Source organism: Helianthus annuus, chromosome 10, assembly GCF_002127325.2.
Source record: "Helianthus annuus cultivar XRQ/B chromosome 10, HanXRQr2.0-SUNRISE, whole genome shotgun sequence".
Classification (NCBI taxonomy): domain Eukaryota; kingdom Viridiplantae; phylum Streptophyta; class Magnoliopsida; order Asterales; family Asteraceae; genus Helianthus; species Helianthus annuus.
In genome coordinates this window covers 105,386,311-105,458,399 of record NC_035442.2, presented here as the reverse complement: position 1 = coordinate 105,458,399, position 72,089 = coordinate 105,386,311, and the positions used below count along the sequence as shown (strand labels likewise).

The 72,089-nt window shown below is 39.1% G+C and overlaps 2 protein-coding genes across 2 annotated transcripts; both read left to right on the top strand.

The window, feature by feature from the left end:
- The first annotated feature begins 15,631 nt into the window (after positions 1-15,631).
- Positions 15,632-49,355, top strand: LOC118482667. Its single transcript, XM_035978255.1, has 2 exons — positions 15,632-18,469; positions 49,284-49,355. Exons 1-2 carry the CDS (start codon positions 15,632-15,634, stop codon positions 49,353-49,355), a joined length of 2,910 nt encoding a protein of 969 aa, XP_035834148.1.
- A 358-nt stretch (positions 49,356-49,713) lies between these two features.
- LOC110882080 lies at positions 49,714-50,691 on the top strand. The gene is made up of 2 exons (XM_022130178.1): positions 49,714-49,822; positions 50,303-50,691. Exons 1-2 carry the CDS (start codon positions 49,714-49,716, stop codon positions 50,689-50,691), a joined length of 498 nt encoding a protein of 165 aa, XP_021985870.1.
- The last annotated feature ends 21,398 nt before the right edge of the window (positions 50,692-72,089 follow it).

Genomic DNA, 72,089 nt, shown 5'->3' with positions numbered 1-72,089 from the left:
GTTGGAACCAAAAAGTCAACTAATACGTTAGTACAGACAAAACGTACGGGTGCTTATGTTAGAATTTGTTGTTGCCTCCTGTTTCGTAGATATTTACGCGTTTTCCTTAGCTTCATCTATTGTTCTAGTCTGCTTATCGGGTACCTTAGATAGCTTCGGGTAGTAGGGACGACTATGTCCTGGTCCGCCACAGTTGAAACAAATGTTAGTTTTCCTTCTACATTTTTCCTCTGTACGCCCAGTCTTCTGGTAGAAGTTACAGTGGTGTGTCTTCCTAAAATGGCGTCTTCCTGAAAGCTTTTTGTTATAGTTGCTGCAGGTAGGTTGCGCGATCGTTGGTCCAATTCCTTTATTCTGATGGGATTTGTCAGAGCGGAATTCCTTAAAAGAGTAACTATAGGTTAGGTTTTCTTTCGTTTGGAAGATGGAGTTTTGATACGAATATCATGACATCCATTGATACTAAGGCTAGGTTTTGAAGTGATAGGTATGCTTATAGTGTGTAGTAGGATTCTCGTTTATAGGCATAGAAATTTTAATAGCTTCAATGATCGAAGGTGTGGCATTAGATAGGCCTTGAGCTATTATATTTTCTATAGTATTTTTATCCCAAGAATTTTCATTACTAGCCTGAATTTCCTGATTACATGCTATTTCCTTTGCATCTGAATTGCAAACATGTTCAGATATAATTATCACAGAACTAAATAATTATACAGCCACATTTTGTTGCTCATATTACATTAGCACAATTATAATCATACCTATCAGTATGATGCGTTGATATATATATATATATATATATATATATATATATATATATATATATATATATATATATATATATATACATTAACATTTACTTTCATTATATATTTTATCAAAATATAAGGAAAGTATATATATTATATTATGTGGTGTTCCCTTTGTCGCAGTTGCAAGCGAGTTTTTCTTCTATATTACGGGTTCGGTGTCTTACTAATAATAGCTTTGCTCTTTATATGGTCTCAACTCCACTTATATTTTCAGAGCTCATGGCTGGATAGGCATTCGGGATGTATGGTGGAAACTGTGGTGGTGACTATGGCTGGAAATAAGGGTCTTATAGGAGATCCTGAGATTCACAGTCATTAGTCCTACCACTGTTCTCTTAAATTTGGTGCTAGTACGGGTATTCTTAAGGTTTCTTTTGAGTCAAATGCGGATATTGATTGAGAAATTATCAAAATAGATTCTGGATAAACATGTAGGTTTGTTTCTTCTGTTATATAAAAACTTATTTTTCTACAGAAGATTTTCGATTATTATATTGTATATACTATCAAGAAATTTTTTCCTGTACATACATACGTATATAAAAATTCCGATTCCTTGTAATATATATATATATATATATATATAATACTAAGTCATAAAAATCCAATTATGTAACTGATGGTATTAATTATCCTGCTTATTCCCGTAACATTATTCATTCTTTTATAATAGTAATAGTATAAAGTTCTGTTTGAATTTATTGAACATAATTTTTTAGAATAAAAAGGGTAAATTACCTAAAGGAATAAATTAAAACCTTATTAATAACCAACAACTTTATGCATATTGTAGTTGTAAAATTGGCTTTGGGAGTTTTTCAAAAAAAATTGGATTTTTCATTTCTAACCCTAAAGTTTCAAGCTTTGGCAAGTTAAGTTTAAAGTTTTAATCTTTGTTTCCCTTTTAACCCAAAAGTTATAATCTTTGACAATTTGAGTTTAAAGTTTTAATCTTTGGTAATTTAACCCCTTTGATTAATTTGATTTTTCACTTCTAATTTAAAAGTTTTCATCTTATACAATTTAACCCCTTTCATTAACTTTATTTTCCATTTCTAATTCAAAAGTTCCCATCTTTTGCGATTTAACCACTTTGATTTTTTTTACTTATGTGTTGTAATCTTGGCTTTGGGGGTTTTCCAAAGAAAAAATGGTTATGCATATGGTTGTTGTAAACTTCGCTTTGGGGTTTTACAAAAAAAAAATTAAAAAAAAAAGTTGATTTTTTTTACTATTCACCCAAAAGTATTTCATAAATTACTTTTAACCCAAAATTATTTGTTTTTTTTTTACTTTTAACACAAAACTTTTTATCTTTTACAAATCTATCCTTAACTTTTTTTACTTTCAACTTTGGTCCTTTATAATTTTCATTTTCTAACAATTTTTCGCTTTATGCTTCGTTCTAAATTTTGTGACTTAACACATCGCAACGTGCGTCTTAGGTTTAACGTTTTTACGTTTCATTCTAAATTTTGCGAGTTAACACGACGCAACGTGCATGTGTGGCTGAACGTTTTTACATCGTCTATTTTTTCCCGTTTGACAGGTTCAACATAACGTGTGCGTCCTAAATCGACTTAGTTATAACTAAAGAATCCTCGCCGCATTGCGGCGGGTCGTAATTAAAACCTATATAAATTAGCAAACTTTTTGTGCATAAGGACTTGTAAGTTGTGCTTTGGATGTTTTCCAAAAAAAAAACTTGATTTTTTTGTTTTAACCCAAAGGTTTGTACATTTTCCAATTTTAACTCTACATAATTTGTTTTTTTAACTTTAACCCAAAACTTTTCATTATTTGCAATTTAACTTCACAACTTTTATCACTTATACTTTTCATCTTTCGCAAATTTTCGTTTTACGTATAGTTCTAAAATTTTCGACTTAATACGACGCAACGTGCATGTGTGGTTCAACGTTTTTACCTCTATTTTTCCATGTTTGATAGGTTCGTCGCAATACACATATTATAGGTCGAGTCAGTGTTGGTTGTCGATGACGGTTGTGTGACATTAGTACTATTTGACACCGTTTTACGCCCCGCCGCAATGCGGGGTGTGCTTTGGGGATTTTTCAAAGAAAAAATTGTTATGCATATGGTTGTCGTAACGTTGGCTTTGGGGGTTTTCCAAAAAAAATTGATTTTTTTTACTTGTCACCCAAAAGTATTTCATAAATTACATTTAACCCAAAACTATTTGTTTTTTACTTTTAACCCAAAACTTTTTATCTTTTACAATCTATCCTCATAACTTTTTTTACTTTCAACTTTGGTCCTTTATAGTTTTCATTTTCCGCAAATTTTGCGCTATATGCTTGGTTCTAAATTTCGTGACTTAACACATCACAGCGTGCGTCTTTGGCTTAACGTTTTTACGTTTCGTTCTAAATTTTGCGAGTTAACACGACGCAACGTGCGTGTGTGGGTGAATGTTTTTACATCGTCTATTTTTATCCCGTTTGACAGGTTTAACATAACGTGTGGGTCGTAGATCGACTTAGTTATAAATAAAGAATCCCCGTCACATTGTGGCGGGTCGTAATCCTAGTTTAATCAAAATCTAAACTTTCTGGATTCATTGGAAAAATTTTATTTTTAACCAGAGGGTTAAATCATATTGGTTGAAAATATTTAGGATTTATCGTATTTATTTTTTCAAAGAAGTAATATAGTAGATAATACAAGGTTTGGCGTTCTAATTTTGATTCTAAATATATTAAATAATGAAGTAGTATTCCTGTATTAGAATATGCATATGACTTAAATATAATTTAAGGGATGAGTTAAATTATTAAATAGTAAAAATTCTTAAGCTATTTCCTGTCGATATATATGTGTGTTACGTACATATATTTTAAATCATCTAGTTATACAATACCAAATGTTTTTGTATATATTTCTATTTTGTATGAAATACCATTTCTTTCAATAATACAGGTTATAAAATATAAAATATTTTATATATATTTGCACACTTTTCATATAGATGAAAATTTACATGTGCTTATATGGATATAATATAACATAATCATATTGAATAATATTTTCATAGCGTTATTATGAAAATCATGTTTTTAATTATTGTATTTAAACAATAAACATGTTTTAAGTATGCTAAGATATTATATTTTAACAAAATTAATAATATTATATGTTTTGTCAAAACTTTGACAAAAATATATATATATATATATATATATATTTAAGTCGAGTAAAATTTTGGGTTATACATAAATCAGAAAACATACTACTTGCATCGAATAATATTTTATATTATGATATTTCAGAGATATCATATATAAAGGGTGTTATCTTATATCTTTGATTAAGATATAAATGTTAATACCATAATATCATTACAAGGTTATAAGATTTATTTTGAATCATATGAGCATGCGTATGATATATATATATATATATATATATATATATATATATATATATATATATATATATAGAAAAAGTATATCGTACATTACGGCTTAACATACTTCACGTACAACAACGTGCGTTATTTGTTATACAACATGCGTGATTAATGTTTTCAATATGCGTGATTATTGTGTTTCAACATGCGTGATTTTGGATTTTTTAGTTATAACATGCGTGATTTTAAAATGAACGTGCGTAATTACCTGTCGTACGTGATGTACATTAAGCCGTAATGTACGTTAACCTTCCTATATATATATATATATATATGTATATCGGGTCGGGATTTAGAGAAAACAGTAGAAAGTGTGAGAACGGTGAGAACGCTTAGGGATCGTCCGATTAAAACAATCTATGGACTAGATTGGCGAGGTGGCGTTTTCGTAAATAACATCAATTTTATTACGTGGACGCGCATCATTAAGGGTAAAAAGGTCTTTACACTTCTATACCAAAACGCCATACTAATGAATAAAACGCCATTACGGACCAAAACACATCCCTTTATAAACAAAAACATCCCAGACATAAAAACACACCCCCAGAACCTGAAACGCCATATTTTCTACTATATACCATTTATCTTACAAACGCCAAAATCCCCAAAACATCAAACACACCTACTCAAAAAACGCCATATTTTCTACTATATACCATTCATCTTAGAAAACGCCAAAACACTCAAACATCAAAGATTCCAAAAAATCGACGGTTCTTTCAGATACACTATTTCCTCAGTAAAACGCCAAAAATGGCAAATATCGTTTCTTGTATATTCAAATATTGTTCTACGCCAAATTTTGGGAGAATGCATTCTTCGCTAAGGATGCCCTTCTTTAAGCGGCGTGACACGTGTTGGGCCAGTAAGCGTTCTCACCGTTCTCACACTTTTGAGCGTTTTCTCCTGATCCCGTTTCTCTCTCTCTCTCTCTCTCTCTCTCTCTATATATATATATATATATATATATATATATATATATATATAGATATATAATATATATCACAAATATTAATATAACATTATTAATATATCCCCTTTGTGTATATATATATATATATATATATATATATATATAATATGAAACATAACATTACTAAGATACAAGTAGGGGTTACACATACTGAGAATTTAAAATGACATAAAATCATAATATCAAGATTTTAAGTTCACAGAATAACACATAAGATATTAATTTCCTAACATAAATGTTTAAGGTTTAGGTATTAGAAGAACACCTAAAGGGCTTAAACCAGTGACATAGCTCTGATTCCACCTTCTGTCACAGCTCCCGACCCCACCCTAGGAGCGGGAGCCGCGAACCAGTCAGATGGTATCGGTGTTTATAAATTATGCAGCGGAAAACTTTCATCAGGACCGTAGTTAGGAAATATTTATCGGAGTTTACAACACCATATTTTATAATAAACAAGTGGGATAAAACCCAAGTTTCGTTTGTAATACATTTATACGGATAAACCCTAATTATTGAAAACATGATCTCCCTTTTTATTTAGGTAACTTTTATAGCCATTTTTCTAAGCCTTTAGTGCTCTCCAGCTGGCTTCTATTAGCTTCACAATAAGTTACCTGAAACGCGTTTTAAAAACATTTTATTAGCAAGAAATACTGGTGAGTGCATCTCAGTTTAATCAAAACTGTTTTATAATCTTTATAGTAATTGAGAGTGTAGGACCGTATTTGACAGTCAATTGAGTCAATTCGAGCTAGCAACTACCGAAAATGCAGCGGAAATACAAAATCGGCATGAATCAAAGCAAGAAATGAGTAGAAACAGATGGAATTCACTTTAAAACAGTTTTCTCATTCAATCTTCACATAATACACGGGCAGCAGTTCGGCTACACACTTGACATAAACGTACAAAATGAGAAAACAACTTGGGTATATATAGGGGAGATAGTTTCGCTCATATGAACATGACCATAAAAGTGAAACCTCAAACTTGTAGTTTCGCTCTTATGGACATGTCCATATAACCGAAACCCTAACATTAAAACTAGACATTTACACATATAACCCCTATACAATACATAATTAACACATCTAGACCCTATACATTGATCAACTAAGACTAAGACGCAGGCTTTAGACATTATGCATCAACAAACTCCCCCTTGGATACAGCCGCAGTCTTCAGTCTTGGTCTTGGGTCTTCACAACGACTTGAATGTTTCTTCCCTTGGCTTCGGCTTTCTTCTGAGCGCATTCCTTACCATATCATTTTGTTTCTTTCTTGCCTTTTCCTCTTCAGCTTGAATCTTCATATACATTCCTTTCTTTTCTTCAAGCTTTTGACGATCACGCTTAGCTTTCCTCTTCATTTTCTCATCAAGTGACCACCATGCAGATTTCCATTTAGTTTCAGAGTTGATGCTTTTCTGAAAACACAAAGTTACAACTCGCTGAAACTGCATAGCCTGCTCTCTGTCCTCTTGCTGATAGTGAATTTTGTTGATGAAAAGACATTCAATATCCTTTGCAGAGCAATTCACCAGCCACATAGGATCATAAACATGAATCTCTCTCAATTCTCCACCAGCTCTGTAGGTAATCACTGCTTCAGTAGTAATGCAACTATAAACCCAGCCCATGAAGCCTTTGTAGAACTCTTGCTCCATTGGAGGAACTGGTATAGTCTTCATCGTTTTCGGCTTTTTCACATTCAATATCGTCTCTTCAACACCTGTCACTGGATCCCTTCTTGTAACTCTCTTTAGATAATGTGGCTTCCAGTGCTTGAAATCTCTTAAAGCCTCAAACTTAATTAATCCCCACATTGCAATATCGTTCTTCCTGACATTATATCCCAACGTTCTAACCTTTGACAATTCGTCCACATCTCACCATGGAAGTGACATAATGTCATGCAACTTTTCAAAGTACTGGACTCCGCATTCTCTTCTGATTGCATACGCATTAACTTGCGGTAAGAAACCCCAGCTGATAATGTCACCGAGAGATACGCTTCTATCACGTTGATAATACTTCAGAGGACGTTTGAACTTTCTCTCGTGACTTTCTTTAAACCATTTCTTCCTTTCTTCCTTTGCCATGTCTTTCTGAGTGCCATCAAAGTTTTTATCTTTCAGAATTTCAGCAACTTTCCTTCGCAACTCATCACGATTCTCCTCAGTAAAGAATTCCATTAACGTTGGCAACTGTGAGGTGTCTTCATTAATGCTTTCATCATCTGTCCAGTCTTCCACTTCAACCCTATCATACAAATCAGCATCTTCAACATACTTATACTCATACTCATGCTGTTGATTAATATCGAAAGCATTCAACTCTTCTTCAAACTCAGCATTCATTTCTTCTTCAAAGTCGAATTTAAAGTTAGGATCCATCAAACGAGTCATTTCCTTAATTGCTTCCAACGTGTAAGTATGGAAATGCTCTCCTTCTTCACGATAAGTATCCAACCTTAAAATCAATTTTTGAGCTTGTAGAACATCCTCTGCATCACCTGACTCCCCCTGTCTATCAGCTCCCCCTGATTCTTCGTTCACAAAGTCATTCATCAAATTATCAACATTCTGTTCAGCAGAAGCTTCAGTAACTTTCAACCCTATACCACTCTGAGCATCATTGTCATCATCATCTGAACCATGACTGCTCGCAGAATATACTTTCTCATCCTTTTTATCTTCCTCTTCATCCTCCTCTTCTTCATCATCCTCATCACTGTCATCCATTAACTCTTCAAGAGGAGTATATTCTTCAAATAGACCAGAAACAGCAGAAATAGGCTTAGGATTATCAACAACCATTGAAGGAACAATCGATCTTTCAGTCACAGCTGAACTTCCTTCAACTCCTTTGCCTTTGTCTTTCATTTGCTCGTCTATTTTGGCTTGATGTTCAGCTCTGAGCTCTTCAACCTGCAGCTCTTCAAACTTTTGCTCAACAGACGTACCGAGCATGCTTTCCACTACTTTATTCAGCATATAGAACTGATGATCTCTTAACGCTTTAGCTGCTTCAAATTCTTTGTTCTTCAACTTGAAGTATTCATTTTGTTCATCACGTCTAGCCTTTTCTTCTTCCAGCTCAGCAATTTTCACCTTCAAAATGTCTATCTCAGATTGATCAGAGTCAATCTTTTTCACCAACTCTTTATTATCAATCTCTAACTTCTTTACACGCATTTCAAGTATTTTCTCTCGATTAGACACCTTCTTGTTTTCGGCGGCTAACTTCTTGTTTTCCACTAACACTTCATCCATTCTTTTCTCTAACTTCAACACTTGTTCATTGTTCGCAAAACCGAAGTCTCCGATATCTTCAAGATTATCATGTGGAGTATAAAGACCTTTGCTAGACGAACCAGGTTGCATTTGGGTGAGTGGAGGGGTCTGAAAGAGTTCTTGAGAGGTGAAAAGAGTTTGTTGTGGTGGTGGTGAATGATGTAGTGGTGATGGTTGTCTTGGAGATGTTGGTTGTTTAGGTGGTGAGGATTGTTGTGGTGGTGTAGGTTGTCGGGGTGGTGATTGGATAGGTGATTGTGGTGGTGTTGGTTCATGTGGTGGTGTAGGTGGTTTCTTTGGTTGTCTTCTTCTTGAGCACAATCTTCGGCATTTTGATCTTTGGAGTAACCTTGCGAATCTTTGGAGATACCACTTTCTTACGAGCTCCAACTTTCTTTCTGCCACCTAGAGCAGATTGCGATTCAGAGACATGTTCTGGTGAAGGAACGTAAGCAGCATCATCATCCTTCTCTTGGCTCTTTCTTTTCCTCAGTTGTTTCTCTTTTTCTATCTCCTATTGAATTCTTTTTCGACGTTCGGTTTCATCTACTACCTCTTCATCTGAAGAACTTGAGGAGCTTGTAGTATCTTTATCCACATCATCTCCTTCAATATCATCAACAACCTTTTCTTTCTCTTTTTGTGCTTCAACATTAACAGCTTTATCAACATCAGCAACCACTGTTGGCCCTGTCTCTAAGACATCAGTATCAAACAAATCATCAACATTAAATGGATCATCTTCCGTAGCTACCACTGTTTCTTTTTCCACAGTGATCACATGTTCATCTTCTTCAGATTCATCAATCAAAGACGTTTTAGCAGCTTTCTTTTGCTTCTTCTTTGGTTGTGAAGAAGATCCTTCAACCTGTTGAACTATAGGAGTGGCCTTTCTGCGTCTTCTCCTAGTTTCTTTCACATACCACTCATTCTTTGTGTTTTTGAAATCTTCAAGAACTTTCAACTCTTCAGCATACGCTGCCTCTTTCATTTCAGCTTCATTTCTCCAGTTCTGATGATCAACTAGATCTGGATTAGCGTAGTTAGTATCTTTTATAGCCCCAAAGAATTCAACACTAACTTTCGGTTCAGGGTGGTTCGGATGATATTTCACAAGCTGTTTGATTGAAACCTTGTTCATATGTGATTGCACCAACAAATCATCCTTTATATTTCTGTCAATCTCAGGATAAGTGTGATCAATCAACATCTGCACAAACCTCGGATACGTCCAGGTCTTACTCTTTGATGTAATATTCTCTGCCATGTAATAAAACACAATATGCGAATAGTTGTATTTCTTGTTTAGCACGAACGTCGTAACCATATTCATTTGATAATCTCTCATCGCATCATAACCTCCTTTCGTATGACTTAAAGACATTAACACACAGTGAATCAGGAACTTATACGGCTTTGTAAACTTTGACTTCAAATAATTCCCAGCATTCAAAGCTCCCTGATATCCCATTCTTAACATGTAGCCTTTCACCATTCTTTCCGAAAATCTCATTGGCGAATCTGCTTCATCTGGAAAGTTAATAACTTCACGAATAAGAGCTTCGGTAACAAGAATCTTCTCCAACTTGCCATGCACTTCAACAATTGAAGAAATAACTTTGTTCTGATCATCGTAGCTAGCATTCTTTCAGAAACGTTCAATGTGAGATTTGTATAATGGTCGTTGATCAGTTAACGCCTTCTGAATGGGAATATGACCCATGAATTCCAAGATGCCACTGAAATTTGCCAAATCTGGGTATTTCTGAATATCCAAATCACAACAACTATTGTGAAGAGGATCAAATACAACACTAGATCCCTGCAAATCACAATCATATACACTGAATCAGACACTTAGAAAAATTTTATCACAATAATTTTCACTTGAAAACCCTAAGTGTATCATGAGCGAAACTACAAGATGCTCTTATGAGCGGAACCTCTGATGTACACACAAGCAGAACATATTGATGTACATATAAGCGAAACATCTCAATGTATAGATAAGCGAAACATCTAACATGACCGTTTGAGCGAAACCATATACAACCCTAAAAGCAAAATCTCTACATGACACTCAAAACTGATCAAATCTCAAAATTGAAACCTTTAAACTGTTAACATAACAAATCCGACACTTGGAGTTAGTTTTGATTTCATCAAAAATCACTCAAACACTCTAGATCTAAACCTGCAATGTCCGGTTATCAGCAAACATCAACCAACAACAGATATTAACCAATCAATGCACAAAGATGTAATCTAGACATCAAACCGACTGTACAGGTGTGATATCAAGTTCTGATTTAACCGTTAAACACCTAAATCTATGTTCTGTTCAATCACATGTGCCGACAGATCAAATTAAGAATGATTTTGAACAGATTTGGCCTCAAACTACCTTTCCCATGATTAGTTATTATAGTAATCAATAAGATTTGGGAAAAATTTGGCAGCACTTCGCATGAAAATGGTGATTTCTAGGGTTTCGCTTTAATCGCCGGAGAAGAAGATGTATGAGCGAAAGTGGTGAAAAGTGATGAATGAGCGGAACCAACAGGCTTATATAGTTGGTATGGTTTCGCTTTTGTGACCAAAGTCATATGAGCGGAACCACATGAGACATACAAGCGAAACTACATATGAAGCAACCATATGAGTGAAACCATGTTTAATTGTGACAAATAAGCGAAACCATGTTGTGATTTTCAAACATTTAATTTTTTAACATTTTTCAGATTAACCACCGACACACCCAGTTGACCAAGTCCAAGTCAATGACCTTGGTCAACTGCTTGGTCCACTAAATCCAAGTTAATGGCCTTGGTTGACCGAATTATGAAGTACGCAGTTGTTTCATTCTGAAAATAGTTCAAATGAATGAACTTTTGAACATTTTGATCTTCCAAACACTTTTTCAATTGTCCAACACTGTACCAATCATTGTTCTGCATCATCAGCTTACCCAACCCTCATCATACACTGACATGATCTGCACTAAGCTTTGATCTTCTGATTCCCAAAGTCAGTTGTCAAAAATAAATGAGAAATTAAAATCTTTTTGAATTTTTAACTGGATAAACTGAAAACTGTACACATAGTATTTTTGTGAGTGTGTTAGGGGATCATATCAGCTGCCGACTAGACACTAGCACCGTTAAGCTGTTATTTCATTTTAAGCATTAAACAATTCGCATAGATTGCCGATATACTGATCCTCTTAAATTCTCACAAAACTTTCAATCCATTCGGGATATAGAAATAGTGTTTTAGGACTTAAACATCTACATGTGTCCCACCTCAGTATATACTCCCGTATCCAGACCCCAGTATTCAGTCTTATAGGTGAGTATACCACAGCTGATATCTGTTCAGGGGTAGGTGCGAGGGCCGTGAGAGCTCAGGTCGATACTTCTGTATACGCACAGAGATGACGGCTTCGACTTTAAGGTGTGTCCCCTTTAGAGGATCTTTTATTTTCAACAGCAGCGACTATCAATTTTATTGTTTCATCGGCATGCTGAGGGCGAGCTTATATTTCAAAGCTTTTGTAGAAAGTATTATCCGGGGACTAGGTCAGTACTTCCATACAGCAGAAGTCCCGGGATAATACCCCAGATATCACTGAGCATAAAGGCCTAGTATCTCAGAATACGGGACCCTTCAAACAGGATTTCAGGGGTTACCTATATATCCTGGAGGTGTTCCCCACGTAGACGCAAGTGAAATTTATGTTTATATCCCAAACTGATCTACTGATTTTGCGAAAATCTACCGGCACATCTTTAGCGAGACTGCTTAATTGCATTTTATACAATACAATTCTTTAGCGTACTGTGTCCGTCTGGCTGATGTACTATCATTTTCCCTATTCTACACAACTCTTTTTGAATTTTTTTAATGTTTTTGGATTTTTGAATTTTATCATGTTTTTGTATTTTTCTGCGATTTTCTCCCCTTAAAACTAAAACATATATTTGTGTTTTTGTTTTTATTGAAAAGCAGAAAATAACTGTACAAACAAAATTGACAACTCGACAAAGGTTCACGTCAGATCGCCGCCCAAATCGGCTTCACATTCAATAACCTTCCCAGATGGCAGATTTTTTCATCCCATTTAACCTCAAAAGATAATAAAATCTCTTTTTATCAAAAGGTTTTGTGTAGAAATCCGCTTTCTGATCATCGGTGTCCAAGTGTTCAATCCGAATTAACTTTTTCTCGTGACAATCACGGATAAAGTGGTGACAGATTTCAATATGCTTTGTTTTCGAATGGTGAACCGGATTTTTAGTAATGTTAATCGCTGCTTCATTGTCCACATAGATAAGAGTATCTAAGAACTGCAAACCGAAGTCGCACATCTGCTTTTGGATCCAAAGGATCTGCGAGCAACAGCTGGAGGCTGAAACGTATTCAGCCTCGCATGTAGAGAGCGCTACTGCGGTTTGTTTCTTACACTGCCAGGTGACGAGTCGAGTTCCGAAGAACTGACACCCAGCAGTGGTGGACTTTGCGTTTTGCTTGCAGCTCCCAAAGTCAGAATCAGCAAAACCAGATAAAGTAAAGTCACCCGATCGAGGGTACCACAAGCCGATGCTTGGGCAGCCCTTCAAATACCGTAAAATACGTTTCACTATGGTCAGGTGTGACTGCTTTGGATTTGACTGATATCTGGCGCAGAGACACGTCGGGTACATGATGTCTGGACGGGAGGCCGTGAGATACATTAGAGAGCCAATGATAGATCGGTACAATGTCTCGTCCATCTTCACACCATGCTCGTCTGGACAAATTCCATGATTCTGCGCGAGGGGGGTGGATGCAGTACTGCAATCTGTCATGTCGAACTTGTCTAGCACGTCCTTTACATTTTTCGTTTGGTGAATGAAGATTCCGTTGGGCATTTGTTCCACCTGCAGCCCGAGGAAGAACTTCATCTCTCCCATTGAGCTCATCTCGAACTTTTTCTTCATCACCTTTTTGAATTCTTTGCACAGGTCGTCGTTGGTGGATCCAAAGATGATATCGTCAACATATATCTGCACGATCAACAAGTGGTTTGCCTCTTCCTTGCTGAACAAAGTGCTGTCTACTGTGCCTCTTGTGAACCCGTTGTCCAACAAGTATGTCGAAAGCGTCTCGTACCAGGCTCTCGGGGCCTGGTGAAGTCCGTATAGCGCTTTGTCCAGTAGATACACCTTGTTTCTATTCAGTGGGTCTGTGAACCCCGGCGGTTGCCCCACATACACTTCTTCTCTGATTGTTCCGTAAAGGAAGGCAGATTTGACGTCAAGTTGATATACTTTAAAATCTTTCCATGACGCGAAGGCTAGAAAAATCCGAATTGCCTCAAGTCTGGCAACCGGTGCGTAAACTTCATCATAATCTATTCCTTGAACCACAAGTCGCGCTTTGTTTATCACCACGACACCTCTGTCATCACGCTTACACTTAAAAACCCATTTCGTCTTGATTAGCTTCTGATTCTTAGGCAGATCGACAAGACTCCAGACACCCAACTTTTCGAACTGTTGCAGCTCCTCCTGCATTGCATTTACCCAACTATCCTCGGTCAATGCCTCTTTGTAGGTTCTGGGCTCTAAATGCGAAATAAAACTTTTTAATGAGACTTCTTTCTGCATATCAGCAATAGATGAATAGAAACATGTAAAAGCTCGATCTGTTTGATGTCAGGTTTTGACACCACTTTGTAGGTCGCCAATAATTTGTTCTGAGGGATGATAAGACAACGTCCGTGGCATAACATTGTCAGGCACATTCACTTCCGATTCCAAGCTTGATATGTCAAGATCAACCGTTTGATCCTCAGCTTCCGTTGGATCCTCGTCAAAAGTCGGAGCGGGTTCTGCTTCTGAGTCGTCAGATTCATCAAAAGATGGAGTTGGTTCCTCTGGTGGTTCGTGAGCTGTTCCACTTGGTCATGCTTCATTGTCGTGAGTACCCACGGCGGGTTGAGGAACTCTTGGCGGTATAGGCACTTGTTCCTGTGGCATATTATGCTGATACTGGTACAAAAGTGCTAGTTCCACATCACTCGGCTCGACCGGCAAATGAAACGACTCCCAGAGTTTATCGTAGTCAAACAGGAATCTTTGTCCGGGAAGTTGTGGCGATGGAGTGTGCTTCTGACAATCCACATGTAGGACTTGAATCACCTTCCCCAGGCATGGTACGAACACCCTTTCAGCGGGCTAGCGTAACCTACAAAGAAACCCTCATTAGATTTTGCGCCAAATTTACCGTTTTCATCAATAAAAGTGCAAGGAGACCCAAACGGCTCCAAAAACTCAAGATTTGGCTTATAACGGTGCAGCAGCTCAAAGCAAGTCTTTTTGTACTTCTTGACAGTGAGAACTCTATTCAATGTGTAACAGGCTGCTGAAACTGCTTCACTCCAGAAAAAGATTGGAAGCTTGGAATCGGCTAACATGGTACGGGCTGTCTCAATCAGGGTTCGATTCTTTCGTTCAGCTACGCCGTTTTGCTGTGGTGTGTAAGTGATGCGGGCCCAAGTGTGGAGGAACGGGCTATTTTGTATTTGGAGGCCCAAGACCGCGTAACAAAAGGGGCTTCACTAAAATGGCTCTAACTTGGGCTACGGGGTCCGTTTTGGACGTGCGACCAGGCGATTCGAACGTGAGAACGAGCTCCATCTTGCTACAAACCGCCTAGTCATCGTCCGGGCCGAAAAACACTTATTTTTATTAGTTATTTGCATTTTTTTGTTTTTTGGACTATTTTGGGCATTTTGTTTTAGGCCGTGTGTTTGGCCCGTTATCTTTTTTTGGCCCATTTCGAATTTCTGTCCTTATTTATATGTCCCTTTAGTAATTGGAAGAATCAGAATTGAATTTTGAAACTTTCGACTTTTCACTTCAAATTCCGTGGCCTTTGGGGTTACAATTTTGGGGTTGGGGAAGAACTACACGGGTATTCGTAGAATCAACATGTAATCTTCATTTTTTTCGTTTCACGCGCTACATCAGTTGGTATCAGAGCCGAATTCCTGGCTCAAAATGCCTCCGAGGAGAAACAACAACAGGCCTCTCGATGAAGTGTATGAACGGGAGTTGGAGCAGCGGCTTATGGCAAGGGTGGATCAACGGTTGGATCAAGTGGTCGATCAGTTGACTGACCGGATGGCCGACTTGATCAATCGTAGGAGGCAGAGACCCAATGACGGGTATGGTTCTGAACTTAGTAACCCATTTGATGATGATTCGACTTCCGAAGACGAACGGGAGGGGCAACCAAGGGGTGAACGTGGAGGGGGTAACAGGCGTTGGGATTCTGGGATAAGAGTTGATATTCCGGAATTTGATGGGTCTAATTTGAATCCGGAGGGGTTCATCGATTGGTTGGCTACCGTAGAGGAGGTGTTCGAGTACAAGGAGGTGCCTGAAAACAAGCGGGTGGCCTTGATCGCTCCCAGGTTACGTGGTAGGGCCTCTGCGTGGTGGCAACAATTGAAATTAACACGAAATAGACTCGGGAAGTCAAGGATCGTGACATGGGCCAAGATGAAAAAGTGCTTGCGGTCCAACTTTTTGCCTCATAATTTTCAAAGGTTGATGTACCAGCGTCTGCAAAATTTGAAACAGGGGGCTAAATCGGTTGATGATTATACCACAGAGTTTTACCAGTTGATTGCGAGGAATGATATTCAAGAACCGGAGGAGCAACTCGTTTCTCAGTATATTGGGGGTCTAAGGGTTCAAATCATGGAGTCCGTGAATCTGTTTGATCCGTTAACCATTCCTGAGGCACACCAACGGGCGTTGGCCTTTGAGAAGCAAAACCGACGGGTGGGCGGTTCATTTACCCCTGCTGGGGGAAACGTGGGGTCAGGCAGTGGGGCACCACGTGGCGGGCCTAGTCAGCACAAGCCAGGGGGTAGCAATACCGGGCCTACTTCTAAGGGGCCTAGTAGTAGTGGACTGAGATGTTTCAATTGTGGTGAGACGGGCCATCGTCAAGCGGAGTGTAAAAGGACTGGCAAAAGGCACTTGTTTACTGAGTCTGAGGACGAACAATATGAAGAGTATGAAAACAATCCAGTGTACGATGAAGAAATTGAGTACGAAGAAGAGGTTGTGACCGGTGATGTTGGAGTGAATTTGGTGGTCAGACGCTCTTGTTATACGCCAAAGGCAGATGGGGATGACTGGCTTAGGCATAACATCTTCCACTCAACCTGTACCATTCTGGGAAAGGTTTGCACATTCGTTATTGATTCAGGGAGTTGTGATAACCTGATATCTGAAGAGGCGGTCCAGAAGTTGGCTTTGAAGACGGAGAGTCACCCCAAACCTTATAAGCTTCAATGGCTTAAAAAGGGAGGTGAGGTAACGGTATCTAAAAGAGCCCTTGTTTCTATTTCTATTGGGTCCCCTTATAAAGACGATGTTGTGTGTGATGTGGTCCCTATGGACGCGTGTCACTTATTGTTGGGTAGATCTTGGGAGTATGAGCGTAATATTGAGCATAATGGGCGGTCCAATACTTATAGCTTCCTGTTTGGTGGCGTGAAGATAACTCTTGTTCCTAGCAAGCCTAAGCAGTTAGCCACAAAACAGTCGGGTACTTTGTTGACCATCAGTCAGTTTCAAGATGAGTTGGAGGATACAGACAGTGTTTTTGTTTTGATTAGGAAGGCAGTGCCCGAGGAAGTCGAAATTCCTGATGCTATGGTTCCTTTGCTTGAGGAATTTTCTGATGTGTTTCCTGTTGAGTTGCCTGATGGATTACCACCTTTGCATGACATCCAGCATCATATTGATTTGGAGCCTGCGTCATACTTACCCAATAGACCACATTACAGGATGAGCCCTGCTGAGCATGAAGAGTTGCAAAGACAGGTTGAGGAGTTGATTTCTAAGGGTCACGTTCGTGAAAGTATGAGCCCTTGTGCTGTTCTGGCTTTATTGACTCCAAAAAAAGATGGCACTTGGCGTATGTGTGTTGATAGTCGAGCAATCAACAAGATTACTGTGAGGTACAGGTTTCCTATTCCTCGACTTGATGATTTGCTTGATCAACTTAGTGGTGCTACTATTTTTACGAAGTTAGATTTGAAGAGTGGTTATTACCAGATTCGTCTTAGACCGGGTGACGAGTGGAAGACTGCCTTCAAGACTCGTGAAGGATTGTATGAGTGGTTGGTGATGCCATTTGGTTTATCAAATGCACCTAGTACTTTTATGCGTGTGATGAATCAGTTGCTTAGACCTTTTATTGGGAAGTTCGTGGTTGTGTATTTTGATGACATTCTCATTTATAGTGCTTCTTTCAGCGACCATGTTGTGCATGTGAGGCAGGTGTTGGCTTTACTTCGCATGGACCGTTTTTATGCAGCCACCAAGAAGTGTGTCTTCATGACCCCTAAAGTGTTATTCTTGGGGTATGTTATTTCTGGTGATGGGATACATGTTGATGAATCCAAAGTGGCGGCTGTTCAAAATTGGCCAACTCCTACTACCATTACTGAAGTTCGTAGTTTCCATGGCCTTGCTTCTTTTTACAGAAGGTTTATTCCACACTTCAGTTCTATTATGGCCCCAGTGACAGATTGTATGAAGGGGAAGACGTTTGTATGGACAGATGAGGCAGAGTTGGCTTTTCAAGTTGTGAAAGAGAAGCTCACTACAGCACCAATTCTGGTATTGCCTAATTTTTCTCAAGTTTTTGAACTTCATACTGATGCCTCAAAGGTTGGAATTGGTGGGGTTCTTAGTCAGGGTGGTCGACCTGTTGCTTATTTTAGTGAGAAGTTAACTGGGCCTAAGTTGAGGTACAGTACTTATGACCTAGAGTTTTATGCAGTGGTCCAAGCTGTAAAGCATTGGCGTCATTACTTGTTTCAAAAGGAGTTTGTTTTATTCACTGATCATGATTCCCTAAGGCATATTCGTACTCAAGACAAGGTATCTGTAGGACCGGTTTTGCGACCGTTCGATTGCGTAACGAACGTTTCACGTGCGGAATCCGTGAACGAACGTGACCGAACACACGATAACGTACTACTAATGTGATTCCATTGATAGATTTGACGTGTACGGTACAAGAATCACAAATACAATACTTTCTCTCTCTACTTTCTCTCTCTAGAAAGTCTTCTCCTCCAAGTCTCCTCCTAAACTCTTTCAAAAATCTTACTAAAATCTTTTAAGAACTTAACTAAACTAGTGACATAATCCCCTATTTATATGGTCAAGGCTATTTAATGAAAGTTCACATTAATTACAAGTTTGCCACCTTGCCATTTCTAACTAAATATGACATTATGCGCTTGATTCCTTCCGGCTTCTCACTACGACTCGGATTGACAAAGGCGATAGACAATAAATGCATCAACAATCTCCCCCTTGGATATTGCCGTAGTCAATCTCGTAGTGAAACTCGTAGCGACTTGTGTTTCTCTCTCTCTAAAACTCGAACGAAGATGTAGTCGACAGACAACTGCACTAACAAACTCCCCCTTGAATGTTGACGGAATCTTTAGTGAGAGTCTTCAAATACTCTTGCTCGAACAGAATCCCGGTGGATCTGTATTTTCTTCAGGCTCCCCCTTTCGTCAAGCTTTCGTGCTTTTGGGATCGACACCTGGCTTTCCGAATACAAGCTCCTTTTGCGTTAAGCTCGTCTTCAGACTCCCCCTTAGTCTCAGCTGTCGGGATCATAGTCTGGCTTTTTGTAGCAACAAATTTGAAACCTGCACATCTCAACCTCTCTATTACAAACCAATAAAGTTGTGATTCAACTTAATGAATCAACTAGACATTTGAGAATTATCACATTTTAAAACTTATCACAAATTTTACACATTCCAATTTCTGATTCAACTTAATGAATCATTTTAAACATTCCAAACCATTTAACCAACCTGTTTGTTCATCATGTTTAGCCTTTGAGATTTTGAATGTCAGCTCTCCAACATCAGTTGTCGAAAATCTTTTTGGATTTTTTCAAAAATAAGAAACATAAATGCAAAGACAGAAATTAAATGCAGAAATGAAATATGTACAAACATATTTTTGTGAGTTTGTGTAAGAGGATCATATCAGTTTTTGAGACATATCACAAGCACCGTTAAGCTTTTAGACATTTTAAGTTCTAAACGATTCACGTTGATTGACGATATAGTTGTCCTCTTAAATTTTCATACAACTTTCAATCTATTCAGGATACTATTTAAGTGTTTTATGAACTTAGTTCGATTCATGTGTCCCACCTCTTGAATATACTCCCGTATCCAGAATCCCAATATTCAGTCTTACAGGCAAGAATACTACAATGATATCTGTACATAAATTAGGGGTTAAATGCGAGAACTGAGGAATCTCAGGTCAGAACTTCCGTTCAGCAGAGAGATATCAGCTTCGACTTAGTAGTGTGTCCCCTTTAGAGGATCTTTTCAGCTACAATGTCACACCCCGATTTCCACGTGTATCACCGGTGGGCCCGGTAGGGGATTACCGTGACGTAGTTGGCAACAATATAGTCAAACCACACAATTATATGAATGCACAGCGGAAGCAAAAAGATCAATATAATTCAACCTTTTGAATGCAATATCAAGTGTATTACAGAAGTCGAATTGTATCCACAGGGGATCAAAATAATAATAAAGTATTGTTCAGTCAGATACAGCATCAAGCTTGCGAGACTTATCACGATGCTAGGAAGCTACTACCAGCCAATTTCGTGTAGTACCTGCACTTAATCTTTTTGGGAAAATACGTCAGTTTACACTGGTAAATACGTTCAACTGACACATTTGAAAATGTTTATTAAAATTGATTTGAATGCACGAGGCACAAACTCTTTTATAACTTGGGAAAATTATTAAAATCTTGTGAACGAATTACATGTCCTTTTATGCGTTCAGTAGCCCGGATCCTGTCCGGGTTAAAGATTTATAGACACACCACATTGCGTAAAACCGTAGTGTAAAAACCAACGGCTACGTCTTTTAATAATAATAATGTCGACATAATATACCGGGTATACGCCTACACCAGGATGTCGAGGTCGTGGCCATTTCGTAAAATGATGCCAAGGATATCCGGGACAACGGTCATTAACCCCCCAAAGGCTTTTAAGAAACAAGACTGTTTAAATGAGCCGATCACATTATTCAATTAACCACCTAAGCGATGGAAGATATGATGCTCAATTAAGCGGTATTAATATACCGTAACCCAAGCCCGTATAAGGGAAAATAAGTTAAAGTATTTACCTTTGCAAGTATTATCCTTAATTTGATTAAATCACCGATCGCTTTTACTGGGGCTCCTATTCTGGAACGAAGGTTTTAATTAACCTATTAGAATCCTAACGAGTCTTTATATTGGCCGTAGCCTAGACCGGTTGGTTCTGATATGTGAATACGGTTTAATCGCGCGAAAAGGCGAAAACTGAGAATGGAGTGTGATTCTGACCCAACAAGTTCAGAGACTTGTTTTAGATGGGTTTAAGGTTCACACTCTGGATTTTGGGGTCCAAATAATATAATTTGACCCGTATCGGCTATTTTATGAAAACTAGTTTCATAAGCCGAACCGTGCGCGCAATAGGCGAAACGGTTAACCATGAGAGTCTTACGCTTATTTCTAAGTCAATATTCCTTAAAGAGGTTGTGGTATCAGTAGGATACCTTCCGTGATGCCCGTAACGAGTTTTAGTTAATATCTCGCCCCGTAGGGGTTTTTCGGTCATTTTAAAGACTTTTAAAGAGCTTTTCGAGTTCTACAGGAAATCTGAGTTTCCCGAACAGTTTATAAAGTCTAAAATACTTTATTTATTATTTCAAATCAGTAGCAACTGGAATCGGGTCAAAAGACCTTGTAGAGCTCAAGTTTTGGCCGAAAGGGCATATTCGGTATTTACCGAACCGTAGCCATAACCGCAGGTTATGAGCAAGGTAAAAATTATTAAAAATCTTTAAAATTCCAAAAATATTATTTTGCAACAGTGGGTAAAAGTTTTGGTGACGAAATCTTGGTTTAGATAGGCGTTATGCTAATTGCGCCGTTTATTACAAAAGTTTCTTATAAATGCGCCATTTAGCATAACTCTCATTCTAGACCTCGGATTGACGTGAAACTTTAAGGACATGCTTATAATTTAGTAAGCAAGGTTATGGTCCGTTCACGTGTTTGAAATACTCGTTTTATTTTAAAAAGGCCGTTACGGTCAACTTTTAGGCGATTAACGGAAATGCGTAAAAGACTCGGACAAATCATGAACCGGTCACAGAGGGTTATACCATCATGTAACCTGGTCCTAAGAGAGTCCTAAGGCATATGTATACCTCACTAAAACGGGTCAGAACTGAAGTCAAAGCAAAAGTCAAACTTTTGCGACATTCGGCTCCGAACCGGGTCAATTTAGCAAATGGTCGATTCAAACGAGCGCAAACAAGTTTATATACTTAATATCATGTTTTATGAGTGTCTAAACAGGTTCCATAGCATATACATTACAGATTATGTAAAAATCGCAACAATAGCTTTCTGTTGACTTTTTAAGCATTCGTTTGACTCGACATTTGAGCTAGTTAGAGTGGTGATCAGAGGGAACCCTTTTAGAGGTTTATTACCCACATAAATACCAACTCATAACTACTTTTGATCCGTCATAAGCCTGAGCCATTACGGATTTATTTTGAAGTCAAACCGTATTTACGACGGTTTGGTTCTTAGCTATTTACTAAGTATAATTCAAACTACAAAGGATCTAATGGACTTACAGAAGTTGAGACTTGCTTAGAGAACAAAGAAGAATGCTTGAGAGCTTTTGGAATGACCAGTGAAGTGTGTTTGAGTTGTGATGAAACTTATGAACACAAGAGGTCTATTTATAGTCAAAGACAAGCCCTTAGATCATTACAACACATCCTATAAATGAATGTGGATCAGTGGCATGTGTCCTAGAGAGTTATGGGTCGAGTAGGGGGCGCCCATGACCCTGAGAAACCCATAAATTCATGTTTTGCCGCTTAAAACAGCCAACAGCCAACAATCTGTCGCTGGGCGTTGCTAACGGACCGTATGGCTTCGGCCTTGCGGTCCGTAAGCCACAGGCGGATCATCAGCAATCATTCCCTCTCCTTACGGTCCGTAAGGCATACCCTTTACGGTCCGTAAGGGGTTAAAATAAATCTTTTTAAATCTTTTAGTAATGATTATAAAATCTTGGTAATTAATTACCTGACCTTTCGGGTTTGAAGGGGTAACTTTGCGATATGGCCCTTGATTAATTACAGTTAAGGACCTCACGTTATTTACCCGCATTGTTAAGCCCTCGGTTAAATTTATTTATTATCCGGAAGGCCTTAAATTATATTATTGACGCTTTTAACCCTTCTCATACGAATTCGATCGTAACTTTCTCGTTTTAAAACGGAACTTCGCGAAATTTATATATTGCATTCTAGTGAGTGTGTTAAACTGTTACAAAGCCTCGGGAACGTTAAAGGGTCACTCAGAGGTATAATTAAACATGTTGACACAGTTAACCCCTGTGGTTTGTAATCTCTCACTTTCTTCCGCGTTTCGCTTTCGTACGATCTATGATTTATTCGTTTGAAGGTACAAGCATTATTTAGGGTTACTATACAGCATATTTACCCTTGTTTGACATTTATAACCCTCGAATTTATATACTTTCAAGGTTTGTCAATATTAGTCCTTTATTTAATATCAATGCCACGTGTAATCAAATGACACGTGTTAACACATTATTGGACACAAAAATTCGAGGTGTTACATCTTCACCCCCTTAAAATAAATCTCGACCTGAGATTTACTCGAACAAATAGGGTACTTTTCTTTCATTGTGGCTTCGACTTCCCACGTGTATTCGGGACCTCTACGAGCATCCCATTTGACTTTTATAATCGGTACGTGCTTTCTGCGAAGCTTTTTCACCTGTCGATCTTCAATCGACAACGGTTTCTCTACAAATTTTAAGCTCTCATCTATATGCACATCTGTGTGTGGAATCACCAATGATTCATCGGCGAAGCACTTCTTGAGATTGCAGATGTGGAACACGTTGTGAATTCCATTGAGCTCTTCAGGCAAGTTCAGCTTATAGGCGACTGACCCGACACGTTCAATGACCTCAAAAGGTCCTATGTATCTCGGACTCAGTTTGCCCTTCTTGCCGAAACGCATCACCCCTTTCCAGGGCGACACTTTAAGCAACACCTTTTCACCTACATCAAAGTGAAGGTCCTTACGCTTCGGATCAGCGTAGCTTTTCTGCCTATCACGGGCAGCCTTGAGACGTTCCCGGATCTGGACAATCTTGTCCGTTGTCTGGAAAACTATCTCTGGTCATGATAATTGGACCTCTCCTACTTCCGCCCAACAAACAGGCGATCTACATTTCCTACCGTATAATGCCTCGAAAGGCGCAGCCTTTATACTGGTATGGTAGCTATTATTGTAGGAGAATTCAATTAGGGGTAGATTCTTATCCCAGTTACCACCTAAATCGATCGCACATGCACGAAGCATGTCTTCTAGCGTTTGGATTGTACGCTCACTTTGACCGTCCGTCTGTGGATGGTAAGCCGTACTGAAGTTCAAACGCGTGCCCAAAGATTGCTGGAAACTCTTCCAGAAATGAGACGTGTATCGAGTATCTCGGTCTGAGATAATAGACACAGGTATGCCATGTAAGGCTACAATCTTATCAACATAAAGTTGGGCTAACATATCGGAGCTATACGTCTCCTTGATGGGTAGAAAATGAGCTGATTTAGTCAGCCTATCGACTATAACCCATATTGTATCGTTTCCTTTCCTTGTTTTGGGTAACTTGGTTATGAAGTCCATGGTTACGCATTCCCACTTCCACTCGGGAAGTTCAGGCTGTTGTAGCAAGCCAGACGGCTTTTGGTGCTCGGCTTTGACTTGAGCACAAGTCAAGCACTTTGCTACATGGGCGGCTACAGACTTTTTCAAGCCTATCCACCAATAGTTTGCCTTTAAGTCTTGATACATTTTATCTGCTCCCGGATGGACCGAATATTTGGAACTATGGGCTTCCTGGAGGATAACATCTCGTAGTCCTCCATAGATTGGAACCCATATTCGTCCGTTTAATCTAAGGATTCCATCCTTGCTAAGAGTCAACTGTTCTTCAGTTACTCCTAACTTTTCCTTAGGATAATTAGCTTCCAACACAGCCTCTTGCTGTGCAGCTAATATCCTCTCAATCAAATTGTTCTTGACTTCAATGCTCTTGGCATTGATTCGAATAGGTTTTACCCTTTCTTTCCTGCTGAAGGCATCAGCGACTACATTCGCTTTGCCGGGATGGTACTTGATCTCACAATCATAATCATTCAATGTTTCCATCCAACGGCGTTGCCTCATGTTCAACTCCTTCTGGTTGAACAGATGTTGAAGGCTTTTGTGATCAGAATAAATCACAAGTTTAATACCATAGAGGTAATGCCTCCACAATTTTAGTGCAAATACAACGGCACCCAGTTCCAAGTCGTGGGTGGTGTAATTCTTTTCGTGCACCTTTAATTGTCTTGAAGCATAGGCAATAACCTTGCCTTTTTGCATAAGCACACACCCCATGCTTGTGTGTGATGCATCGCAGTAAACTACGAATTCTTCTGTACCCTCAGGTAAGGTCAACACAGGTGCGTTGCTCAGCTTTTGCTTCAGGATTTCGAAGGATTCTTGCTGCTTTGGGCCCCAAATGAACTTTTCTTTCTTCTTGGTTAGGGAAGTCAAGGGCGCAGCAATCCTCGAAAAATTCTCAATAAATCTCCTGTAGTATCCTGCTAAACCCAGGAAACTACGAATTTCGGTAGGCGTCTTTGGCTCTTGCCAGTTCATGACTGCCTCCACCTTAGCGGGATCCACCTGGATACCACACTCACTTACCACGTGACCCAAAAACTGAACCTCTCGTAGCCAGAACTCACATTTCGAGAATTTGGCGTAGAGTTTCTCACGCTGTAATAATTCGAGAATGCAACGGAGGTGCTTTTCGTGGTCAGCTTGGTTTTTGGAATATATAAGGATGTCGTCGATGAAGATTATGACAAATTTGTCCAAGTACGGCTTGCAGACGCGATTCATGAGATCCATGAACGCAGCCGATGCATTTGTGAGCCCAAAAGGCATCACTAGGAACTCGTAATGACCGTAGCGAGTCCTAAATGCTGTCTTATGCACATCTTCATCTCTGACCTTTAGCTGATGATAGCCTGACCTTAAGTCGATCTTCGAGAAGTAGCTCGCTCCTTGCAGCTGATCGAATAGATCGTCGATCCTTGGTAAAGGATATCTATTCTTGATGGTAACTTTGTTCAGCTCACGGTAATCGATGCACAACCGCATCGATCCGTCCTTTTTCTTTACAAATAGGACAGGTGCTCCCCAGGGAGACGAACTAGGTCTGATAAAACTTTTTGCCAACAGTTCATCCAACTGGGTCCTTAATTCCTTCATTTCCGTCGGAGCAAGCCTGTAAGGCGCTCTAGCTATAGGAGCTGCTCCAGGTATGATATATATTCTAAATTCCACTTGTCTATCTGGTGGTAACCCAGGTAGTTCTTCGGGGAAAACCTCGGAATATTCAGAAATAACGGGAAGATCCTCTATCTTTGGCTTGGGCTCTTCAATTATCACTTGAGCCATGTAAATGACACAGCCTCTCTTCAAACATCTAGAAGCTTTGAGCATAGATACGTCCTCGGGTAATCCATACTGCGTGTCTCCTCGAATGGTAAGCGATTCACCATTCGGAGTCTTTAGCACAATATGCCTTCTGTTGCAAATGATTTGGGCCTGATTACGGGATAACCAGTCCATGCCTAGAACAATGTCGAAACCCGCTAGTTTGAAGGGAAGTAGAGATAGAGGAAAAGAGTGGTTCTTAATGGACATTTCACATCCCTCTAGAACAGTGGAGACGGTTTCTATCGTGCCGTCTGCTAACTCTACCTCGTATTTCATATCTAGGGTTTTGATAGGCATATTCAGTAGTTTGCAAAATTTTTGGTCTACAAAGGATTTATCAGCGCCTGAATCGAAAAGTACTCTTGCAAATATATTATTTACGAGAAAAGTACCTGTAAGTACATTGTCGTTCAGCACAACCTCCTTTGCATCCATACGGAAGACTCTCGCATTTGTCTTCTTGTTCTCTTCTGGTTTCCTGGCATTCTTGGGACAGTTACTCTTGATATGCCCCTTTTCGTTGCAACCATAGCATGTTGCATCCTTGATTTTCTTGCAGTCCACCGTCTTATGGTCCTTGGACTTGCATAGTCCACAGGCAAAAGACTTTGGCTGGGACTGTGAATTCGACCCAAACCTACATTTTCCAGAATGGGGTTTCTGGCAGACTTTGCATTTGGGCCTTTCTCCAGCTTGCCCATCTTTCTTTGCTTCAGTTCCTCTCTTGCCTTCACCATTTCCACGGTGTTTCTTTCCTGACATCCGTGAGGTGTCGTCCTCACGTTTCCTCTTTTCCGCCTCCTTGCTCCTTAGCGTCCTCAGACGGACAGCATCTAATGTGAGAGACAAGGAGAGGTCAGTTACTGACCTGAAGGTCGTCGGCCGAGAGGCCTTCACACTAGCCTTTATCGCAGGCTCTAAGCCCCCAATGAAACGGGCGATTCTCCTGGACTCTGGTGTCACAAGGTACGGGACCAGGCGAGACATCGTATTGAAGCTCGTCAAATAGGCCTGGCAGTCCAGGTTTGTCATCACCAGTGACACAAAATCAGACTCGATCTTCTCTACCTCATGCTAAGGATAGTAGTTTTCCTTAATGAGAGCAATAAATTCCTCCCATGTCATCTTGTATAGAGCAGACTTACCGGATGCCTGTACCAACGCTCTCCACCACGCTAGGGCCTCGCCCTTAAATGATTGTAACACAAACTTCACCACATCCTTCTCCGCACACCCACTGATGTCCACAATAGTGTCCATCTCATCCAGCCAGGTGATACAATCCACAGCACCCTTCTCCCCTGTGAATTCCCGGGGCTTACAAGACACGAAGTACTTGTAGGTGCAACCCTTGGCACCGGACGCATCAGTATATTCTCGTTCTCGACGAATACTATTCTCAGCGGACGAGTGATTATCGTCATCTTTCTTGGGTTTGGAGAGTGGTTTGGATTGTGATTTTGGTTTGGAGGGTGGTTTTGATACAGTTCTGCCTTGGGACTCAGTATATTGACGATCCAGAGCTGCCTGAACAGCGTTGTCAATCAGAGCCTTTAACTGTGCGCCTATCAGATGCACTTGCGCATTGTCGTAGTCATCTTCATTTGTATGGCTATTCTCTCCGTTGGGATCCGCCATTGTAACTTGAATCTGTTACAGAAGATAACAGAATTTTTATTCAGAAGCTTATTATAGAATTGTCTTTTATGACAATTCGTTAACCATGGTAACGGAGACCATATTTGGTTAACTTATTACTCACTTAATCTTAGGATTTGAATATATCCTATTTTAGCTATATCAATAATATAGGCGGCGTAAAGCCTAATCACGAGGATGTTTTATAATATTAGCCGAGATTTCAGAGAATCAAAGGCATAGAGATTTGAACCGTAGTTCTTTTATCTCTTTCTGACAGGGAGTCATAGACCACCGCTGTCTTTTGTCGTTATAAGACAATTATTACAGCCCATAGGCACTACACCACTAATGGATGTTTTAATATGGTTGGCCCGTAGGCACTACGTCACAAATGGATGTTTTAATAAGGTTGGCCCGTAGGCACTACATCTCTAATGGATGTTTTAATAATTTGATCACCTTTATTGATGATCCTTGCCCATGACTTATAAATCATTTAGTTGGGTCTTTGAAATCCCTTAAAGGATTATTGTATAAGAATGACGTGTGTGATTTTAACGAATCACATCTGCCATGATTGTCAACATGCTTGCAGAGGTTAACAGGGAATCTGAATCTTTTAATTTGGTCGTACCATCTTGGCCGGATCTTAAAAGACACCTGGCTAGGTTTCACTCTAAGATTCTTTATATTGGCAGATTAATTTAAAAGGAATGGTTTTGATTTATTTCATATATATTAAAACAAAACTCATATCATACATTCCAATATCTCAAATACTATTACATATTGCCCTAAACGGGACTTTAAACAAGTACATACCTTCTTAGAGATTTTAAATTAAGTGACAAGTCCACGCAGGGACTGATACAAGATAAGTGTCCATTCAAGGACTAAAAGATAAGTCCACGTAGGAACTGCAATATGATAAATGTCCTCGCAGGGACTTATTTCAAAGTAGAAATTACATTAGAACAACTATTAAGGGCTAGTGGTCACGTTTCTTCTTTTTGCCCTTTAGTAGGTTCGCCAAGCCTTTGAGAAATCCTCGGTGGCTCTTTTTCTCTTCCTCGAACTCTCTCTCCACACGATCTAGTCGTTGGAGTACCTTTTCCTGTTCAGGAGGAGAGAAACGTGGTTGTGGCGCTTGTTGCGGAACTGGAGGTCTGGGAGGTATTGGATACCCATGAGTTGAGTAGTCCGGTGCTCCCATGTTCCCATGAGCTCCGTCAGGATAGCGTGCATTATATCTAGCCGACACCACATATGGGTCGCGCTCATAATTGTAGTTGTAATGTGCTTGTGACGGTTCGAACGGGTTGTAAGCCGTTGGACCCGTGTAAGCAGGTATGGGTTGGTCGTACCCAAATGGTGGCGAATTTGGTGCAGCTGGTGCGGAGTTCGCCTCCTGTATAGGACTTGAAGGTCCTTCTTCTTGTAGTGGCGGATAGTGGCTACTACTAGAGTGTCGAGGGGTGCTGAAGTGGAAATCCCCTCCTCCTCGTGTGGACATACGAGCATTTGTCCTCCTACGCCTAGGCGGATCAGGCATTACTGGCTGTACCGGTGGCGGAGGTGGTGGCGTAACTGCCACGAAGCGTGAATCCTCGGAAGGATCTTGCGGATGTCGCAGTTGTTGTGATGTCTGCTGAGGTGGTGTATAGTACCACTCATGTCGGTCAAACAACGCTTGAAAGCTATCTGGTCCCTGATAGGGTGTGCCATGGAAGGATGACCCATCAGAGACTTCTATCGGATGCGTGGGTGTACCACGAGCAGGTTCTGTCGGATCAGTATCTTCGTCCATATGATCTTCAGAGAAGTGATCTTGTGGCCCTAGTGGAACAAAACCTGAAGGTTCCTGGATGTAGTCAGCTGGATTAAACTGACCTCTGAAGTATGGAGTAGGGTCGTCAAAATTTCTGTGTGATACCGAACGTTGTAGAGGTATGAAGGAGGGTTGCGGGTTGTTGGGATCATTCTCTGAATTTGGCCCGAACGAGTGCCGGTATGATGGCGTCGAGCTGTGCGAGGTGGAATGCCTCGCAGGTTCGTAAAGGTCTCTTCGCCTCTGCGGTTCTTCACTCCTTGTAGTCGAAGGAGCTCGCGTACCTGAAGGTCCGGCTTCGTGATCGTGATGAGTAACGATCTCTCCTCTGCCTCTTCTTCCCCTTCCTCTTCCTCGGAATATCACTGGCGGCATGTTTCCTGCTTTATAAAACTTTAAATACCAATAATAAAAGAAAAAGACAAAATTGGAATAACAATTCGAATTTGTCCTAAGTTCTTGTCTAGACTCAAGTATGTGCAATTGTGTCTGATGTGCGTGAAGTGTGTTATATTTTTAGATATATTTTTTAGCCCTTTTTACACTTTTAGCCAAGTTTTAAATTTATAAAACACGATATTTACTAACACTAAACACACATATGGGCAAGTGCACCCATCGTGGACGTAGTATAGTGTTGGTAAGATACCGAGGTCGTCCAAGGACACAAGAGCTTTTAATACCGGTTTATCCTCAACGTCTAATCAAATCAAAAAGTTAGAAAAATGTTTTAAACTAAGAAAAATAAAAACTAACTAAATGCTGAAAAATAAAATAAAATAAAAACAGATAGACAAGATGAATCACTTGGATCCGACACGTGTATTAGTATAACCTTTGATTATTTTCGCACTTTTGCACTTGTTTAAGAGATTATCTTAGTTATTGTAGTAGGCCCCTTTTTCGGAGGTGACGTTACCCTCAACCCAGTAGTTTGAGTCAGCAAGGATACAATCCTAAAGGGTTGGATTATTGAAAGATAATGAATTAAGTTATTAATGCAAATTATGGTAGGCCCCGCTTTTGGCGGTGACGTTACCCTCGGCTAAGTAGTCTGAGTCAGCAAGGATACAGTCCTAAATAGCCGGGTTATAGTATTAATAGTAGTTAGCTTATGAGGGGGTCAAAGAGTTTGGATCCCCGCCATCCAATACCTATGGGCATTGAAGGAGATCCTACTAAATTTGACCCAGGTCCCAAGCAGGACCTCTAAACGCTGAACAAGGGCAAGACCTTTACCAAACCGTTCCCTTAACCCCCGACCAGGTAGCCAACATACCTCCATATAGACCGTGGAGATATGAATGGTGAAAATCTTTTATTTTATATAGACAGTAAAATAATGCCAAGACACCACGGACAAACGATAAGGAAAGATCACCTTCAACATAAGTAACTAGTTATTAAAGTCATTAATACAAAACCAAATAAAAAGTGCAAAAGATTAAAAATAAAAAGTATTATACTAAACACTTGTCTTCACCAAGTGATGTAAGAGACTTAGGCAAACATGGCCTTGATTGTCAAGAACTCTTACGATCAATCTTGGATCCCGAGACGACTCACACACTCTATGATGGACAATGGATGATGGTGGTGGATGATGGTGTTATGGTGGTGGTGGGTGGTGGATGAAGTGTGAGAGAGGTGGTGTGCCAAGGGATGAGAGAGAATGAAGCCAAGCTCCTCTATTTATAGGCTGAACAGAACGCTGGACACGGCCCCGTGTTCGCTGAACACGGCCCCGTGCCCGTCTGACATTCTCTCTCTTCATTAATTGTAATTGCGAATTACAATTAATGCGCCTGCTGTACTTTCAACACGCCCCCGTGTCCGCTGGGCACGGCCCCGTGGTGAGCAATGGAAGCTTCTACTGGTTTGTCTTTTCTGCTGCTTCCTGGGCACGCCCCCGTGTTCACTGGACACGGGGCGTGTTCAGGCTCTGTTCTCTTCTCTTTGTCTTGGGAGGTGCCGTTGAGGGTCCGGGCAGTTCACTTTTGTTCCTTTTCTTGTATTTATGGTAGATTTAGTAGTCTTTTTGCTTCTTTTGTGATTTTGAGCTCATTTCATCCTGAAAATACAAAAGGAAGACAAAAACACTCTTTTTCCAACATTAGTACTTAAAAAGGGTTAGTTTTATGCCTTAATTGATGTGTTTTATATGTTGCATTTTACACACATCAAATACCCCCACACTTGAACTTTTGCTTGTCCTCAAGCAAAACTCTTTTAATGTGGCTTACACTCCCAAATGGAATAGGTAGAAGAGAAGTTTTTCAACTTGTCCTAGAGTGTCGGGAATCCAAGGTTTGTATAGGTTCTATTTTCATTTTATTTACAATCTTATTCGTCATGGTTTATTTTGAACTTTACATAAGATAAACTACTTAATTTGGCATAGCATGCCTTATTAAAATTCCATTTATATACAAGTTCACATACCTCACGGGAGATCACTCAATCACTCGGCCGAAGGTGTATATTTAAGTGAATCGCTCGAGAGCGGCACGGATTTACATTTTCCATATGCTTGCCAAGCGATCAATCCTCCTCCTTTTTAACTTTTACCTTTGTAAATATCAAGAGGTCTTTTGGGGTGAAGGCTTGGGTTTAAAGGTGGGTGGTTGGTTAGTGGTTAGTAAAAAGGGCGAAAATTGTAACAAGTGTCGGTTTTTCGTGAAATACCTTATTTTTGGTGACATTTATTTTTGAAGTATTTCTCCAAACAAGCTTTTTGTAGCTTATGTTTGTTTTTGACTTCATAAATATTTTTTTTTTTTTTTTTTTTTTTTTTTTTTGTCACGTAAAGGGTATGTTTATGAAAAACCGAGTATGTTACTAAAATAAAGGTGAAAAAATAAAAAAAGTTTTTGGTGGGTAGAAAATTGTTTTGGGGGTAATGAAATGAAAGGTTTAGGCTCAAAGGGGTTTTCTAGGGGGATTTTGGGTAGGTAAAAAAAATGAAAAATAATGGTTTTGAAAGAAAAATAGTTAGTCCTAATGCCTCCATCATTTACTTACTTGGGTTTAAGTTGGTAAGGACCGGGAATGTATCGTCGTGGCAAGTTCTAGATTTGTAAAGACCGAGCGGCTATTCACACAAGAAACGAAAAATGAGCATTTAATCTAAATATGTGTATTTTTATGCTCAATAAAGGCTCAAAACTCACTTTTTGTGGGAATGGGTTTTTAATGTGACCAAGCATATATAATCGAATTTTAGCTAGACTTGTTATACCGTTTCATAATTTTCTTATGTTAGTTCTTTTTATCACGACGCTATCGGTTGTAAGTTTGTAAAAATATAACCCTTTTATAACTTGTTATTCCCAACTTAAACTAAGACAAGTAAATAAAAAAAATTGAAAAAGTTTTTGAAAAAAATTTGGGGTGTTTAGCGGTTCCAATAGAGTTTTGTGTAAGGCTTGTTTTAGGATTTTGCAAAATTCCAAGGTTTTAGCATCCCCCCCACACTTAAATTACACATTGTCCTCAATGTGTCCAAAAATAGAGTTTTTGGTTGATTAGAATATGTAAAAGTGTGTTTAAAAATAAAGTTTTGTGTTACTGGCGCTCTGGACACGGCCCCGTGTCCATTGAACACGGCCCCGTGGAGAACTGCCAGTAACGAAGAACTTACAGAGGGTGAACACGGGGGCGTGTTGGGTGAACACGGCCACGTGTTCGACAAAAATCTGCAGGTCAGTAGCCAAACAGCAGATCTGGGAGATGGACACGGGGGCGTGTCGGCTGAACACGTCCCCGTGTGGACAGTCTGTTAGCCAGAAAAATATGGTTTTCTCCCTGTTTCTTCCTCCTAGGGCTGCGAGTGCTAATGTTTAGCATTCTAACCCTTGCATTGCACCTGTTCAAGCATTCAATACCATCCAACCAAGCACCAAACATCCTAATCTTACCATAGTTAAACATTATCCAACACAAAGTAAAAACAAAGTAAAAATAAAAAGAAAAGAGTTAAGGAAAGTAAATTGTCTTGACAAATGGCACGCAGGCCATGAATTGTTCGATAGGAAGGGTAATCAAACCTGTGGGCTCATAACCAGCTAGCCCTTTGCTCCTCCCGGCCTCCTACTCCATATCTTCATCACTGTCTTCACCTCCGCCTCCCTGCCTCGCCATGTACTCCCGGATACTACCGATGTCATCTTGTATGTCGTTGACGCTGCGTTCGATAGCTCCTACCCGGAGGTGTGTGTTGTTGGCGAGGTTGTAGGTGTTCCGGGTGCACATGAGGTTTTCCTGCAAAAGATCATGCAAACTTTGGAAATTAGGAAAACCGCCTCCTTGAGAGGAGGATTGACCCTGTTCGCCTTGGGGAGGGTATTGGTACTGTGGAGGTGGTGCATGAAGAACTAGAGCCTCTTGCGGGTTCCATGCGTAGCCTTGCGTCCTTTGAAAGCTCACCGTCCCGTCCTCCGCTTCATAGAGCAAATTCATGGCCCGGCAGATATGGTAATCAACCCGTCCCGACCATGGGCTCCTTTCGAAGGACTTCGGGATGTTCGCGAAGTGCTTGAAAAGACGGTACACCCATCCCCCGAAGAAGATTGGTGTAGGAGCAGAGGCAAGGCGGTTCAAGTGCATGTTCCGCAGTAGGAGGTAAGGAACATCGAGAGGCTTCCGGTTGTGGATGCAGTGAAGGACAACCAAATCTCTAACCCCAACAACGCCACTACTGTCATGGCGTTGGTTTAGCGAGTATGTGAGGAGCCTGTGGATGTAGCGATATAACGGGTCTCTCAGTTTGGTACTCTTTGTGCTGCTGGAGTTGTAGACCCCCTCACCGATTTGAGCCCATGCGGCTTGGCGTTCTGTTGCGTCCAAATCTCGCAATCCCCCGGTATTCTCTTCGTTCCCCGCTTCTTCGTCTTTGTACAGCCCAATGATTGATCCGAACTGCGCCATGGAGGTTCTATAGGTCGTACCCCCACATCGAAACTCGACCGCCTCATGATCAAACGGGTCGCGTCTCGAGTTGAAGATGAACGTGCTATAGAACTCCAATGTGCATTGGTGGACCGACCGAAGTCGGGTAGTCAATGCAACGTGCAGTGGACCCGTCACTATGTTGTTGAAGCGGTCCAGTTGGTTTACCATTGTCAGAAGATCGGTACATGCCCGCCTTGGATATTCTTCGGGCCTTGTTTGTAGGACCTCATAGCGAGCCCTGGCGTCAAGTTCGCTGGCATTGAACCGTGTGAATTTGGACATCTGAAAAGAACACAACAAAAGTTAGTGCGAAACATGGAAATTCGGGTTGAAAACTGCAAACAGTGGGCTGGACACGGCCCCGTGTTCAGCGAACACGGCCCCGTGTTCAGGCGTCTGTAACACCTAATTTTCATTTTTTCGTCCCGGTTTCGAAAACCTGAAAATTTTTAGCCTAATAGCAGCGGTTTCCCCCGAAAATGAAACCCTAAGTGTCATTTTTCCAAAATCAAACCATTTACCCTTTCAATTTTGAGTTTTTCGGTTCAAGAACAAGGGTTTGTGTTTTTAGTTGGAAATCGGACAAATCTATCAACAATACATGGCTATTTACTTCCTATTACTCTACTCTAAACTACTACTAACAATTTTCATCAAAAATTTTGAGTTCGATCCGGATGAACATGAAGAACCCTAGATTTCCCCCAATTTTTGATGTTTTAACTACATGCAAGTAACTAATCTAACTACTAAGAAGGATAGAATCATACCTTGACGTTGTTAGGCTTGGTGGTAACGTTCGAAATCGGCAGAAAATCGCTCTAAACCAGAGAGTTCTCGGCGAAACGGGGCGTGTGGAATGGTGTAACTGATAGAAAAAGAGGGTTTTATCCCGACAGTCGCCTCGACACGGCCCCGTGTTCAGCGAACACGGCCCCGTGCCGGGTGAAAATTTTAATTTTTTTTTTTTTTTTTTTTTTTTTTAACGTGCTTGTGTGCATGCCCCTTATCTCCGAATAATGGTTAGATGATTTTACCAGTTTCGAATGTATACTTACCTGTAACATGTCGGGTATGAGTTTATTCGTTGACCGTTTGAAGTGCGATTTCCTCTTCCTCATCCTCAATGGATCCTCTGTAGAGTTTCAGCCGTTGGCCATTGACTTTGAATGATGTTCCATTTCGAGTTTTAATTTCTACTGCACCGTGTGGAAAAACATGGGTGACTGAAAAAGGTCCCGACCACCTAGATTTTAACTTACCAGGAAACAATCGAAGTCGCGAATTGAATAATAGAACTTGGTCTCCAACCCGAAATTCATTGGATTTAATATATTTATCATGCAAATTTTTCATTCTTTCCTTATAAATTTCGGAGTTAGAATATGCATAATTCCTAAGTTCTTCTAATTCATTTATTTGACAAAATCGATTCTTACCGGCAACTTCTAAATCTAAGTTTACGTTTTTTATTGCCCAGTAGGCTTTGTGAGCGATTTCTACTGGCAAGTGACAACTTTTTCCATAGACTAGTTTATATGGGGTTGTGCCTATAGTGGTTTTATAAGCGGTTCGAAAAGCCCATAAAGCGTCGTCTAGTTTGTCAGCCCATTCTTTTTTATTTATCCCTACGGTTTTCTCAAGTATTCGTTTTAAACCTCGATTAGTCACTTCGGCTTGCCCATTTGTTTGAGGATGATATGCTGTTGAGACCCGGTGATAGACCCCATATCTTGTTAAGATTTTTTCGAGTTGATGATTACAAAAATGGGTACCTCTATCACTTATTAATGCCTTTGGTGTGCCGAAACGTGAGAACAATTTTTTTAGGAATTTTACTACTACTCTTCCATCATTTGTTGGAAGAGCTTCGGCCTCTGCCCATTTAGACAAGTAATCGACCGCCACAAGTATATATTTGTTTCCTTTTGAAGGCGGGAAAGGTCCCATGAAATCGAGTCCCCACACATCAAAGATTTCACAAACGAGAATGCCATTTTGAGGCATTTCGTTTTTGGAAGAAATATTACCCGATCTTTGGCAGGCATCACATGTCTTTACAAGGTTTTGTGCATCCTTGTAAATGGTTGGCCAGTAAAATCCCGAATCAAATACCTTTCTTGCGGTACTTGCGGCACCATGATGTCCTCCGTATGGACCTTCATGACAATGACGGAGTATTCTTCGTGCTTCATTACCATGGACACACCTTCGGATGAGTTGATCGGCACACATTTTGAAAAGATAGGGGTCTTCCCAAAAGTAATGCTTTACATCAGCAAAGAATTTCTTTCTTTGATGATGTGGCCATCCTTTGGTGACTATACCGCTGGCTAAGAAATTAGCGTAGTCGGCATACCATGGTTCTTGTCTGCTTTCCATCATTTCCAGGGACTCCGTGGGAAATTTTTCGTTGATTTGCTCGCCCCTGGTTGTCTCCAAAGCTGGGTCTTCTAAGCGTGAGAGGTGATCTGCAGCAGTGTTTTCTGCTCCTCTTTTGTCCTTGATTTCGATGTCGAATTCCTGGAGGAGTAGAATCCACCTTATCAAACGGGGTTTTGCGTCTTGCTTCTTGAAGAGGTACCTGATGGCTGCATGGTCTGTATAAACTATTGTTTTAGAAAGAACAAGATAAGAACGAAATTTATCAAAAGCAAACACCACCGCTAGTAACTCTTTCTCTGTAGTTGTATAATTTTCTTGTGTATCATTTAGAGTTTTACTAGCATAATAGATTGGGTGGAAATGTTTTTCTTTTCTTTGTCCCAAGACTGCTCCAACAGCAAAGTCGCTTGCATCGCACATGATTTCGAAAGGAAATTTCCAATCTGGTGCTATCATGATAGGTGCATTGACTAGCATTTCCTTGAGGGTCAGAAATGCTTGATTGCATTCCTTGTCAAAGATGAAGGGTGCATCTTTTTCAAGCAATTTTGTTAGAGGTCTTGAAATTTTCGAAAAGTCTTTGATAAACCTTCTATAGAATCCGGCATGCCCTAGGAAACTTCTGATTGCTCGCACGGAGGATGGAGGAGGTAATCGAGATATGGTCTCGATTTTTGCTCGATCAACTTCCATTCCTTCGCTTGAGATTTTATGTCCGAGTACTATTCCCTCTGTTACCATGAAATGGCATTTTTCCCAGTTAAGGGCGAGGTTAGTTTCCTCACATCGGGATAGCATTCGTTCAAGATTATCGAGGCATTGATCATATGAGTCTCCAAAGATGGAAAAGTCATCCATGAAGACTTCCATGGTTTTTTCAATCATATCATGGAAAATGGCGACCATACAACGTTGGAATGTTGCAGGCGCATTACATAGACCGAATGGCATGCGTCGATATGCAAAAGTTCCGTAGGGGCATGTGAAAGTTGTTTTCTCTTGGTCTTCTGGTGCTATTGGTATTTGAAAGTAACCTGAAAAACCATCTAAGAAACAATAAAATTTATGACCGGATAATCTTTCTAACATTTGATCAATGAAGGGCAAAGGAAAGTGGTCTTTCCTTGTTGCTTCATTTAATCTCCTATAGTCTATACAGACTCTCCATCCTGTGACGGTTCTTGTGGGTATTAATTCATTTTTCTCGTTAGTTATTACCGTCATACCTCCTTTCTTTGGGACTACTTGGACGGGACTTACCCACGGGCTATCGGAGATAGGGTAGATTAGTCCGGCGTCGAGTAGTTTGATGACTTCATTTTTAACCACTTCTTGAACATTGGGGTTCACTCTTCGTTGTGGTTGAATCACCGTTTTGTAGTCATCATTCATTAAAATTTTGTGCGTGCACATGGAAGGACTTATTCCCTTAATATCTACAAGCTTCCAAGCGATCGCGTTTTTGTGTTTTTTAAGTAGGTTAACTAATTTTTCTTTTTCTATGCTAGTTAATTTAGACGAAATAATTACAGGTAGACTACCATCCTTGCCTAGAAAAACATATTCCAAACCCTTAGGGAGTTCTTTGAGCTCGATGGGTGGGTCTTTAGGAGACACCTTATTTTGTGGCTCATCTAGATCAAGAACTTTAAAAGTTTGTTCTATGGCTACCTCTTCGTCGACAAAGTGGTCTTCCTCGTGGTTTGTATCAGGTGGTTCAGCTTCATCTTCAATTAGGGGGTCATTGTTGCCAAAAGGATATTTCATTGAGCGCTCAAGATCTATGCTCCTTTTGAATGCCCCTAATTGAAGAGTTAGATTGTTGAATTTCCGGTTTTTCAAAGCTTTGTGAGTTTGTACAAAAGGTTTTCCCAAAATTAGGGGGGCATCGTCTAAGATGACGAAGTCGGTTGGGATTACCATTTGATTTGTTTGAACCAAAATATCTTCGACTACACCGATTGATTTCATTACTTTTCGGTCGGATAGAAAAATGGGTATTTGAAGTGGAGTAAAATCACTAATACTTAACTTTTCAAAAATGTAGTTGGGCATTATGTTAACACAAAGATCTTTATCAATAGTGACATTACTAATAAACGAATTTTGAAAGAAACATGGAACCGGTGTGATGTTAATTTCAAAAGGATCTTCTTTTGTTAGCGAGGTTTGATCATTAGTTAACTTAACACTTACCATTTCTTTGATTTTAGCACTAGTGTTTAACTCTTTTAAAAACTTGGCATGAGGGGTTATTAAACAATGGTTTTCGAAAGTAGGTGATAAGAGAATAATTTCCTCTAAATTAGACTCTTCTTGAATTTTAACATTATCGGACTCACCATTTTCGTTGTTTAACTCATGTGTCTGTTTTTCACTTTCTTGTTCTTCCATTTTTACATTTTCAACTACCTCTACGTTATTATTACTTTTTAACTCTTCTCTCGCGCGGGATTCCTCTTCCCTTGCGCGAGATTCTTTCATGCAACGTTCGATAGTTTTAATGTGTTCTAATATCCTGTTGGTCACTTCGGTGAGATTGAAAGAATTTGGATCCTCTAAGCTTGAATCCGGTTGTTCGATCCTTGGTTCCTCATAGTACTCATATGAAGTAGATGGTTCACACCATTGTTCTTCATTGTAAGTATATGATGGATAAGGGTCGAAACTTTGTTCTTCATAGTACTCATATGAGGTGGGTTGTTCACGCCATGGTTCCTCATAATAAGAGTATGAAGGTGGTGGCTCATATGTTGAATCTTCAAAGTATGAGTATGAAGGCTCATACCTTGGTTCATCAAAATACGAGTATGAGGGAGGAGGTTCATACCTTTGGTCTTCATAGGATGTGTATGAAGTTGATGGCTCGTACCTGGGCTCCTCATAATGGTTGTATGAATTGGATGGTTGATATGAAGTATTATATTGAACCGAGTGTGCATTACGACAATTAGTGCAATAATTACCTCTATAATCATCCTCATCATAGGTGTAGTTGTAATCTCTTGAGTATTGATCCATAGGAATCACTCAACAGACTACAACTGAGTCTCGGGACCAGAAAACAAAAATAAGACGGAAACAGAAGCTGAACACGGCCCCGTGTTGAGTGAACACGGCCCCGTGTTCAGGGACTGTATCTGGGCGTTTTAATTAAATTTACTGGTCACTTTGAGCACGGGGGCGTGTTCAGCGAGCACGGCCCCGTGTTCAGACTCTGTATCTGGGTATCTACTCTAAAATATGCAGCACGGGGGCGTGTTCAGCGAGCACGACCCCGTGTTCAGGCTACTGTAAATGCAAAAACTAAACTAAAATGCAGAAAAATACGCGCGGTTAAAAATTGTTTTGAAAAACTGATTAGGCCGTCGATTTTAAGCTTTCTTAAAATCCTTGTGTCCCCGGCAGCGGCGCCAAAAACTTGATGTGCGTGAAGTGTGTTATATTTTTAGATATATTTTTTAGCCCTTTTTACACTTTTAGCCAAGTTTTAAATTTATAAAACACGATATTTACTAACACTAAACACACATATGGGCAAGTGCACCCATCGTGGACGTAGTATAGTGTTGGTAAGATACCGAGGTCGTCCAAGGACACAAGAGCTTTTAATACCGGTTTATCCTCAACGTCTAATCAAATCAAAAAGTTAGAAAAATGTTTTAAACTAAGAAAAATAAAAACTAACTAAATGCTGAAAAATAAAATAAAATAAAAACAGATAGACAAGATGAATCACTTGGATCCGACACGTGTATTAGTATAACCTTTGATTATTTTCGCACTTTTGCACTTGTTTAAGAGATTATCTTAGTTATTGTAGTAGGCCCCTTTTTCGGAGGTGACGTTACCCTCAACCCAGTAGTTTGAGTCAGCAAGGATACAATCCTAAAGGGTTGGATTATTGAAAGATAATGAATTAAGTTATTAATGCAAATTATGGTAGGCCCCGCTTTTGGCGGTGACGTTACCCTCGGCTAAGTAGTCTGAGTCAGCAAGGATACAGTCCTAAATAGCCGGGTTATAGTATTAATAGTAGTTAGCTTATGAGGGGGTCAAAGAGTTTGGATCCCCGCCATCCAATACCTATGGGCATTGAAGGAGATCCTACTAAATTTGACCCAGGTCCCAAGCAGGACCTCTAAACGCTGAACAAGGGCAAGACCTTTACCAAACCGTTCCCTTAACCCCCGACCAGGTAGCCAACATACCTCCATATAGACCGTGGAGATATGAATGGTGAAAATCTTTTATTTTATATAGACAGTAAAATAATGCCAAGACACCACGGACAAACGATAAGGAAAGATCACCTTCAACATAAGTAACTAGTTATTAAAGTCATTAATACAAAACCAAATAAAAAGTGCAAAAGATTAAAAATAAAAAGTATTATACTAAACACTTGTCTTCACCAAGTGATGTAAGAGACTTAGGCAAACATGGCCTTGATTGTCAAGAACTCTTACGATCAATCTTGGATCCCGAGACGACTCACACACTCTATGATGGACAATGGATGATGGTGGTGGATGATGGTGTTATGGTGGTGGTGGGTGGTGGATGAAGTGTGAGAGAGGTGGTGTGCCAAGGGATGAGAGAGAATGAAGCCAAGCTCCTCTATTTATAGGCTGAACAGAACGCTGGACACGGCCCCGTGTTCGCTGAACACGGCCCCGTGCCCGTCTGACATTCTCTCTCTTCATTAATTGTAATTGCGAATTACAATTAATGCGCCTGCTGTACTTTCAACACGCCCCCGTGTCCGCTGGGCACGGCCCCGTGGTGAGCAATGGAAGCTTCTACTGGTTTGTCTTTTCTGCTGCTTCCTGGGCACGCCCCCGTGTTCACTGGACACGGGGCGTGTTCAGGCTCTGTTCTCTTCTCTTTGTCTTGGGAGGTGCCGTTGAGGGTCCGGGCAGTTCACTTTTGTTCCTTTTCTTGTATTTATGGTAGATTTAGTAGTCTTTTTGCTTCTTTTGTGATTTTGAGCTCATTTCATCCTGAAAATACAAAAGGAAGACAAAAACACTCTTTTTCCAACATTAGTACTTAAAAAGGGTTAGTTTTATGCCTTAATTGATGTGTTTTATATGTTGCATTTTACACACATCAGTGTCACTGAGATTAAACACGTTAGGATAGTGTTTAATTCACTCAATGTTGGCTCTGATACCAACCTGTCACACCCCGATTTCCACGTGTATCACCGGTGGGCCCGGTGGGGGATTACCGTGACGTAGTTGGCAACAATATAGTCAAACCACACAATTATATGAATGCACAGCGGAAGTAAAAAGATAAATATAATTCAACCTTTTGAATGTAATATCAAGTGTATTACAGAAGTCGAATTGTATCCACAGGGGATCAAAATAATAATAAAGTATTGTTCAGTCAGATACAGCATCAAGCTTGCGAGACTTATCACGATGCTAGGAAGCTACTACCAGCCAATTTCGTGTAGTACCTGCACTTAATCTTTTTGGGAAAATACGTCAGTTTACACTGGTAAATACGTTCAACTGACACATTTGAAAATGTTTATTAAAATTGATTTGAATGCACGAGGCACAAACTCTTTTATAACTTGGGAAAATTATTAAAATCTTGTGAACGAATTACATGTCCTTTTATGCGTTCAGTAGCCCGGATCCTGTCCGGGTTAAAGATTTATAGACACACCACATTGCGTAAAACCGTAGTGTAAAAACCAACGGCTACGTCTTTTAATAATAATAATAATGTCGACATAATATACCGGGTGTATGCCTACACCGGGATGTCGAGGTCGTGGCCATTTCGTAAAATGATGCCAAGGATATCCGGGACAACGGTCATTAACCCCCCAAAGGCTTTTAAGAAACAAGACTGTTTAAATGAGCCGATCACATTATTCAATTAACCACCTAAGCGATGGAAGATATGATGCTCAATCAAGCGGTATTAATATACCGTAACCCAAGCCCGTATAAGGGAAAATAAGTTAAAGTATTTACCTTTGCAAGTATTATCCTTAATTTGATTAAATCACCGATAGCTTTTACTGGGGCTCCCATTCTGGAACGAAGGTTTTAATTAACCTATTAGAATCCTAACGAGTCTTTATATTGGTCGTAGCCTAGACCGGTTGGTTCCGATATGTGAATACGGTTTAATCGCGCGAAAAGGCGAAAACTGAGAATGGAGTGTGATTCTGACCCAACAAGTTCAGAGACTTGTTTTAGATGGGTTTAAGGTTCACACTCTGGATTTTGGGGTCCAAATAATATAATTTGACCCGTATCGGCTATTTTATGAAAACTAGTTTCATAAGCCGAACCGTGCGCGCAATAGGCGAAACGGTTAACCATGAGAGTCTTACGCTTATTTCTAAGTCAATATGCCTTAAAGAGGTTGTGGTATCAGTAGGATACCTTCCGTGATGCCCGTAACGAGTTTTAGTTAATATCTCGCCCCGTAGGGGTTTTTCGGTCATTTTAAAGACTTTTAAAGAGCTTTTCGAGTTCTACAGGAAATCTGAGTTTCCCGAACAGTTTATAAAGTCTAAAATACTTTATTTATTATTTAAAATCAGTAGCAACTGGAATCGGGTCAAAAGACCTTGTAGAGCTCAAGTTTTGGCCGAAAGGGCATATTCGGTATTTACCGAACCGTAGCCATAAACGCAGGTTATGAGCAAGGTAAAAATTATTAAAAATCTTTAAAACTCCAAAAATATTATTTTGCAACAGTGGGTAAAAGTTTTGGTGACGAAATCTTGGTTTAGATAGGCGTTATGCTAATTGCGTCGTTTATTACAAAAGTTTCTTATAAATGCGCCATTTAGCATAACTCTCATTCTAGACCTCGGATTGACGTGAAACTTTAAGGACATGCTTATAATTTAGTAAGCAAGGTTATGGTCCGTTCACGTGTTCGAAATACTCGTTTTATTTTAAAAAGGCCGTTACGGTCAACTTTTAGGCGATTAACGGAAATGCGTAAAAGACTCGGACAAATCATGAACCGGTCACAGAGGGTTATACCATCATGTAACCTGGTCCTAAGAGAGTCCTAAGGCATATCTATACCTCACTAAAACGGGTCAGAACTGAAGTCAAAGCAAAAGTCAAACTTTTGCGACATTCGGCTCCGAACCGGGTCAATTTAGCAAATGGTCGATTCAAACGAGCGCAAACAAGTTTATATACTTAATATCATGTTTTATGAGTGTCTAAACAGGTTCCATAGCATATACATTACAGATTATGTAAAAATCGCAACAATAGCTTTCTGTTGACTTTTTAAGCATTCGTTTGACTCGACATTTGAGCTAGTTAGAGTGGTGATCAGAGGGAACCCTTTTAGAGGTTTATTGCCCACATAAATACCAACTCATAACTACTTTTGATCCGTCACAAGCCTGAGCCATTACGGATTTATTTTGAAGTCAAACCGTATTTACGACGGTTTGGTTCTTAGCTATTTACTAAGTATAATTCAAAAACTACAAAGGATCTAATGGACTTACAGAAGTTGAGACTTGCTTAGAGAACAAAGAAGAATGCTTGAGAGCTTTTGGAATGACCAGTGAAGTGTGTTTGAGTTGTGATGAAAGTTATGAACACAAGAGGTCTATTTATAGTCAAAGACAAGCCCTTAGATCATTACAACACGTCCTATAAATGAATGTGGATCAGTGGCATGTGTCCTAGAGAGTTATGGGTCGAGTAGGGGGCGCCCATGACCCTGAGAAACCCATAAATTCATGTTTTGCCGCTTAAAACAGCCAACAGCCAACAATCTGTCGTTGGGCGTTGCTTACAGACCGTATGGCTTCGGCCTTGCGGTCCGTAAGCCACAGGCGGATCATCAGCAATCATTCCCTCTCCTTACGGTCCGTAAGGCATACCCTTTACGGTCCGTAAGGGGTTAAAATAAATCTTTTTAAATCTTTTAGTAATGATTATAAAATCTTGGTAATTAATTACCTGACCTTTCGGGTTTGAAGGGGTAACTTTGCGATATGGCCCTTGATTAATTACAGTTAAGGACCTCGCGTTATTTACCCGCATTGTTAAGCCCTCGGTTAAATTTATTTATTATCCGGAAGGCCTTAAATTATATTATTGACGCTTTTAACCCTTCTCATACGAATTCGATCGTAACTTTCTCGTTTTAAAACGGAACTTCGCGAAATTTATATATTGCATTCTAGTGAGTGTATTAAACTGTTACAAAGCCTCGGGAACGTTAAAGGGTCACTCAGAGGTATAATTAAACATGTTGACAAAGTTAACCCCTGTGGTTTGTAATCTCTCACTTTCTTCCGCGTTTCGCTTCCGTACGATCTATGATTTATTCGTTTGAAGGTACAAGCATTATTTAGGGTTACTATACAGCATATTTACCCTTGTTCGACATTTATAACCCTCGAATTTATATACTTTCAAGGTTTGTCAATATTAGTCCTTTATTTAATATCAATGCCACGTGTAATCAAATGACACGTGTTAACACATTATTGGACACAAAAATTCGAGGTGTTACATACAACAGATGATTATCAATTTTATTGTCTAATCAGCTGAGGGCTTTATGCTATGTTTCAAGCATTTTGCGGAAAGTATTAGCCAAGGACTAGGTCAGAACTACCGTTCAGCAGAAGTCCCGGAATAATACCCCAGACATCATAGAGTATAAACACCTAGTATATCAGAATACGAGACCTTTCAAACGAGATTTCAGGGGGTTACCTATATATCCAAGTAGTGTTCCCCACGAATTTCATAAGTTTGAAATTTTAGGTTTATATCCCGAATAAATCTACTAAATGTACAAAAACCTATCGTCACATCATCAGTGAGACCGTTTATCACATTTTACATTACATTTCTTTAGCATGCTGTGATAGTCCACTGATTTACAATCATTTCCTCTTTTTCACAACAAAACTCATTTTTAAATTTTTAATGTTTTTGACTTTTTCAAATTTTCTAATTTTTTAAAATTTTTCTCCCCCTAAAATCAAAATATGTTTCAATTTTGATTTTCTGAGAAAATTTGAAACAAACTGTACAAACATGACAACTTGATGAGAATCACTTCAATTCTCCATCCACTTGGCATAAACAATCAGAACTCCCCCTCACAACAAACTATTTCCCATTATGATTTCAAAACACTTAAGTTTGTTTTAATCAAAATGGTTTTTCCGGAAAATTAGTTTTGTGTGTCATTTCATAAACTCGGGGTTTCATCACATTGTTTTTCAAATTATCACTTGTAGGAAAGATGAATCAAGTACAACTTAATGTCCATGATTTATCTTTTGAAAGACGAAAAATCACCAAAGTGAAATTTCTCAAGAAATGTGCCGATTCATGTTCCACGCTTACCAACCTGGGAACTCCGGCAAGTCAGCTTTTTCATTTAAAAAGTTTTACCCAAGCCTGACTGTCCTTGGGTGATTTTGAATTCTTGTTTAGCAATGGAGGAAAGTGCGTATCATCCATTGTTAAACCTGAATTCTCAGACTTTATCTCAACAATCGGCTCTTCTGGTTTTACCGAACCAGAATCATTGCCTGAAAGTGGCTTGTCTGACTTTGATCTGTCAGATTCATCGCCTGAAGGTGGCTTGTCTGACTTTGACATGTCAGATTCATCGCCGACCATTTTCTTCTTTATCTCCTCTTTTGTCCTCAGATTTGCATCTGACGAATTCGGTTTACTTGACTTTGTTGTCGAGTGAATCGATTCATCAGCACTCTTAATCGATCTGTCGGATGAACCCGAGGACAAAATCTTCTCCAGATATTCTCTGGCCTTCTTCCTCTTCTTTCGCAGTTTGTCTTTCTGCCCTTGAGAAAGCTTCACTTTCTTTTCTTGAACTTTAGGTTCTTGGACCTTCTGTTCTTTGACATTCTGTTCTGAAACTTTCAGTTCCTTGGGCTTGACAGTGACTGGTTTCTTTGCCAATTTTTGAGAATTAACCCTCAATCTTTCACTTGATTTCCTTGGGCAATCTCTGGCAATATGACCTTTGATTTGGCAGTTATAGCATCTCCTCGCCTCAAATCTCTGTCTCTGGCAGTTAACAGCAATGTTCCTCGATACCCACATCGGTAACACACTCTGTTATCATGCCAATCACCATTTTCATACCAAACGCTCAGATCAAAGCACTGTTTGGCTTGGTGATACTCTTTCCTCTTCTTGATTGTTGGATTTTGCTTTTGAGCACTGTGATCAAACCTGCACCACTCATTACCAACAATTTTTGAGTTTTCGTTTTTTAATTTTTGTGATTTTTGATTGCGATTGGATGATTGATCTGATGAGCTTTTATTTTTGATTTGAACATTTTTCGATGTTTTAACAATTTGTTTTTGTTCAACAATCTTCTTAACAGGTTTCTGCTTTGAGCATTCACCTGTTTCAGTAGATTGCAAAACAGTATTTTTGAATTTTTCTTGTAATTCTAAAAACAATTTTTGTTTTTCAATTTTTGTATTTACATCATCAGATTTCTCATCACAATCTTCAACTTTGACATTGTCAAAGTTTGTGACATTGTCACTTATTGGAATTTCATTGATCGGTTCTGGACAAACATATGATGCAGAAGTCACAAAACCTTTCAACTTACTTTCTAATTCAGCAATTTTAATACGATCAATTTTAGATTCTTTTTCAAACTGAATGATTTTAGCAAGATAAGAATTGATTGCAATTTGTTTTTCAAGATTATCTTTACCAAAAATATCTCTCTCATCTTCTAAAATCTTGATTTGTTTTTGAAAATCTTTTTCAATTTTTGATTTTTCATTTTCAAAAACTTTTTCTTTTTCTTTCAAAATTTTGTTTTCCAATGTCAAACTGTCCAAATCACTTAACAGTTTGACATTGTCTGATTCAAATTTGTCACATTTTGAACACTTCTCGATCGTTTTTACAGCTTCAGCTTTCTTTTCAACCTTGATCGCTGAAATTTCTTTAACCTGCTCCTCTACTTCTCGAATGATTTCCTCAGATTTTAATTTTGCTTCATCAGCTGCTTCTGCATTACTAATCTTTTGAATTTCAAGTTCTCGCTCTTTAATCTTCTCGATAAACTCGCTCAAATTCACTTCTAAGTATATCTTCCTCAAATCTGTCAAAAACGTTCTCCACTCATCACCCGGTAAAGCATTTCCTAATTTGTTAACCCATTCCTCATTTGTCTTGGTTATCTTCAAACTCACCATCATCCAATACAGCTCGACATACCTTTTGATCAATTCTTCAATCGATTCTCCATCGATACCTGAAAAATTATTGAACTTGTTCAGTGCAGTATAAATTGCAGAATCCATTTTCGGTATCAAAAGATTCACAATGATGAATTCTCAATCAATAATGAAATTCGAACAAACAGACGACTATTCGATCGAATAACAAAGATTAGATAACAACAAATCGAGTGAGAATCCTATTCTTGACAAATCACCTTGGATTACCTGCAAACACACAAGTAAACGATCAAATCAAAACAAAATGAATACGTAACCGTGTGTTGATGAACCAATCTAAGATTCGTTGTCAAAAATTCACGAACACGTTCCAATGAATGCGCACTTTTAGTACAAATGCCCCCAATTCTTTATAGAAAAATAATGGTTTTTTTTTTTATATTTTTGTTTGTTTTTTATTTGTTATATTTAGAAGTGGGGTCGGTGTAAAAATGACTAGAGATTGGGCCGAAAAGATTTAATAGGGCGGTGCAAAGGGCTTCGGCGATTGGGCTTTTTTTTATCAAATGGGGCGGTGAACACGTGGGACGGTTTAATGGGTCTACATATAATAAGCAGATTGGATAGTTTTGGGCGGTGGGTCAATAGTCAACAATCAACACATGGGCTGTTAATCAGTTACAAAATTCCAAACTTAATGGCGGCAACGATATGACAATTGGGCCAAAAAATGCACTATGTGGGCGGCAACAGGAAACAAGGATTGGGTCTTTTTTAATTAGTGGGTCGGTGCAACACATCAACAACAACTAGAACTCAATTGAGATTGGGTCACATGGGCGGTGGCCTCTAGAATTTAGTGGGGCGGCAAAACAACAACGATTGGGCCGTGAAATAGGTAATGGGGCGGTGGCAATTAAACATTCAACAACAACACATGGATTTGGGCTAATGGCCGACAATCAATAACAACCTGCCACACTCAACGTTTTTAATTTGTTCAGCTTTTTGAGAAGTCTAATTCAGCTTTTAACCATGAATTCGTTTTATTGGGCGGTGATCAAATCATTAAGTGAACCTGCAATTTACCGCTGACAACGATGACTTAAAAGCGAACTAGATTCAAACCTTTTGAGCGGACCAGAAACTGACACAATGAGCGGTCCATAAATTGACTTAAAAGCGAGCCACAGTAGACACTTTTGGAGCGGGCCACACTTGACACAATGAGCGATCCTAAAATTTACTTAAGAGCGGACCATATCAATTGATTACGAGCGAACCAACACAATTCATTACGAGCGATCCACATGTTTGACGCGAATCGGACCCCAAAAACTGCGATTTCTCCAAAACGGCTTGGAGTTTCAATGTGAAACTTGGTAGGGTTTTAATTCTACGTATTTCGCACAATATGTTAGAAATTCAGGCAAAATGGACCGTGAAATCACGTTCAATTTGTCGAATTTCCGTAAAAACCGTAAGAAACGAGTAGAAAATGAAGAAATCAATGAATCCGGATCTGATTTGGCTCTGAAATCTGGTACGAATGATGTGTTTGATCTTGCAATCGAGCTCCTAGCTCTGATACCACTTGTAGGACCGGTTTTGCGACCGTTCGATTGCGTAACGAACGTTTCACGTGCGGAATCCGTGAACGAACGTGACCGAACACACGATAACGTACTACTAATGTGATTCCATTGATAGATTTGACGTGTACGGTACAAGAATCACAAATACAATACTTTCTCTCTCTACTTTCTCTCTCTAGAAAGTCTTCTCCTCCAAGTCTCCTCCTAAACTCTTTCAAAAATCTTACTAAAATCTTTCAAGAACTTAACTAAACTAGTGACATAATCCCCTATTTATATGGTCAAGGCTATTTAATGAAAGTTCACATTAATTACAAGTTTGCCACCTTGCCATTTCTAACTAAATATGACATTATGCGCTTGATTCCTTCCGGCTTCTCACTACGACTCGGATTGACAAAGGCGATAGACAATAAATGCATCAACAGTATCTCACAAGCATGGGCGATGGTTGGCCTTTCTTGAGAAGTTTACTTTTGTGGTCAAACACAAGACTGGTGTTTCAAATAGGGTTGCTGATGCCTTAAGCAGGAGGAGTAATCTGCTTGTATCTATGAGGGTTGATGTGCCGGGTTTGGAGGTCATTCGTGAGCAGTTAGTCATTGACCCTTATTTCTCAGTTATTTTGCAGGATGTGAAAACTGGGCAAAAGTCAGACTTTCTTTTGCATGATGGTTTTCTGTTCAAGGGGAATCAGCTATGTATTCCCGATTCTAGTCTTCGCTTAAAGATTATTAAGGAGTTACTTGGTGAAGGGCATGTTGGTCGTGATCGTACTTTACAATTGGTTCAAGCTTCTTATTGTTGGCCAATATGAGAAAAGAGGTGGATCGTTGTGTGAAGAGGTGCCGTATTTGTCAGGTTTCCAAGGGCACGACTACCAATGCGGGTCTCTATATGCCTTTGCCAATCCCCTCACAGCCATGGGTTGATATTAGTATGGATTTCGTGTTGGGGTTACCTCGTACTCAGAGAGGTAATAATTCCATCTTTGTTGTGGTGGATCGGTTTTCCAAGATGGTCCATTTTATTCCCTGCAAGAAGACGACTGATGCTGTTAATGTAGCCCAACTCTTCTTTCGTGATGTGTACCGTTTGCATGGGCTACCTTCTTCTATCGTGTCTGATCGGGATACCCGATTTCTGAGTCATTTTTGGCGTAGCTTGTGGAAGATGGTGAATACTCAACTTAACTTCAGTAGTGCTTATCACCCACAAACTGATGGGCAAACTGAAGTTGTTAATCGGTCACTTGGGAATTTGTTGAGGTGTTTGGTTGGTGATCATGTGAAGGCATGGGATCAAAAGTTGTGCCAAGCTGAGTTTGCTCATAATCATGCTGTCAATCGGAGCACTGGATATAGCCCATTTCAGATAGTTTATTCATCTCAGCCTCGGGGACCACTTGATTTGATGTCTCTTCCTGTTTCTGGATCTGTTCCAAAGAAAGTTCAGGATTTTGTGGAGGGTTTACATGAAGTTCATAATGCTGTGTATGATCATTTGACCCGAGCTAATCTGAAGTATAAGCAAGCTGCTGATCAGAAGCGTAGGCATGTTGAGTTCGAGGAAGGTGACTTTGTTTGGGCTATTTTGACTAAAGATCGTTTTACAGTTAGGGAATACAACAAGTTATCAGCGAAGAAGATTGGCCCAGTTGAAATCGTGGAGAAGATCAATCCAAATGCATATCGTCTAAAACTGCATAGTCACATTCGTTGTGCTGATGTGTTTAACGTGAAGCATCTGTTGCCTTATTATGGAGAGTCTTCTGATGATGAACCTGTTGGTAATTCGAGGGCGAATTTTGTCTATCCATGGGGGAATGATGCGGGCCCAAGTGTGGAGGAACGGGCTATTTTGTATTTGGAGGCCCAAGACCGCGTAACAAAAGGGGCTTCACTAAAATGGCTCTAACTTGGGCTACGGGGGTCCGTTTTGGACGTGCGACCAGGCGATTCGAACGTGAGAACGAGCTCCATCTTGTTGCAAACCGCCTATGGCGGTTTGGTCATCGTCCGGGCCGAAAAACACTTATTTTTATTAGTTATTTGCATTTTTATGTTTTTTGGACTATTTTGGGCATTTTGTTTTAGGCCGTGTGTTTGGCCCGTTATCTTTTTTAGGCCCATTTCGAATTTCTGTCCTTATTTATATGTCCCTTTAGTAATTGGAAGAATCAGAATTGAATTTTGAAACTTTCGAACATGTAATCTTCATTTTTTTCGTTTCACGCGCTACATCAGTAAGGCGCACTGAATTCATGAAGAATTCCCTTTTCGTTGCAGAACTCGTACATCTTGTTATTCTTGAATTCCGTTCCGTTGTCGCTCCGAATCCTCCGGATTGGCAGTTTATACACCGTTTCCATCTTCTTGAAAAGCACCATCAATGACTCAAAAGTTTGATCTTTTCGTTCCAAGCACACTACCCAAGAAAATCTCGTAAAGTCATCAGTCAACACCAAGCAATATAAGTCTCCACTGATGCTCTTTACGTTGACAGACCCGAAGAGATCCATGTGCAATCTCTCAAGAGGCAACCTGATTGTATTCATCATCTTCAATGGGTGTGACTTCCGAGTCTGCTTTCCTTTCTTACACGCTACACAATCATCATTTAAGTGAAAATTCTTCAGATTAACACCATCAACTAAATCATTGTGTACCAAAAAGTTCATTTTGCGAACATGAATGTGGCCCATCTTTCGATGCCACATTATTGAATCTTTTTCTGCCGCTTTAGTTTTAGACACAAAACACTGTTTCTGATGAGATGTTGGCGTTGCGACGCTCATGTCCAAAATATAAAGATCATTTTCCCGCGGAGCTCGCAACAGCACCATCTCATCAGGGATTTTAAACCCTGGTTTCAACACAACACATTTAGTTTTAGTAAAGTGTACACTAAACGCTTTATCACAGATTTGTGAGATACTGAGTAAATTGTTTGTTAACTCTACTATGTAGTTCACTTTGTCGAACGAAATTACTCCATTTGACAGCGTTCCTTGACCAACGATCCTTCCACCTTGATTCCCAGCAAATCCAACATAGCTTCCGTTTATGGATTTGACATCATAGAGCAGAGCAAGCGTTCCAGTGATATGCCTTGAAGCGCCACTATCCATAATCCATTTTGATAGTATCGACTTGGGCAGCCCCTGCAACAATCACATCAAAACAAATTTATTCAAACAATGAAGCCCATGATTTCTTTACTTCCAACACACTTCCGAACACAACATCTCACTTTTCATTGGTTTTCGAAAAATCAAATGTGACATTTTGAACCTCTTCTTTCACAATGGTTTTAACTTTGTTTGTTATCGGTGGAAATTCATCAAGAAACTTATCAACTTCTTTTTCAAAATCAACCACATCATCTTTAAAAAGATTTGAATCAATTTTCAAAACGTTCTCCATCTTCTTGACCTCAACCGACGGTTTCGTTTTCGCGATCCAAGATTGATTTTCAAAAGTTTTTGTTTTAGGGTAAAACTTTGAAGTCTTGCTAGTCTTAGAGGATTTGCCTATCTCGAAAATCGATTTCGGCTTATCCTCCGACTTCAACGATTCACCTCGTTTCAAAATACGGATCAGAGAAACCATCGGCTTTTTGCCCTTTGTGTCAGTCGGAGATTTAGGTCGAGGTTTTTGAATGTTTGACTTGTGAACCATTGGTTTTGAAACAACTTGTTTTTGAACACTTGGTTTTGAAACAGTTTGTTTTTTAACCGGTTTTATAACAACAGGTTTCTCAATGACTTTCTGACATTGTTTCGCCATGTGGCCGATCTCATTGCAGCAGTAACACACCCTTTTGTCATATTCTACAAAAGTAGATTTGACTGACTCTTCTTTCAACTTCTTTGTTGCATTGAAATCGTCCACAGCTTTTTGACTGAAAATATAATCTTTCTCATCGTCAACACTAGGACCAGCGACAAAAACTTCATTGATTTTCTCTTTCGGCTTAAACACCTGCTTAGCCGATTTCTTTTCAAACTCGATTTCCTTTGTTTTTAAAGGTGTTTTTCTTGTTTTGATCTTTACCAACCCCTTCTTTCTTTTCCGAACTTGTGGGTCGTGAAGTAACAAACGATTTTTTGGGTTTCGAAAAGAATTCATTGTTGTTAAATTCGTTAATGTTCATTTCAATCAGTTTAAACACTTTTTCAACATTTTCGATCTTGACATTCTGAAGCGGGTACTCGAAGTCGGAATAAAGTTTGTCTGTTCCAATCATGGTGTATACCACCATAATCGGATCGTCATTCGCACTCTTTTCCGATTTCGGTACATATCGATCTAAAAAATTTCCTTCATCTTTAGAATCATTGACAGCCTTCTCAGATTGAGCCTTTTCAGACTTCTCACTCTCCTCATCCAACACCTGATCGACAACAGTCTTAATAACCTGAGATTCGTTGCCGGTATCGGATGGGGAGAATGTGACATCTATGGTCTCAGGCAAATCATCCTCTATCGATCTCAATTTGAGATTCAAAGCTGCTTCCACCCCATCTGGATACTTCTGTGTGTAATGACTCCACATTGGGGGTGGAACGCTCTTAAAGATAGGTGAAGCATGTGGCTGTTGGGGTACAATTTGTTCAAGAACGTACGACGAAGCCACATAACTCATTAACTTCTTGTCAATCCAATCGTTTTCAATTTTAACCAATTCGAGTTCCTTGTTAAGCGAAGCGATTGTGTCTAAATGAAAATTGACTTCTTGTTGTTTATCAAATAATGTTGCTTTAGCCAATTTTGTAGCTTTATCATTTTCGACACTTTCTTTTTGTATCATCTTGATTGACCTTTTAAGAGTATCGTATGCCTCTTTCACTTGACTAAGGTCAAACTTAATCATATCAGCGTGGTGTTTCAACTCCTGATACTTAGTGTCCTTTTCAAGACACTCTGTGCATGTTTCTAAACACTGTTTGCACGGTGTTTCAGGGATTGAAACAACCTTTTCAACAACCTGCTCTACACACACAGTTTTACCCACATTGTTTGACTCAGACTCAGATAGTTTGACTGATTTGATCTCCTGAATTCCAGATTCCTCTCTTTTGACAGACACACAACTGACAGACTTTGACTCCTCGGATTCTGAGTCTACCTCTTTGAGTTTTCCCATCAGTGCTTTGTCAGCTATGTCTTTCAAAACTTCTCCAGTCATCTCTTTCGACACATCTATCAACTCTTCAACGACTTCTTTCTTCTCTTCAAACCTTGGGCAGGATCCGGTCCTTGGTTCTTCAAAGTAACCTGCAAAAGATTCAGAAATGTTAGGAGGCAATACAGATTTCATTAAGCTTCCCAAAACCTCTTGCTCAGACTGGTAGTAATATACTCCAGCAGCTATTTCTTCTATATCGACTGCATTTTCACCAGAAACCTCATCAACAACCTCAGAAACATCTTCAGCCACTATTTCCGGCTCAGACACACTCTCAGAAATTTCAACAACTTCGGCCATCATGGCTTGTCCATCGCTACCGGGAATATACTTATCCCAGCTGAAACCTGCAGCAACCTTCTCATCGTCTTGATTCACGATCAGCGCCTTTTCCGGTTTATTCTCAATCTGGGGCCTCTGAACAGTTTGATGTTGATTTGGTCGATGATATATCGCTTGCCTGTAGTAGTCGTTGGTGAACGGGTTTTGATGATTGTTGACTTCACGATTAGGACATTCTCGTTTGAAGTGACCGCGTTCATTACATTTAAAGCATGTAACTTTTGACTTATCAAACCCTAACTTTTGATCTGGGCCTGATAAACTATTCCGCCCTGTAATTTCCATGAACCGTTGAGCCCTACGCACCAAACTCGCCATACACCACTTGATGTCAATTAATTCAAGCTCTTCGGGATCGATTTGGTCGTAATCCTCCTTCGTCATGTCAGGATTACCGATCCTTCCTGCGAGTAAGCCCTCATAAGACTCAAGAACGGAAGCAAGCAGTGCTATGTGCTGTTTTGCGGCTGTTTCAGTTATCTCGTTTCCATTCTTTATGTTTACCGCAATGTTGCACTGAACCCCAGAAACGTACGCCTGATGATTTGATCCTATTGAGCTTTGAGGTGAAGGCTGTTCCTGAGCTTTGACATTTGGTTCAAAGTTCACGAATGGTGAAGAATTCCCGGATTGCAGAGTGTTTGAAGAAGCACTTGAAGTCTTATCAGCACTGAACCCTTTATGTATTTTTGGACTTTGATTGCTTGAAACTGTAGGGTTGCCTTTGTAATACAACGATACATCCTGCTGTACACTTGCTGAGTTCATTTTCTTGATTTTCAGCAATTCCAACTCGTGGGCTTCAATCTTCTCGATGAATGAGCTGAGGTTGAGATTCACAAAATCAGAATTGTTCTTCAGCATCATTAGATACGTGCCCCACTCATCATACGGAAGTGCATCACACAACTTATCAATCCATTCTTCATTTGTCTTTTTAATTTCCAAACGTTTCATTTCGACCACAAGATGACAGTATCGTTCGATTAACTGCTTTGTTGTCTCGCCTTTAATCCCAGTAAAGATATCAAATTCCTTTTTGATTAAGGCTTTCTTGCTCTTAATCATTGAAACACTGCCTTGGAATTTCAGCTGCAACGCTTGCCACATTGACTGAGCATTGTCTTCATGTTGCAGTAAAACGAGAATATCTTCTTTAATGGCCTGTTGCAGAATGCTCACCATTTTCTTTTCAGCTTTGAAGTCAATCTGTTCAGATTCTGTCAAACTCCCGATGCCCTTTTCCAATCCCATACCGTTAACTGGTGGCACATACTTTGCTTTTATTTTCATCGAACACTCGAAGTGATTGGCTTGCACCCAGTTTTTGAAACAGCCGGACCAACCCACGTATTCATCCAAACTCATGAGTTTCGGTGGCTTTTGCATAGTCCCCAACTCGTTTTCCATGTTAACGTTCTGCATTATACTCGCCGGACTTTGCGTAGCCATACCACTCCCAGCAAACAAGTTATAAAAATCTTGATGTTCCATTTTAGTGACAAATTTCCAAAAATGTTTAACTTTTTGATTAACAAGTGGTTTTTATCGACAAAAACTTTTAACACAGACTGAGTTTCCAACACTTGATCACGTACGAAACGGACTAAACGCTCAAAACATGGTTTTTACACTAAAACAGGTCAAATAAGCGAAACCAGATTCTAAGTGTATGTAAGAGCGAAACCACTTAGTGTTCACAAAAGCGAAAGCAGGTGATGTCCAAATGAGCGAAACTACTCAATGATCTCAAGAGCGGAACTACTAAACTGACTAATAAGCGAAACCACTCGAGCGAAACCTCAACACTGACATTTGGAGCGAAACCTACGAGCGAAACCTCTGAAATGTCACTATGAGCGAAACTATACGAGCGAAACCTCTGGTTTCTAATGCCGTAAAAGCGAAACCTCTCAAGATGACACAAAAGTGGAACCTATTCACGAGCCATTTTAAGTCACTTTTAAGCTGTTTTTAGGTCTGAATTTCTCAAGGGTTTGTTATTAACCAGTTTTACACTATATGTCCAAATCTCAGTCCATTTTGTCCGTTGGAAAGGTCTGAAACTCAAAAAGTGCTAGAAAAAGGCTTTTATTCGGGTCAACTAGCTCACAACTGGCTCTGATACCAATTGTAGGACTGTATTTGACAGTCAATTGAGTCAATTCGAGCTAGCAACTACCGAAAATGCAGCGGAAATACAAAATCGGCATGAATCAAAGAAAGAAATGACTAGAAACGGATGGAATTCACTTTAAAACAGTTTTCTCATTCAATTTTCACAAAATACACGGGCAGTAGTTCGGCTACACACTTGGTATATATAGGGGAGATAGTTCCGCTCATATGAACATGACCATAAAAGCGAAACCTCAAACTTGTAGTTTCGCTCTTATAGACATGTCCATATAAGCGAAACCTCAACATTAAAACTAGACATTTACACATATAACCCCTATACAATACATAATTAACACATCTAGACCCTATACATTGATCAACTAAGACTAAGACGCAGGCTTTAGACATTATGCATCAACAGAGAGCATCCACATTTACATTGTTTATATCTATCCAATTACCCCTTTGGTACTGTCAATCCTAACTTATGGTCATGCTACTATTCGCAACAGTAACAAGCAATGTATACAAAACCCCAACATACCGACGGTAATTGTAAATCACAAATACTCAATTACCGTTAAGCATAACTAAAAACATTTGAGGTTTTGGTAAAAAGGTGACAAAAAGAAGATCTACTCACATTTATAGACTTAGGTATTTCTACAGGATTCTTGGTAATATTATAGCTTCTTGTTGCTTATCCTGGTTATTATTTATTAAATTTAAACAATGCACACATGTTAGTAAAATAACCCAAATCACATTAACCTTACAACTCGAGACAAGGCTCCAATGACTGAGTCAGGCAGAGCCTTCACATGCATTACGGAGTCCTAGATCAATCGGGTGTAACACGAGACAGAACTCCAACTACTGAGTCAAGCAGAGCCTTGACATGCGTTACGGAGCCCTAGATCGATCGTGTAGGGTAAAAAATAGGGTTATAATACTTACAACGAAGCAGAGCTTCGCTTCTTAGGGGGTATTTGGCTATAATTTCCGCCTATTAGAAGTTGAGAGAGTTTAGAGAAAAATGAACGATTTGGAATGCAGATCTCGGCCCCTTTTATAGCTGGAACAAGGGCGTCTCGTGCCCCGCAAGAGCCTACTCTCTTTCCTTCGCGGCCCGCGAGGAACCTTAGGTCGGTTTTAGGGTTGGTGAGTCACGCATGTAGTCTTGACGCGTGTAGGACACATGGCGGCTCAGGTGACCAGCAAGTAAAGGGGCTTCGCGCCCTGTGAAACCTTCGGCAAACTGGGTCGCGGCAAACTGGGTCGCGGCCCGCGAGCGACCCAGATTATTTATTTTACTTGATTTTTCTTAATATAAAGGGTGTACGGGCTCGTTTATCGCATATGGGCTGTATTTAGGAGCGTTTAAGGGTCATTTTCTAGGGTTGTTATAGGTTATGCATGTGGCATGTGATGCATAAACTTTCTCTGAAGGTTGATATGCTTATTTTTACCTTTGGCGTTTTAGGATATACTACGTTTTAAAATATATGGCATTCTATACCTTGTTACTGTTTTTTAATTAAGTTATGTCTTTGTGTAATATATATGTTTTTTTTTTCATGGCGTTTTCGTGTTATACATAGGTTGGTGTTAGGCTATGCAATTCAACCAATTTCAAAGAACGTACTTTGGTGTCGTGTGGACGGATATTCTTACACCTGAAGAGTTTGAATCAGAATGGGAAGTGGTTATCGGAGAGTTTAATTTAGCAGATAATGACTGGCTATCTGATATTTTTGCACTTAGAGAATCTTGGATCCCGGCATACTATAGAATGGAAGAGCTGGCGGGTCTTATGCGAACGACATCGAGGTCAGAGAGTGTGAATCATTTTTTGGTCAAGTGTGCAATTCAAAAGCTACTCTTGTTGAGTTCATGGCTCATTACGAAACTGCAATAGAAGCACAGAGTTACACGCACCAAAAAAATGATCATGAATCTCGATACAAACGACCCCAGTTGAAGAGTAATTACCAAGTGTTGGAAGGCCAAGCTGCTGACATATACACAAAAAATTTTTTTTGTGACATTCAAGCTAAGCTAATTGGGATTGCGGATTGCATAAATCAGCGTTACGAAGATCAGCCCGATGGGTTTGTTAAGTTTTACATAAATGATTTCCAACAGCCTTGTACATCCTTATTTGAGGTAAACAATGGCGTTTTGTTTTTTATATGGCATTTTTGTACATGGCGTTTATCATATCCAGTTGTGTTTTTTTATTTTTTTTAGATAAACATTCTCTGTATGGCTTTATAGAGATATTGTTTTTGCCGTTTTTCAGGTAATGTACCGTAAGGCTGATTGCACATGCAGTTGCTCATGCAGGCGTTTTGAGCAATTTGGTTTGCTATGTAGACATATATTCTATGTTTTGAGAAGTTTGGACATTAAGGAATTTCCAAAACAATACATTTTGAATAGATGGCGCAAAGAGGCTTCCCCAAACTGCTCCCCTGAATACTCAATTAGTCGTGAATATATGACCGAGCATGATCCCGATGTGCAAAGTATGATGTAAGAGATTATTTTTTCAACGGAGTATACGTTGAACTGTTTATGTGGTAATAAAGAGGAGCTATCCTTATACAATAATCACGTTCAATCTTATATGAAGAAGGTTCAAGATATACAGATTGTCTCTCCCCCCCGCTAGTAGTAGGGATAGATTTGCAGAGATAACCGATCAATCTAAAAACGACAAGAATCCGATAAGAGTTCCTGTTGGGTATAAATCCAAAGGTTATGGATAGTAATCGAGAAAAAGAAATCAAAGTCGAAACCTGGGGCCAAAAAAAGACAGTGTCAGAACTGCAAAGGCTATGGACACTACGCATCGACATGCAAACAGGCCGTAATTAAAAGAAGATCGACAAGGTCTTCGAGAGCCAGTGAAGAGTAGTTTGGCGTTTTGTATTTTTCATTCTTACAGAACACACACATATTTGAGTTTTCCGTTTCACATCTCTTATATATCCTTTTTGACATCTTTTTTCTACCTATTTGTTCATAACATGTTACTTCGAAATACAAAACAAACAATATAAAATCAGACAAGCAAATCAAACGCCAAAAAAACAACGCCACTAGATAAAACTACCTTAAACCTCTAATTTTGGTCATGCTAAACTCAATAATGTTTTGTTGAACGAGATGGACAACATTGTTAATCCTCAGTTAAGAAAGATGTCTAACAATGTTGTCCACCCCATTCAGCTAAACTTTATTGAGAACAAAACTGAATCTCCAAGAAATGACGTTTTTGCAATTTTGTGGTTTTTGTATGTTTTGGCATTTATATTGAGGATAGACTCAATAAGATTTTGCTCAATGAGATGGACAATATCCCCACATAAGGATTTTGCCCATCACATTGAGTGAAAGTTTACTGAGAAAATACTGTATCTCAAAGAAACGTCAATTGGAATCTCTGATATTTGGGTTTTTGGCGTTTCTAAGATGAATGGTATATAGGAAAATATGGTGTTTTGGGTTTGGTGTGGTTATTAGAAGGTCTGAGAGGTTTTTTATATAGGAAGTTTTTGGCGCGTATTTTAGGCGCGATTTTATTATAATAAATGCTAGTAATTAAGTTCCGTCGTTTCAGTTACTGTTTGTTCAGCTTTATCGGTTAAAAACAAAGTTTGGCATTTTATATCTAATGGCGTTTAGATTCGGATGATGTGTGCTATGTAGGTTAAGGCGAGAATTTAATGGCGTTTTATGTAGGATCGTGAAACGACCTAACGAGTCGATCAGAAGAGTGCTCAGACAAAATCAGAGGCGGAATTCATTGATTCGATCTTCGTTTAGCTTGGATTCACTATTAATTGTCTCGTATATTGATCTCTGAACAATTTACAAGCTTGAGACACTTCGACAGCACCTCAGCGTCAGAATCAAGAACGTTACAAATGAATTCGTTTGAAGAGTATTTATAGGGAATGACCCTTCTGTTTGAAGATGGCATGACACCCTTCAAACGGACACGACATGCTTCAAACGGAATGGCACTCTTCAAACGGACTGGCACTCCTCAAACGGACTGGGCTCAATCACGTCTAAAACCTACCCTATTTCTCATATAATGTGCCCTGATCTATCAATTCTAGTATAAGACTCGATATAAGACGAAGTCGACAGACGTATGCACTAACAGACTCCCCCTCGAATGTTGACGAGTCTGAAGTATCGAGTCTTCTCATTCTTTAGTCTTTACCGGTCTTCGGGCTCTTTCACAATCTGAGACTCGAACGAAGATGAAATCGACAGACAACTGCACCAACAGACTCCCCCTTGAATGTTGATGGAATCTTCAGTGAGAGTCTTCATCATAACGACTTTTCAATCTTGATCGGTCTTTTATCTTTCTTATCATGTACCAATATCTTCTCTTTGGCTCTAACCTCATCAGACTCCCCCTTTCATCATGATGGGATCGCCGTCTGGAATTAGCTATCACCTTGAGATTGCATCCTGGCTTTAACTCTGTTGAAGCTCATCTCCTGCACAATCTTCTCACAAACACATAAGTTTATACTTAAATTAATAAGAAAAACTTACTAGAAATAGTTACATCAAGTTCAAATTAATGACCCTGATTAACTATACTCAACTACTTTCTTAAATCAAAAATTTTCAATTCAGCACTCAAACCCAATCCTGTTCATCATATTTAGCACTTGAAATTTTGAATATCAGCTCTCCAACATCAATTGTCGAAAATCTTTTTGTATTTTTCAAAATTTATGCTAAAACACACTAAAATCTTTTTGGATTTTTGATAACAAAGGAATGCAGTAAAGAAATATTTACAAACAATATTTTTTGTGAGTTTGTGTAAGAGGATCATATCAGTTTATGAGACAAATCACCAGCACCATTAAGCTTTAATCATTTTAAGTTCTAAACGATTCACATAGATTGACGATATATTTGTCCTCTTAAACTCAATCTAAAAACTTTCGAAATGCTTACCGATACGATAATGTATATTAATTTTGCACTAAATTCTTATGGACCCCACGATCTCAGCATATCCCCTCATCATGCAATACACTAACTCAAGTAATGCCTTTAAACTTTCATCAACTGTGATATGTGCGAAAACAACGCAGAATGTTTAAACATTAACAATCAGGTCGATCTTTTAATACGCAGAGAAAGTCCAATGTTTAAACAAAATAAGAAAATAAAACAAGTTGAAGTTGTTTAGGCTTTAACCACCAGGTTGATACTTCCGTATACGCAGAGGTGATCCAAAGCTTAAACGAAACACCAAAGAAAATAAAGCAGAACGTTTAGGCGATAACATCCAGGTCGATACTCACGTATATGCAGAGGATGTCCAATGCTTAAACAAAATAAAGAAATAAAACAAGCTTAAATCTTTGCAAAATGAAATGCACAATCACAGTGACTTTTCAGCAAAGTTGTGAAAATTCACAGACTTAACCAATTTTATGTCTTTCGACAATCAGCGATTACCGAGTAGGCACACAATCAAGAAGGACAAAACTAAGTACTATGCTTTCAATCATATTTCCCACTAGAACTAGGCTTTTTCATTTTAGGTTTGTATTGTTATCGCAAATCTACTAGTCTAGCTGAGCCTACCGTCACATCTTTAGTGAGATCGTTTATCACATTTTATCTTTCCATTTCTTTAGCATGCTGTGACAGTCCAACTGAACTACTATCATTTCCTCTTTTTGACAACAAAACTCATTTTTTTCATTTTTTAATGTTTTTGTAATTTTCAAATTTTCTATTTTTTTTTAATTTTTACTCCCCCTAAAATCAAAATATGTATCAATTTTGATTTTCTGGGAAAATTTGAAAACAAGCTGTACAAGAAATGTGACAACATGATGAGAATTACTTCAATTCTCCATTCACTTGGCTTGAACAATCAGAACTCCCCCTGAACACAAACTATTTTCCCATAGTGATTTCAAAACACTTAAGTTTGTTTTAATCAAAATGGTTTTTCCAGAAAATTAGTTTTGTGAGTCATTTCTCAACCATGGGGATCATTCATCACCTTGTTTCTTCAACCACTTGTAAAAACTAACATTTTTAAGATCAATCCACAAACATCACTTGTAGAAAATCAAGTACAACTTAATGTCCCTGATTTACCACTTGTCAGTCGAAATATCACTTTCGTGAATTTCTCAAAAAAAATGCCGATTCCTGCTCCACTCTTACCAACCTGGGAGCTCCGGCAAGTCAGGTTTTTTTCTATTTAAACAGATTCACCCAAGCCTGACTGTCTTTAGGTGATTTTGAATTCTTGTCCAACAATGGTAGAAAATTTGCATCATCCATTGTTAGACCAGAATTCTCAACTTTTACCTCAATAAATGGCTCCTCTGGTTTTAACAAACCAGAATCATTGCTTGAATGTGGCTTGTCTGACTTTGATGAGCCAGATTCATCGCCAACATGTGGCTCCTTTATTTCCGAAGAAACAGATTCATTGCCACAAACTTTTTTCTTCTTCTTTCCCTCTTTCGTGCTCAGATTTGTATCTGATGAATGCGTTTTGCTTGATTTGTTGTTCTTTGATGAGCAAGATGATTTATCAGAACTTTTATCTGTTTTACCAGTTGTATCCGAGGACAAAATCTTCTCCAGATACTCTCTCGGTTTCTTACTCTTCTTCCTCAATCTGTCTTTTTGCCCATGTGAAAGCTTTACTTTCTTTTCCTCCACTTTTTGTTCTTTGGGCTTGACATTGACTTGTTTCTTCTCCTACTTCTGAGATTCAGCCCTCGATCTTATCATTGATCTCATTGAGCAATCTCTAACAATATGGCCAATGATGTTGCAGTTAAAGCATCTCCTTGTCTCAAACTTCCAACTCTGGCAGTTAACAGCAATGTGTCCTTGATAGCCACATTTGTAACACACTCTGTTATCGTACCAATCACCATTTTCAACCCAAACATTCAGATCAAAGCACTGTTTGGCTTGGTGATAATCTTTCCTCCTCTTGTTTACTGGATTTGGCTTTTGAGCTCTGTGGTCCGACCTACACCACTCATTACCAACAATTTTTGAGTTTTGTTTTTCAACTTTTTGTGATTTTTTTATCACGATTGGATGATTGAACTGATGAGCTTTTATTTTCTTTTTGAACATTTTTCGGTTTTTTATCCTTTTGTTTTTGTTCCACATTCTTCTTTATAGGTTTTTGCGTTGAGCATTCACCTTTTTCAGTAGAATGTAAAACAGTTTATTTAAACATTTCATTTAATTTCAAAAATATTTTTCTTTTTTCAACTTCATCGTCAGTTTTCTCATCACAATCTTCAACTTTGACTTTGTCAAATTTGTGACATTGTCACTTATTGGAACTGAATTGATCGGTTTCGGACACGAATAATCTGGTGTTGATGACGAAGTCTCAAAACCTTTCAATTTCTCTTCAAGCTCTTTGATTTTAATCCGAGCCTTTTCAGCTTCTTTTTCAAGTCGAATAATTGTCTGAAGATGAGAATTTATCATTTTTTTGCTTTTCAATGTTATTCTTACTAAAAACAAATCTCCCATCTTCAAGAATTTTTATTTGACTTTGAAATTCTTTTTCAATTTTTGATTTTTCATTTTCAAAACTTTTAATTTTATCTTCAAAAATTTTTCCATTTTCTTTCAACTTCTTGTTTTCTGATGTCAAACTGTTCAAGTCATTTAACAGTTTAACATTTTCAGATTTTTGCTTCTCACAGATTTCCTGCAAAATAAGAATCTGTTTAACATCAGCTTGCTTCTCATCCTTCAACTTTTTGACTTCCAATGTAAAACTTTCCACATCTTTCAAGAGTTTGCCATTGTCAGCTTCAAGTTTATCACATTTAGAGCACACTGATGTAGAACTTGAAGATTCATTCTTCACAAAATCTTCATTTTTTGGAACTACCTTTGTTCTTGTCTTGAATGATCCTGCACAAAAAATTTTAACGAAATCAAGAGGATTCTCATTCTCATCAATATAACAACCCCTCTTGTTATCGTATTTCATAACATTTTTTGCCCTAACCCATTCAACAATCCTTTTGTTCATTTCGTCAATCACATCTAAACTCATATCCACCAAATGTGTTTCCAAGAGTTTTATCAACTCTTTCCTTTTCTTTTCTCTTTCATAATCATGATTTTTAAGTTTGCTGATGAATCCTTTTAGATGTAATTTTGAAAAATTTGAATCCTTTCTAAAATTTTTCAAACATTCACTCCATTCAATAGGTAATGCATCTGCAAACTTTGCTATTTTTTCAGTATCTGTCAAGAATATCTCATGATCTTTTAGATAACCAAGTAAAACATTATATCGGTTTACTAGATCATCCAAGGTTTCATTTTTCATACACACAAAATATTTAAACCTTTTGACCCAACCATCCTTTTTCACATTTCTATAACTATCATCTATAAACCCTCGATTCTAATTGTTAAATCTTTCATAATTATAATTTTCATTCTCATCAAACATCTTGTCCAAAACAATCTGTTCAAACACTTAAATCTGATTGGGCTGAGACCTATATGAATAGAAATATCACCAATTTCAAACGAAGTGTCAGTTTTCAAACGGAAACCCAAGTTCAAACTAGATCCCCTTTTCAAACGGAACCCTTTCAAACGGAACCCTTTTCAAACGGAACCCTTTTCAAACGGAACCCTTTTCAAACGGAACCCTTTTCAAATGGAACCCTTTTCAAACGGAACCCTTTTCAAATGGAACCTTTTTCAAACGGAACCCTTTCAAACGACAGCTTCAAATGGAAGGATCAGTTTCAAACGGAAGGGTCAGTTTTCAAACGACAACTTCACGTTTTCAAACGGGAAGGTTAGTTTTCAAACGATAGGGTCAAATTTCAAACGGAACACCAGGCCTCGTTCAAACGGACACAAGTTTTCAAGCCATTTTTACCAGTTTTACTTTGAGTTTAGGTCTGATATTCTCAAGGGTTTGTTAAAACACAATTACGCACACATTGTGAAAGTTTCAGCCAGTTTTATCTGTGAAAACTTGTTCAATTTTGAAAGAAGGTGCAGAAAATCAAAATTTGTTAGCGAAAACGAGCTAAACGGTAAGAACTCTTCTTCCTGAGCTCTGATACCACATGTAGGATCGTGAAACAACCTAACGAGTCGATCAGAAGAGTGCTCAGACAGAATCAGAGGGGGAATTCATTGATTCGGTCTTCGTTTAGCTTGGATTCACTATTAATTATCTCGTATATTGATCTCTGAACAATTTACAAGCTTGAGACACTTCGACAGCACCTCGGCGTCGGAATCAAGAACGTTACAAATGAATTCATTTGAAGAGTATTTGTAGGGAATGACCCTTCCGTTTGAAGGTGGCATGACACCCTTCAAACGGACACGACATGCTTCAAACGGAATGGCACTCTTCAAACGGACTGGCACTCCTCAATCGGACTGGGCTCAATCACGTCTAAAACCTACCCTATTTCTCGTATAATGTGCCCTGATCTATCAATTCTAGTATAAGACTCGATACAAGACGAAGTCGACAGACGTATGCACTAACATTTTATTCATGAGTTTGGCGTTTTGTGTAGAGAAGTAAAAAGAGTTTTTTTACCCTTAATGAAGCGCGTCCACTTAATAAAAGTGATGTTATTTACGAAAACGCCACCACGCCATCTAGTCCATAGATTGTTTTGATCTGACGATCCATAACCGTTCTCACACTTTTCACCGTTTTCTCTAAATCCTGACCCTATATATATATATATAGGTAGAAGATCCTGTACAAAGTCCTACTTTTGTGAGAAGGGTGAGAAATAATGTGGTGATGACAAGTGTCCTATATCTAAACTAATTCAAAAGGGTGAATTAGTAATTTTCTATTTCTTTCAATTAATTGATTAAAAGATAACTGCCCAAAATAACGGCCACCCTTTATTATAGGAATTCGAATTTAGAAATTAATCTACGAATTTGTGTAGTGTTATATAATTCTGTAGTGCAACAACCATTCAGAACTGTATAGTGTTATATATTTTTTATATAGTGTTATATAGTGTTACTTGGTGTTATATGGTGTTATAATATGGTTTTTGGTGTTATATAATTCTGTAGCGCAACCATCAAAAAACACTATATAACACCATAAATTATTAATTCTGTAGTGCAACTACCATTCAGAACTGTATAGTGTTATATATTTTTATATAGTGTTACATGGTGTTATATAGTGTTCTTTGGTTATATATTGTTAGATGATGGATGCATAGTGTTATATAGTGTTATATTTTTCTGGTAGCATATCTATGATGGATGTATAGTGTTATATATTGTTATATAGTGTTATATGATAGATGATGTGCGTTAGGTGTAATATAAAATAGATGTTTATTTTAAGCCTTTTTTATACTTTTAGCCAAGTTTTAAATTTATAAAACACGATATTTACTAACACTAAACACACATATGGGCAAGTGCACCCATCGTGGACGTAGTATAGTGTTGGTAAGATACCGAGGTCGTCCAAGGACACAAGAGCTTTTAATACCGGTTTATCCTCAACGTCTAACCAAATCAAAATGTTAGAAAAGATTTTTAAACTAAGAAAAATAAAACTAACTAAATGCTGAAAAATAAAAATAAAAGTAAAAACAGATAGACAAGATGAATCACTTGGATCCGACTCGTGTATTAGTATAACCTTTGATTATTTTCGCACTTTTGCACTTGTTTAAGAGATTATCTTAGTTATTGTAGTAGGCCCCTCTTTTGAAGGCGACGTTGCCCTCAACCCAAGAGTTTGAGTCAGCAAGGATACAATCCTAAAGGTTCGGATTATTGAAAGATAATGAATTAAGTTATTAATGCAAATTATGGTAGGCCCCTCTTTTGGAGGTGACGTTACCCTCGACTAAGTAGTCTGAGTCAGCAGGGATACAGTCCTAAATAGCCGGGTTATAGTATTAATAGTAGTTAACTTATGAGGGGGTCAAAGAGTTTGGATCCCTGCCATCCAATACCTATGGGTATTGAAGGAGATCCTACTAAATTTGACCCAGGTCCCTTGCGGGACCTCTAAACGCTGAACAAGGGCAAGACCCTTACCAAACCGTTCCCTTAACCCCCGACCAGGTAGCCAACATACCTCCATATAGACCGTGGAGATATGAATGGTGAAAATCTTTTATTTTATATAGATAGTAAAATAATGCCAAGACACCACGGACAAACGATATGGAAGAATCACCTTCAACATAAGCAACTAGTTATTAAAGTCATTAATACAAAACCAAATAAAAAATGCAAAAGATTAAAAATAAAAAGTATCATACTAAACACTTGTCTTCACCAAGTGATGTAAGAGACTTAGGCAAACATGGCCTTGATTGTCAAGAACTCTTACGATCAATCTTGGATCCCGAGACGACTCACACACTCTATGATGGACAATGGATGATGGTGGTGGATGATGGTGTTGTGATGGTGGTGGGTGGTGGATGAAGTGTGAGAGAGGTGGTGTGCCAAGGGATGAGTTGCAATGAAACCAAGCACTCCTATTTATAGGCTGAACAGAAGGCTGGGCACGGCCCCGTGTCCGCTGGGCATGGCCCCGTGCCTGTCTGACAGTCTCTCTCTTCATTAAGTGTAATTCGCAATTACAATTAATGCGCCTGCAGTACTTTCACCACGCCCCCGTGTTCACTGGGCACGACCCCGTGGTGGGCAATAGAAGCTTCTATAGGTTTGTCTTTTTTGCTGCTTCTTGGGCACGGCCCCGTGCTGGCTGAGCACGGGGCGTGTTCAGTCTTCTGCCTTCTCTGTTTTGCTTGGGAGGATGCTGTCGAGGGGTCTGGCAAACCACTTATGTTCCTTTTCTTGTATTTATGTTAGATTTTGCCGTCTTTTTGCTTCTTTTGTTAATTTGAGCTCATTTAATCCTGAAAATACAAAAGGAAGACAAAAACACTCTTTTTCCAACATTAGTACTTAAAAAGGGTTAGTTTTATGCCTCATTTGATGTAATTTATATGTTGCATTTTACACACATCAAATACCCCCACACTTGAATTTTTGCTTGTCCTCAAGCAAAACTCTTTAATATGTGGCTTTCACTCCCAAATGGAATGGGTAGAAGAGAAGGTTTTGGCTTGTCATAGAGTGTCTGGAATCCAAGATCTTTATTGGGTTTTATTTTTATTTATTTACAATCCTATTCGTTTTGATTTATTTAGAACGTTTCATAAGAGAAATTACTTATTTGGGCATAGCATGCCTTTTTAAATTTCTATTTATATACAAGTTCACATACCTCACGGGAGAAATCACTCACACTCGGCCGAAGGTGTATTTTTTTAGTGAATCACTCGAGAGCGGCATGGAACTTATTCCTACCATAGGCTTGCCAAGCAATCAATCCTCCTCCTTTTTAACTTTTTACCTTTGTAAATATCAAGAGGACTTTTTGGGTAATGGCTTGGGCTAAAGGTGGGTAGTTGGGTTAGTGGTTAGTAGAAAAGGGCGAAAAGCGTAAAAAGCGTCGGTTTTTGTAAAACATTTTGTTTTAGTGACTTTTTATTCTCAATGAAGTATTTCAAACAAGCTTTCTAGGAGCTTTGTTTGTTTATTTCTAACTGCATTGTAAAATTCTTTCTTTTTTTTTTCAGTCACACGAAAACCGAGCTTGTTACTAAAATAAAGGAAAACAAAATATAAATATGGTTTTTGGTCGGTAAAAAGGGTTTTGGGTTAAGAAATGAAAAGGTTTAGGCTCAAAGGGGTTAACTAGGTGGAGTTTTTGGGTAGGTGAAAAGAAAATAAAAATAATGGTTTTGAAAGAAAAAGGGTTAGTCCTAATGCCTCCATCATTTACTTACTTGGGTTTAAGTTGGTAAGGACCGGGAATGAATTGTCGTGGCAAGTTCTAGAGTCGTAAGAACCAAGCGGCTATTCACACAAGAAACGAAAAATGAGCATTTAGCGTAAAGATGTATATTTGTATGCTCAATAAAGGCTCAAAACTCACTTTTGTGGGAATGGGTTTTTTCTATGTGATCAAGTATATATAATCGAATTTTAACTAAGCTTGTTATGCCGTTTCATAATTTTCTTATGTTGGTTCTTTTTATCACGACGCTATCGGTTGTAAATTTGTAAAAATATAACCTTGTTAGTCTTAGAATTCCTAACTTAAACTTTAGACAAGTAAAAAAAATGAAGATTTTTGAAAAAATTTGGGGTGATTAGCGGTTCCAATAGAGTTTTGTGTAAGGCTTGTTATTAGGACTTGCAAAATTCAAGGTTTTAGCATCCCCCCCACACTTAAATTACACATTGTCCTCAATGTGTCCCAAAAATAAATTTTATAGGTTGATTGAATGTGTAACATGGTGTTAAAAGCAAAAATTTATGTTACTGGCAGTCTGGACACGGCCCCATGGGGACCGGGCACGGCCCCGTGTTCAGGTGCCAGTAACGATAATTAAAGAAAAGAAACAGAAGCCTGGACACGGGGGTGTGTCTGGTGATCACGGCCCGTGTCCAGTTACCTGAACTGGGCTTTTTTTGCAGGGTGTTCAGCATGGGGCCGTGTGGGCTGGGCACGGCCCGTGCTGAACCTTCTGTAACGGAGAAATTGTTGACGTGTGGCCTTGTTCTTGTGCATGGGGCCATGTTCCTAATTTCCCTTATCATCCTTTACCACCATGAGTGTGTTTTATTCCTGCAAAATTAAAACTAAAAGATTAAACTAAACTAAGGATAGTTCCGCGGAATGCCTCCGTGGTGCGCCACGTTTATAAGGGTCCTTGGCTAGACCCAATGTGAGGTTATATATTTTCTGAGTGGGATGTTTGGCATCCCATGTTGCACCGTCGGAGAGCAGCATCCAAACTCGAATCAATAACCTTCATGTAGTTGACCGGGTCATCGTCCTCTATTCTCTTCCCAACCCCGAACTTTACTTCATCATCTCCGTACCTTAAGGTGAGCGTTCCGTCATTCATGTCTACCACTGCTTGTGCGGTGGCGAGAAATGGTCTCCCTTGTATGAGGGGGACTTCGGTGTCTTCTTCCATATCGAGTATAACAAAGTCGGTCGGGTAGACAAATTTGTTTACCTTTACTAGGAAATTTTCGATGACACCTTGTGGGAATTTGACGGATCGATCAGCAAGTTGTATGCTCATTTTTGTAGGACTCGTTGTTCCTAGGCCGAGTCTTTTGAACATTGATGAGGGCATGAGGTTAATGCTTGCCCCAAGGTCGGCTAGTGCATTACGAACGGGGGAGTCCCCGATCGAGCAAGGAATCGTGAAGCTTCCGGGATCGATTTTCTTTTGGTGGAGTTTGTTGAGTACGAGGGCAGAGCATTCTTCGCCTAAGTTAACTAGTTGCAAAGTTTCAATTTTCCTTTTATGAGTGAGTAAGTCCCTCATGAACTTAGAGTATTTGGGCATTTGGGGTAGGACATCAATAAAAGGAATGTTGACATGCAATTGTTTTAGTAGACTTTCGAATTTTGCGAATTGCTCATTGGTCTTT

Coding starts and splice junctions, on each gene's coding strand:
- LOC118482667 (XM_035978255.1), top strand. CDS start 15,632: ATGGCAAGGGTGGATCAACGGTTGGATCAAGTGGTCGATCAGTTGACT. Junction 18,470..49,283: donor ATATTCGTACTCAAGACAAG/GTATCTGTAGGA, acceptor TAATTTGTTCAG/CTTTTTGAGAAGTCTAATTC.
- LOC110882080 (XM_022130178.1), top strand. CDS start 49,714: ATGGACCGTGAAATCACGTTCAATTTGTCGAATTTCCGTAAAAACCGT. Junction 49,823..50,302: donor TGATTTGGCTCTGAAATCTG/GTACGAATGATG, acceptor ATGCATCAACAG/TATCTCACAAGCATGGGCGA.